A 64,968-nucleotide genomic window follows, 5' to 3' on the forward strand; every position below is an offset into this window, starting at 1 on the left:
AGGTTTTAAAAACAGTTTTTCCCCATGTCACATAGTTATTTGTATAGGAGAAATTTATGAGTCTTATAAAAAGAAAACGTCGACTCAATTGAACACAGATGTTACTAATAGTAGGCCTAGGCAATACAAACTAGAATCCATATGGTATAGGGTGTCACACCTCCTAGTATAAAGGTCAGAGGTCAAACAGTTTTTCCCCATGTCACATAGTGTATTTGTATAGGAGAAATTTTATGAGTCTTATAAAAAGAAAACGTCCGACTCAATTGAACACAGATGTATACCTAAATGTAGGCCTTGGCAATACAAACTAGAATCCATATGGTATAGGGTGTCACACCTCCTAGTATAAAGGTCAGAGGTCAAACAGTTTTTCCCCATGTCACATAACTATTTGATATAGGAGAAATTTTATGAGTCTTATAAAAAGAAAATGTCCGACTCAATTGAACACAGATATATACCTAAATGTAGGCCTTGGCAATACAAACTAGAATCCATATGGTATAGGGTGTCACACCTCCTAGTATAAAGGTCAGAGGTCAAACAGTTTTTCCCCATGTCACATAGTGTATTTGTATAGGAGAAATTTTATGAGTCTTATAAAAAGAAAACGTCCGACTCAATTGAACACAGATGTATACCTAAATGTAGGCCTAGGCAATACAAACTAGAATCCATATGGTATAGGGTGTCACACCTCCTAGTATAAAGGTCAGAGGTCAAACAGTTTTTCCCCATGTCACATAGTGTATTTGTATAGGAGAAATTTTATGAGTCTTATAAAAAGAAAATGTCCGACTCAATTGAACACAGATATATACCTAAATGTAGGCCTAGGCAATACAAACTAGAATCCATATGGTATAGGGTGTCACACCTCCTAGTATAAAGGTCAGAGGTCAAACAGTTTTTCCCCATGTCACATAGTGTATTTGTATAGGAGAAATTTTATGAGTCTTATAAAAAGAAAACGTCCGACTCAATTGAACACAGATGTATACCTAAATGTAGGCCTTAGGCAATACAAACTAGAATCCATATGGTATAGGGTGTCACACCTCCTAGTATAAAGGTCAGAGGTCAAACAGTTTTTCCCCATGTCACATAAGTGTATTTGTATAGGAGAAATTTTATGAGTCTTATAAAAAGAAAATGTCCGACTCAATTGAACACAGATGTATACCTAAATGTAGGCCTTGGCAATACAAACTAGAATCCATATGGTATAGGGTGTCACACCTCCTAGTATAAAGGTCAGAGGTCAAACAGTTTTTCCCCATGTCACATAGTGTATTTGTATAGGAGAAATTTTATGAGTCTTATAAAAAGAAAACGTCCGACTCAATTGAACACAGATGTATACCTAAATGTAGGCCTTAGGCAATACAAACTAGAATCCATATGGTATAGGGTGTCACACCTCCTAGTATAAAGGTCAGAGGTCAAACAGTTTTTCCCCATGTCACATAGTGTATTTGTATAGGAGAAATTTTATGAGTCTTATAAAAAGAAAACGTCCGACTCAATTGAACACAGATGTATACCTAAATGTAGGCCTAGGCAATACAAACTAGAATCCATATGGTATAGGGTGTCACACCTCCTAGTATAAAGGTCAGAGGTCAAACAGTTTTTCCCCATGTCACATAGTGTATTTGTATAGGAGAAATTTTATGAGTCTTATAAAAAGAAAATGTCCGACTCAATTGAACACAGATATATACCTAAATGTAGGCCTTGGCAATACAAACTAGAATCCATATGGTATAGGGTGTCACACCTCCTAGTATAAAGGTCAGAGGTCAAACAGTTTTTCCCCATGTCACATAGTGTATTTGTATAGGAGAAATTTTATGAGTCTTATAAAAAGAAAACGTCCGACTCAATTGAACACAGATGTATACCTAAATGTAGGCCTTAGGCAATACAAACTAGAATCCATATGGTATAGGGTGTCACACCTCCTAGTATAAAGGTCAGAGGTCAAACAGTTTTTCCCCATGTCACATAACATATTTGTATAGGAGAAATTTTATGAGTCTTATAAAAAGAAAATGTCCGACTCAATTGAACACAGATATATACCTAAATGTAGGCCTAGGCAATACAAACTAGAATCCATATGGTATAGGGTGTCACACCTCCTAGTATAAAGGTCAGAGGTCAAACAGTTTTTCCCCATGTCACATAGTGTATTTGTATAGGAGAAATTTTATGAGTCTTATAAAAAGAAAACGTCCGACTCAATTGAACACAGATGTATACCTAAATGTAGGCCTTGGCAATACAAACTAGAATCCATATGGTATAGGGTGTCACACCTCCTAGTATAAAGGTCAGAGGTCAAACAGTTTTTCCCCATGTCACATAGTGTATTTGTATAGGAGAAATTTTATGAGTCTTATAAAAAGAAAATGTCCGACTCAATTGAACACAGATATATACCTAAATGTAGGCCTAGGCAATACAAACTAGAATCCATATGGTATAGGGTGTCACACCTCCTAGTATAAAGGTCAGAGGTCAAACAGTTTTTCCCCATGTCACATAGTGTATTTGTATAGGAGAAATTTTATGAGTCTTATAAAAAGAAAACGTCCGACTCAATTGAACACAGATGTATACCTAAATGTAGGCCTTGGCAATACAAACTAGAATCCATATGGTATAGGGTGTCACACCTCCTAGTATAAAGGTCAGAGGTCAAACAGTTTTTCCCCATGTCACATAGTGTATTTGTATAGGAGAAATTTTATGAGTCTTATAAAAAGAAAACTGTCCGACTCAATTGAACACAGATATATACCTAAATGTAGGCCTAGGCAATACAAACTAGAATCCATATGGTATAGGGTGTCACACCTCCTAGTATAAAGGTCAGAGGTCAAACAGTTTTTCCCCATGTCACATAAGTATTTGTATAGGAGAAATTTTATGAGTCTTATAAAAAGAAAATGTCCGACTCAATTGAACACAGATATATACCTAAATGTAGGCCTTGGCAATACAAACTAGAATCCATATGGTATAGGGTGTCACACCTCCTAGTATAAAGGTCAGAGGTCAAACAGTTTTTCCCCATGTCACATAGTGTATTTGTATAGGAGAAATTTTATGAGTCTTATAAAAAGAAAATGTCCGACTCAATTGAACACAGATATATACCTAAATGTAGGCCTAGGCAATACAAACTAGAATCCATATGGTATAGGGTGTCACACCTCCTAGTATAAAGGTCAGAGGTCAAACAGTTTTTCCCCATGTCACATAGTGTATTTGTATAGGAGAAATTTTATGAGTCTTATAAAAAGAAAACGTCCGACTCAATTGAACACAGATGTATACCTAAATGTAGGCCTTAGGCAATACAAACTAGAATCCATATGGTATAGGGTGTCACACCTCCTAGTATAAAGGTCAGAGGTCAAACAGTTTTTCCCCATGTCACATAACATATTTGTATAGGAGAAATTTTATGAGTCTTATAAAAAGAAAATGTCCGACTCAATTGAACACAGATATATACCTAAATGTAGGCCTAGGCAATACAAACTAGAATCCATATGGTATAGGGTGTCACACCTCCTAGTATAAAGGTCAGAGGTCAAACAGTTTTTCCCCATGTCACATAGTGTATTTGTATAGGAGAAATTTTATGAGTCTTATAAAAAGAAAACGTCCGACTCAATTGAACACAGATGTATACCTAAATGTAGGCCTTAGGCAATACAAACTAGAATCCATATGGTATAGGGTGTCACACCTCCTAGTATAAAGGTCAGAGGTCAAACAGTTTTTCCCCATGTCACATAGTGTATTTGTATAGGAGAAATTTTATGAGTCTTATAAAAAGAAAATGTCCGACTCAATTGAACACAGATATATACCTAAATGTAGGCCTAGGCAATACAAACTAGAATCCATATGGTATAGGGTGTCACACCTCCTAGTATAAAGGTCAGAGGTCAAACAGTTTTTCCCCATGTCACATAGTGTATTTGTATAGGAGAAATTTTATGAGTCTTATAAAAAGAAAACGTCCGACTCAATTGAACACAGATGTTTACTTAAATGTAGGCCTAGGCAATACAAACTAGAATCCATATGGTATAGGGTGTCACACCTCCTAGTATAAAGGTCAGAGGTCAAACAGTTTTTCCCCATGTCACATAGTGTATTTGTATAGGAGAAATTTTATGAGTCTTATAAAAAGAAAACGTCCGACTCAATTGAACACAGATGTATACCTAAATGTAGGCCTTAGGCAATACAAACTAGAATCCATATGGTATAGGGTGTCACACCTCCTAGTATAAAGGTCAGAGGTCAAACAGTTTTTCCCCATGTCACATAGTGTATTTGTATAGGAGAAATTTTATGAGTCTTATAAAAAGAAAATGTCCGACTCAATTGAACACAGATATATACCTAAATGTAGGCCTAGGCAATACAAACTAGAATCCATATGGTATAGGGTGTCACACCTCCTAGTATAAAGGTCAGAGGTCAAACAGTTTTTCCCCATGTCACATAGTGTATTTGTATAGGAGAAATTTTATGAGTCTTATAAAAAGAAAACGTCCGACTCAATTGAACACAGATGTATACCTAAATGTAGGCCTTGGCAATACAAACTAGAATCCATATGGTATAGGGTGTCACACCTCCTAGTATAAAGGTCAGAGGTCAAACAGTTTTTCCCCATGTCACATAGTGTATTTGTATAGGAGAAATTTTATGAGTCTTATAAAAAGAAAATGTCCGACTCAATTGAACACAGATGTATACCTAAATGTAGGCCTTAGGCAATACAAACTAGAATCCATATGGTATAGGGTGTCACACCTCCTAGTATAAAGGTCAGAGGTCAAACAGTTTTTCCCCATGTCACATAGTGTATTTGTATAGGAGAAATTTTATGAGTCTTATAAAAAGAAAACGTCCGACTCAATTGAACACAGATGTATACCTAAATGTAGGCCTAGGCAATACAAACTAGAATCCATATGGTATAGGGTGTCACACCTCCTAGTATAAAGGTCAGAGGTCAAACAGTTTTTCCCCATGTCACATAGTGTATTTGTATAGGAGAAATTTTATGAGTCTTATAAAAAGAAAACGTCCGACTCAATTGAACACAGATGTATACCTAAATGTAGGCCTTGGCAATACAAACTAGAATCCATATGGTATAGGGTGTCACACCTCCTAGTATAAAGGTCAGAGGTCAAACAGTTTTTCCCCATGTCACATAGTGTATTTGTATAGGAGAAATTTTATGAGTCTTATAAAAAGAAAATGTCCGACTCAATTGAACACAGATATATACCTAAATGTAGGCCTAGGCAATACAAACTAGAATCCATATGGTATAGGGTGTCACACCTCCTAGTATAAAGGTCAGAGGTCAAACAGTTTTTCCCCATGTCACATAGTGTATTTGTATAGGAGAAATTTTATGAGTCTTATAAAAAGAAAACGTCCGACTCAATTGAACACAGATGTATACCTAAATGTAGGCCTTGGCAATACAAACTAGAATCCATATGGTATAGGGTGTCACACCTCCTAGTATAAAGGTCAGAGGTCAAACAGTTTTTCCCCATGTCACATAGTGTATTTGTATAGGAGAAATTTTATGAGTCTTATAAAAAGAAAATGTCCGACTCAATTGAACACAGATGTAATCCTCAATGTAGGCCTAGGCAATACAAACTAGAATCCATATGGTATAGGGTGTCACACCTCCTAGTATAAAGGTCAGAGGTCAAACAGTTTTTCCCCATGTCACATAGTGTATTTGTATAGGAGAAATTTTATGAGTCTTATAAAAAGAAAACGTCCGACTCAATTGAACACAGATGTATACCTAAATGTAGGCCTTGGCAATACAAACTAGAATCCATATGGTATAGGGTGTCACACCTCCTAGTATAAAGGTCAGAGGTCAAACAGTTTTTCCCCATGTCACATAGTGTATTTGTATAGGAGAAATTTTATGAGTCTTATAAAAAGAAAATGTCCGACTCAATTGAACACAGATATATACCTAAATGTAGGCCTTGGCAATACAAACTAGAATCCATATGGTATAGGGTGTCACACCTCCTAGTATAAAGGTCAGAGGTCAAACAGTTTTTCCCCATGTCACATAGTGTATTTGTATAGGAGAAATTTTATGAGTCTTATAAAAAGAAAACGTCCGACTCAATTGAACACAGATGTATACCTAAATGTAGGCCTTGGCAATACAAACTAGAATCCATATGGTATAGGGTGTCACACCTCCTAGTATAAAGGTCAGAGGTCAAACAGTTTTTCCCCATGTCACATAGTGTATTTGTATAGGAGAAATTTTATGAGTCTTATAAAAAGAAAATGTCCGACTCAATTGAACACAGATATATACCTAAATGTAGGCCTAGGCAATACAAACTAGAATCCATATGGTATAGGGTGTCACACCTCCTAGTATAAAGGTCAGAGGTCAAACAGTTTTTCCCCATGTCACATAGTGTATTTGTATAGGAGAAATTTTATGAGTCTTATAAAAAGAAAATGTCCGACTCAATTGAACACAGATGTATACCTAAATGTAGGCCTAGGCAATACAAACTAGAATCCATATGGTATAGGGTGTCACACCTCCTAGTATAAAGGTCAGAGGTCAAACAGTTTTTCCCCATGTCACATAGTGTATTTGTATAGGAGAAATTTTATGAGTCTTATAAAAAGAAAACGTCCGACTCAATTGAACACAGATGTATACCTAAATGTAGGCCTTGGCAATACAAACTAGAATCCATATGGTATAGGGTGTCACACCTCCTAGTATAAAGGTCAGAGGTCAAACAGTTTTTCCCCATGTCACATAGTGTATTTGTATAGGAGAAATTTTATGAGTCTTATAAAAAGAAAACGTCCGACTCAATTGAACACAGATGTATACCTAAATGTAGGCCTAGGCAATACAAACTAGAATCCATATGGTATAGGGTGTCACACCTCCTAGTATAAAGGTCAGAGGTCAAACAGTTTTTCCCCATGTCACATAGTGTATTTGTATAGGAGAAATTTTATGAGTCTTATAAAAAGAAAACGTCCGACTCAATTGAACACAGATGTATACCTAAATGTAGGCCTTAGGCAATACAAACTAGAATCCATATGGTATAGGGTGTCACACCTCCTAGTATAAAGGTCAGAGGTCAAACAGTTTTTCCCCATGTCACATAGTGTATTTGTATAGGAGAAATTGTATGAGTCTTTTAAAAAGAAAATGTCCGACTCAATTGAACACAGATATATACCTAAATGTAGGCCTAGGCAATACAAACTAGAATCCATATGGTATAGGGTGTCACACCTCCTAGTATAAAGGTCAGAGGTCAAACAGTTTTTCCCCATGTCACATAGTGTATTTGTATAGGAGAAATTTTATGAGTCTTATAAAAAGAAAACTGTCCGACTCAATTGAACACAGATGTATACCTAAATGTAGGCCTAGGCAATACAAACTAGAATCCATATGGTATAGGGTGTCACACCTCCTAGTATAAAGGTCAGAGGTCAAACAGTTTTTCCCCATGTCACATAGTGTATTTGTATAGGAGAAATTTTATGAGTCTTATAAAAAGAAAACGTCCGACTCAATTGAACACAGATGTATACCTAAATGTAGGCCTTGGCAATACAAACTAGAATCCATATGGTATAGGGTGTCACACCTCCTAGTATAAAGGTCAGAGGTCAAACAGTTTTTCCCCATGTCACATAGTGTATTTGTATAGGAGAAATTTTATGAGTCTTATAAAAAGAAAACGTCCGACTCAATTGAACACAGATGTATACCTAAATGTAGGCCTAGGCAATACAAACTAGAATCCATATGGTATAGGGTGTCACACCTCCTAGTATAAACGTCAGAGGTCAAACAGTTTTTCCCCATGTCACATAGTGTATTTGTATAGGAGAAATTTTATGAGTCTTATAAAAAGAAAACGTCCGACTCAATTGAACACAGATGTTTACTTAAATATAGGCCTAGGCAATACAAACTAGAATCCATATGGTATAGGGTGTCACACCTCCTAGTATAAAGGTCAGAGGTCAAACAGTTTTTCCCCATGTCACATAGTGTATTTGTATAGGAGAAATTTTATGAGTCTTATAAAAAGAAAATGTCCGACTCAATTGAACACAGATATATACCTAAATGTAGGCCTAGGCAATACAAACTAGAATCCATATGGTATAGGGTGTCACACCTCCTAGTATAAAGGTCAGAGGTCAAACAGTTTTTCCCCATGTCACATAGTGTATTTGTATAGGAGAAATTTTATGAGTCTTATAAAAAGAAAACGTCCGACTCAATTGAACACAGATGTATACCTAAATGTAGGCCTTGGCAATACAAACTAGAATCCATATGGTATAGGGTGTCACACCTCCTAGTATAAAGGTCAGAGGTCAAACAGTTTTTCCCCATGTCACATAGTGTATTTGTATAGGAGAAATTTTATGAGTCTTATAAAAAGAAAATGTCCGACTCAATTGAACACAGATATATACCTAAATGTAGGCCTAGGCAATACAAACTAGAATCCATATGGTATAGGGTGTCACACCTCCTAGTATAAAGGTCAGAGGTCAAACAGTTTTTCCCCATGTCACATAGTGTATTTGTATAGGAGAAATTTTATGAGTCTTATAAAAAGAAAACGTCCGACTCAATTGAACACAGATGTATACCTAAATGTAGGCCTAGGCAATACAAACTAGAATCCATATGGTATAGGGTGTCACACCTCCTAGTATAAAGGTCAGAGGTCAAACAGTTTTTCCCCATGTCACATAGTGTATTTGTATAGGAGAAATTTTATGAGTCTTATAAAAAGAAAACGTCGGACTCAATTGAACACAGATGTATACCTAAATGTAGGCCTAGGCAATACAAACTAGAATCCATATGGTATAGGGTGTCACACCTCCTAGTATAAAGGTCAGAGGTCAAACAGTTTTTCCCCATGTCACATAGTGTATTTGTATAGGAGAAATTTTATGAGTCTTATACAAAGAAAACTGTCCGACTCAATTGAACACAGATGTATACCTAAATGTAGGCCTAGGCAATACAAACTAGAATCCATATGGTATAGGGTGTCACACCTCCTAGTATAAAGGTCAGAGGTCAAACAGTTTTTCCCCATGTCACATAGTGTATTTGTATAGGAGAAATTTTATGAGTCTTATAAAAAGAAAACGTCCGACTCAATTGAACACAGATGTATACCTAAATGTAGGCCTTGGCAATACAAACTAGAATCCATATGGTATAGGGTGTCACACCTCCTAGTATAAAGGTCAGAGGTCAAACAGTTTTTCCCCATGTCACATAGTGTATTTGTATAGGAGAAATTTTATGAGTCTTATAAAAAGAAAACGTCCGACTCAATTGAACACAGATGTATACCTAAATGTAGGCCTTGGCAATACAAACTAGAATCCATATGGTATAGGGTGTCACACCTCCTAGTATAAAGGTCAGAGGTCAAACAGTTTTTCCCCATGTCACATAGTGTATTTGTATAGGAGAAATTTTATGAGTCTTATAAAAAGAAAACTGTCCGACTCAATTGAACACAGATGTATACCTAAATGTAGGCCTTAGGCAATACAAACTAGAATCCATATGGTATAGGGTGTCACACCTCCTAGTATAAAGGTCAGAGGTCAAACAGTTTTTCCCCATGTCACATAGTGTATTTGTATAGGAGAAATTTTATGAGTCTTATAAAAAGAAAATGTCCGACTCAATTGAACACAGATGTATACCTAAATGTAGGCCTTGGCAATACAAACTAGAATCCATATGGTATAGGGTGTCACACCTCCTAGTATAAAGGTCAGAGGTCAAACAGTTTTTCCCCATGTCACATAGTGTATTTGTATAGGAGAAATTTTATGAGTCTTATAAAAAGAAAACGTCCGACTCAATTGAACACAGATGTATACCTAAATGTAGGCCTAGGCAATACAAACTAGAATCCATATGGTATAGGGTGTCACACCTCCTAGTATAAAGGTCAGAGGTCAAACAGTTTTTCCCCATGTCACATAGTGTATTTGTATAGGAGAAATTTTATGAGTCTTATAAAAAGAAAACGTCCGACTCAATTGAACACAGATGTATACCTAAATGTAGGCCTAGGCAATACAAACTAGAATCCATATGGTATAGGGTGTCACACCTCCTAGTATAAAGGTCAGAGGTCAAACAGTTTTTCCCCATGTCACATAGTGTATTTGTATAGGAGAAATTTTATGAGTCTTATAAAAAGAAAATGTCCGACTCAATTGAACACAGATATATACCTAAATGTAGGCCTAGGCAATACAAACTAGAATCCATATGGTATAGGGTGTCACACCTCCTAGTATAAAGGTCAGAGGTCAAACAGTTTTTCCCCATGTCACATAGTGTATTTGTATAGGAGAAATTTTATGAGTCTTATAAAAAGAAAACGTCCGACTCAATTGAACACAGATGTATACCTAAATGTAGGCCTTAGCAATACAAACTAGAATCCATATGGTATAGGGTGTCACACCTCCTAGTATAAAGGTCAGAGGTCAAACAGTTTTTCCCCATGTCACATAGTGTATTTGTATAGGAGAAATTTTATGAGTCTTATAAAAAGAAAATGTCCGACTCAATTGAACACAGATGTATACCTAAATGTAGGCCTAGGCAATACAAACTAGAATCCATATGGTATAGGGTGTCACACCTCCTAGTATAAAGGTCAGAGGTCAAACAGTTTTTCCCCATGTCACATAGTGTATTTGTATAGGAGAAATTTTATGAGTCTTATAAAAAGAAAACTGTCCGACTCAATTGAACACAGATGTAAACCTAAATGTAGGCCTAGGCAATACAAACTAGAATCCATATGGTATAGGGTGTCACACCTCCTAGTATAAAGGTCAGAGGTCAAACAGTTTTTCCCATGTCACATAGTGTATTTGTATAGGAGAAATTTTATGAGTCTTATAAAAAGAAAACGTCCGACTCAATTGAACACAGATGTATACCTAAATGTAGGCCTAGGCAATACAAACTAGAATCCATATGGTATAGGGTGTCACACCTCCTAGTATAAAGGTCAGAGGTCAAACAGTTTTTCCCCATGTCACATAGTGTATTTGTATAGGAGAAATTTTATGAGTCTTATAAAAAGAAAATGTCCGACTCAATTGAACACAGATATATACCTAAATGTAGGCCTTGGCAATACAAACTAGAATCCATATGGTATAGGGTGTCACACCTCCTAGTATAAAGGTCAGAGGTCAAACAGTTTTTCCCCATGTCACATAGTGTATTTGTATAGGAGAAATTTTATGAGTCTTATAAAAAGAAAACGTCCGACTCAATTGAACACAGATGTATACCTAAATGTAGGCCTTGGCAATACAAACTAGAATCCATATGGTATAGGGTGTCACACCTCCTAGTATAAAGGTCAGAGGTCAAACAGTTTTTCCCCATGTCACATAGTGTATTTGTATAGGAGAAATTTTATGAGTCTTATAAAAAGAAAATGTCCGACTCAATTGAACACAGATATATACCTAAATGTAGGCCTAGGCAATACAAACTAGAATCCATATGGTATAGGGTGTCACACCTCCTAGTATAAAGGTCAGAGGTCAAACAGTTTTTCCCCATGTCACATAGTGTATTTGTATAGGAGAAATTTTATGAGTCTTATAAAAAGAAAACGTCCGACTCAATTGAACACAGATGTATACCTAAATGTAGGCCTTGGCAATACAAACTAGAATCCATATGGTATAGGGTGTCACACCTCCTAGTATAAAGGTCAGAGGTCAAACAGTTTTTCCCCATGTCACATAAGTGTATTTGTATAGGAGAAATTTTATGAGTCTTATAAAAAGAAAATGTCCGACTCAATTGAACACAGATATATACCTAAATGTAGGCCTAGGCAATACAAACTAGAATCCATATGGTATAGGGTGTCACACCTCCTAGTATAAAGGTCAGAGGTCAAACAGTTTTTCCCCATGTCACATAGTGTATTTGTATAGGAGAAATTTTATGAGTCTTATAAAAAGAAAACGTCCGACTCAATTGAACACAGATGTATACCTAAATGTAGGCCTAGGCAATACAAACTAGAATCCATATGGTATAGGGTGTCACACCTCCTAGTATAAAGGTCAGAGGTCAAACAGTTTTTCCCCATGTCACATAGTGTATTTGTATAGGAGAAATTTTATGAGTCTTATAAAAAGAAAAATGTCCGACTCAATTGAACACAGATGTATACCTAAATGTAGGCCTTGGCAATACAAACTAGAATCCATATGGTATAGGGTGTCACACCTCCTAGTATAAAGGTCAGAGGTCAAACAGTTTTTCCCCATGTCACATAGTGTATTTGTATAGGAGAAATTTTATGAGTCTTATAAAAAGAAAACGTCCGACTCAATTGAACACAGATGTATACCTAAATGTAGGCCTTGGCAATACAAACTAGAATCCATATGGTATAGGGTGTCACACCTCCTAGTATAAAGGTCAGAGGTCAAACAGTTTTTCCCCATGTCACATAGTGTATTTGTATAGGAGAAATTTTATGAGTCTTATAAAAAGAAAACGTCCGACTCAATTGAACACAGATATATACCTAAATGTAGGCCTAGGCAATACAAACTAGAATCCATATGGTATAGGGTGTCACACCTCCTAGTATAAAGGTCAGAGGTCAAACAGTTTTTCCCCATGTCACATAGTGTATTTGTATAGGAGAAATTTTATGAGTCTTATAAAAAGAAACTGTCCGACTCAATTGAACACAGATGTATACCTAAATGTAGGCCTTGGCAATACAAACTAGAATCCATATGGTATAGGGTGTCACACCTCCTAGTATAAAGGTCAGAGGTCAAACAGTTTTTCCCCATGTCACATAGTGTATTTGTATAGGAGAAATTTTATGAGTCTTATAAAAAGAAAACTGTCCGACTCAATTGAACACAGATGTATACCTAAATGTAGGCCTTAGGCAATACAAACTAGAATCCATATGGTATAGGGTGTCACACCTCCTAGTATAAAGGTCAGAGGTCAAACAGTTTTTCCCCATGTCACATAGTGTATTTGTATAGGAGAAATTTTATGAGTCTTATAAAAAGAAAATGTCCGACTCAATTGAACACAGATATATACCTAAATGTAGGCCTAGGCAATACAAACTAGAATCCATATGGTATAGGGTGTCACACCTCCTAGTATAAAGGTCAGAGGTCAAACAGTTTTTCCCCATGTCACATAGTGTATTTGTATAGGAGAAATTTTATGAGTCTTATAAAAAGAAAACGTCCGACTCAATTGAACACAGATGTATACCTAAATGTAGGCCTTAGCAATACAAACTAGAATCCATATGGTATAGGGTGTCACACCTCCTAGTATAAAGGTCAGAGGTCAAACAGTTTTTCCCCATGTCACATAGTGTATTTGTATAGGAGAAATTTTATGAGTCTTATAAAAAGAAAACGTCCGACTCAATTGAACACAGATATATACCTAAATGTAGGCCTTAGCAATACAAACTAGAATAACATATGGTATAGGGTGTCACACCTCCTAGTATAAAGGTCAGAGGTCAAACAGTTTTTCCCCATGTCACATAGTGTATTTGTATAGGAGAAATTTTATGAGTCTTATAAAAAGAAAACGTCCGACTCAATTGAACACAGATGTATACCTAAATGTAGGCCTTAGGCAATACAAACTAGAATCCATATGGTATAGGGTGTCACACCTCCTAGTATAAAGGTCAGAGGTCAAACAGTTTTTTCCCATGTCACATAGTGTATTTGTATAGGAGAAATTTTATGAGTCTTATAAAAAGAAAATGTCCGACTCAATTGAACACAGATGTATACCTAAATGTAGGCCTTAGGCAATACAAACTAGAATCCATATGGTATAGGGTGTCACACCTCCTAGTATAAAGGTCAGAGGTCAAACAGTTTTTCCCCATGTCACATAGTGTATTTGTATAGGAGAAATTTTATGAGTCTTATAAAAAGAAAATGTCCGACTCAATTGAACACAGATGTATACCTAAATGTAGGCCTAGGCAATACAAACTAGAATCCATATGGTATAGGGTGTCACACCTCCTAGTATAAAGGTCAGAGGTCAAACAGTTTTTCCCCATGTCACATAGTGTATTTGTATAGGAGAAATTTTATGAGTCTTATAAAAAGAAAACGTCCGACTCAATTGAACACAGATGTATACCTAAATGTAGGCCTTGGCAATACAAACTAGAATCCATATGGTATAGGGTGTCACACCTCCTAGTATAAAGGTCAGAGGTCAAACAGTTTTTCCCCATGTCACATAGTGTATTTGTATAGGAGAAATTTTATGAGTCTTATAAAAAGAAAACGTCTGACTCAATTGAACACAGATGTATACCTAAATGTAGGCCTTAGGCAATACAAACTAGAATCCATATGGTATAGGGTGTCACACCTCCTAGTATAAAGGTCAGAGGTCAAACAGTTTTTCCCCATGTCACATAGTGTATTTGTATAGGAGAAATTTTATGAGTCTTATAAAAAGAAAATGTCCGACTCAATTGAACACAGATATATACCTAAATGTAGGCCTTAGGCAATACAAACTAGAATCCATATGGTATAGGGTGTCACACCTCCTAGTATAAAGGTCAGAGGTCAAACAGTTTTTCCCCATGTCACATAGTGTATTTGTATAGGAGAAATTTTATGAGTCTTATAAAAAGAAAACGTCCGACTCAATTGAACACAGATGTATACCTAAATGTAGGCCTAGGCAATACAAACTAGAATCCATATGGTATAGGGTGTCACACCTCCTAGTATAAAGGTCAGAGGTCAAACAGTTTTTCCCCATGTCACATAGTGTATTTGTATAGGAGAAATTTTATGAGTCTTATAAAAAGAAAACGTCCGACTCAATTGAACACAGATGTATACCTAAATGTAGGCCTTGGCAATACAAACTAGAATCCATATGGTATAGGGTGTCACACCTCCTAGTATAAAGGTCAGAGGTCAAACAGTTTTTCCCCATGTCACATAGTGTATTTGTATAGGAGAAATTTTATGAGTCTTATAAAAAGAAAATGTCCGACTCAATTGAACACAGATATATACCTAAATGTAGGCCTTGGCAATACAAACTAGAATCCATATGGTATAGGGTGTCACACCTCCTAGTATAAAGGTCAGAGGTCAAACAGTTTTTCCCCATGTCACATAGTGTATTTGTATAGGAGAAATTTTATGAGTCTTATAAAAAGAAAACGTCCGACTCAATTGAACACAGATGTATACCTAAATGTAGGCCTAGGCAATACAAACTAGAATCCATATGGTATAGGGTGTCACACCTCCTAGTATAAAGGTCAGAGGTCAAACAGTTTTTCCCCATGTCACATAGTGTATTTGTATAGGAGAAATTTTATGAGTCTTATAAAAAGAAAATGTCCGACTCAATTGAACACAGATATATACCTAAATGTAGGCCTAGGCAATACAAACTAGAATCCATATGGTATAGGGTGTCACACCTCCTAGTATAAAGGTCAGAGGTCAAACAGTTTTTCCCCATGTCACATAGTGTATTTGTATAGGAGAAATTTTATGAGTCTTATAAAAAGAAAACGTCCGACTCAATTGAACACAGATGTATACCTAAATGTAGGCCTAGGCAATACAAACTAGAATCCATATGGTATAGGGTGTCACACCTCCTAGTATAAAGGTCAGAGGTCAAACAGTTTTTCCCCATGTCACATAGTGTATTTGTATAGGAGAAATTTTATGAGTCTTATAAAAAGAAAACGTCCGACTCAATTGAACACAGATGTATACCTAAATGTAGGCCTAGGCAATACAAACTAGAATCCATATGGTATAGGGTGTCACACCTCCTAGTATAAAGGTCAGAGGTCAAACAGTTTTTCCCCATGTCACATAGTGTATTTGTATAGGAGAAATTTTATGAGTCTTATAAAAAGAAAATGTCCGACTCAATTGAACACAGATATATACCTAAATGTAGGCCTTGGCAATACAAACTAGAATCCATATGGTATAGGGTGTCACACCTCCTAGTATAAAGGTCAGAGGTCAAACAGTTTTTCCCCATGTCACATAGTGTATTTGTATAGGAGAAATTTTATGAGTCTTATAAAAAGAAAATGTCCGACTCAATTGAACACAGATGTATACCTAAATGTAGGCCTAGGCAATACTAACTAGAATCCATATGGTATAGGGTGTCACACCTCCTAGTATAAAGGTCAGAGGTCAAACAGTTTTTCCCCATGTCACATAGTGTATTTGTATAGGAGAAATTTTATGAGTCTTATAAAAAGAAAACGTCCGACTCAATTGAACACAGATGTATACCTAAATGTAGGCCTAGGCAATACAAACTAGAATCCATATGGTATAGGGTGTCACACCTCCTAGTATAAAGGTCAGAGGTCAAACAGTTTTTCCCCATGTCACATAGTGTATTTGTATAGGAGAAATTTTATGAGTCTTATAAAAAGAAAACGTCCGACTCAATTGAACACAGATATATACCTAAATGTAGGCCTAGGCAATACAAACTAGAATCCATATGGTATAGGGTGTCACACCTCCTAGTATAAAGGTCAGAGGTCAAACAGTTTTTCCCCATGTCACTCACATAGTGTATTTGTATAGGAGAAATTTTATGAGTCTTATAAAAAGAAAATGTCCGACTCAATTGAACACAGATGTATACCTAAATGTAGGCCTAGGCAATACAAACTAGAATCCATATGGTATAGGGTGTCACACCTCCTAGTATAAAGGTCAGAGGTCAAACAGTTTTTCCCCATGTCACATAAGTGTATTTGTATAGGAGAAATTTTATGAGCCTTATAAAAAGAAAATGTCCGACTCAATTGAACACAGATATATACCTAAATGTAGGCCTAGGCAATACAAACTAGAATCCATATGGTATAGGGTGTCACACCTCCTAGTATAAAGGTCAGAGGTCAAACAGTTTTTCCCCATGTCACATAGTGTATTTGTATAGGAGAAATTTTATGAGTCTTATAAAAAGAAAACTGTCCGACTCAATTGAACACAGATGTATACCTAAATGTAGGCCTTGGCAATACAAACTAGAATCCATATGGTATAGGGTGTCACACCTCCTAGTATAAAGGTCAGAGGTCAAACAGTTTTTCCCCATGTCACATAGTGTATTTGTATAGGAGAAATTTTATGAGTCTTATAAAAAGAAAAATGTCTGACTCAATTGAACACAGATGTTTACTTAAATGTAGGCCTAGGCAATACAAACTAGAATCCATATGGTATAGGGTGTCACACCTCCTAGTATAAAGGTCAGAGGTCAAACAGTTTTTCCCCATGTCACATAGTGTATTTGTATAGGAGAAATTTTATGAGTCTTATAAAAAGAAAACGTCCGACTCAATTGAACACAGATATATACCTAAATGTAGGCCTTGGCAATACAAACTAGAATCCATATGGTATAGGGTGTCACACCTCCTAGTATAAAGGTCAGAGGTCAAACAGTTTTTCCCCATGTCACATAATGTATTTGTATAGGAGAAATTTTATGAGTCTTATAAAAAGAAAATGTCCGACTCAATTGAACACAGATATATACCTAAATGTAGGCCTAGGCAATACAAACTAGAATCCATATGGTATAGGGTGTCACACCTCCTAGTATAAAGGTCAGAGGTCAAACAGTTTTTCCCCATGTCACATAGTGTATTTGTATAGGAGAAATTTTATGAGTCTTATAAAAAGAAAACGTCCGACTCAATTGAACACAGATGTATACCTAAATGTAGGCCTAGGCAATACAAACTAGAATCCATATGGTATAGGGTGTCACACCTCCTAGTATAAAGGTCAGAGGTCAAACAGTTTTTCCCCATGTCACATAGTGTATTTGTATAGGAGAAATTTTATGAGCCTTATAAAAAAAAAAATGTCCGACTCAATTGAACACAGATGTTTACTTAAATGTAGGCCTAGGCAATACAAACTAGAATCCATATGGTATAGGGTGTCACACCTCCTAGTATAAAGGTCAGAGGTCAAACAGTTTTTCCCCATGTCACATAGTGTATTTGTATAGGAGAAATTTTATGAGTCTTATAAAAAGAAAACGTCCGACTCAATTGAACACAGATGTATACCTAAATGTAGGCCTAGGCAATACAAACTAGAATCCATATGGTATAGGGTGTCACACCTCCTAGTATAAAGGTCAGAGGTCAAACAGTTTTTCCCCATGTCACATAAGTGTATTTGTATAGGAGAAATTTTATGAGTCTTATAAAAAGAAAATGTCCGACTCAATTGAACACAGATATATACCTAAATGTAGGCCTTGGCAATACAAACTAGAATCCATATGGTATAGGGTGTCACACCTCCTAGTATAAAGGTCAGAGGTCAAACAGTTTTTCCCCATGTCACATAGTGTATTTGTATAGGAGAAATTTTATGAGTCTTATAAAAAAAAAAATGTCCGACTCAATTGAACACAGATGTATACCTAAATGTAGGCCTTGGCAATACAAACTAGAATCCATATGGTATAGGGTGTCACACCTCCTAGTATAAAGGTCAGAGGTCAAACAGTTTTTCCCCATGTCACATAAGATATTTGTATAGGAGAAATTTTATGAGCCTGATAAAAAGAAAATGTCCGACTCAATTGAACACAGATATATACCTAAATGTAGGCCTAGGCAATACAAACTAGAATCCATATGGTATAGGGTGTCACACCTCCTAGTATAAAGGTCAGAGGTCAAACAGTTTTTCCCCATGTCACATAGTGTATTTGTATAGGAGAAATTTTATGAGTCTTATAAAAAGAAAACGTCCGACTCAATTGAACACAGATGTATACCTAAATGTAGGCCTTGGCAATACAAACTAGAATCCATATGGTATAGGGTGTCACACCTCCTAGTATAAAGGTCAGAGGTCAAACAGTTTTTCCCCATGTCACATAGTGTATTTGTATAGGAGAAATTTTATGAGTCTTATAAAAAGAAAACGTCCGACTCAATTGAACACAGATGTATACCTAAATGTAGGCCTAGGCAATACAAACTAGAATCCATATGGTATAGGGTGTCACACCTCCTAGTATAAAGGTCAGAGGTCAAACAGTTTTTCCCCATGTCACATAGTGTATTTGTATAGGAGAAATTTTATGAGTCTTATAAAAAGAAAACGTCCGACTCAATTGAACACAGATATATACCTAAATGTAGGCCTAGGCAATACAAACTAGAATCCATATGGTATAGGGTGTCACACCTCCTAGTATAAAGGTCAGAGGTCAAACAGTTTTTCCCCATGTCACATAGTGTATTTGTATAGGAGAAATTTTATGAGTCTTATAAAAAGAAAATGTCCGACTCAATTGAACACAGATGTATACCTAAATGTAGGCCTTGGCAATACAAACTAGAATCCATATGGTATAGGGTGTCACACCTCCTAGTATAAAGGTCAGAGGTCAAACAGTTTTTCCCCATGTCACATAGTGTATTTGTATAGGAGAAATTTTATGAGTCTTATAAAAAGAAAAATGTCCGACTCAATTGAACACAGATGTATACCTCAATGTAGGCCTAGGCAATACAAACTAGAATCCATATGGTATAGGGTGTCACACCTCCTAGTATAAAGGTCAGAGGTCAAACAGTTTTTCCCCATGTCACATAGTGTATTTGTATAGGAGAAATTTTATGAGTCTTATAAAAAGAAAACTGTCCGACTCAATTGAACACAGATGTATACCTAAATGTAGGCCTAGGCAATACAAACTAGAATCCATATGGTATAGGGTGTCACACCTCCTAGTATAAAGGTCAGAGGTCAAACAGTTTTTCCCCATGTCACATAGTGTATTTGTATAGGAGAAATTTTATGAGTCTTATAAAAAGAAAATGTCCGACTCAATTGAACACAGATATATACCTAAATGTAGGCCTTGGCAATACAAACTAGAATCCATATGGTATAGGGTGTCACACCTCCTAGTATAAAGGTCAGAGGTCAAACAGTTTTTCCCCATGTCACATAGTGTATTTGTATAGGAGAAATTTTATGAGTCTTATAAAAAGAAAACGTCCGACTCAATTGAACACAGATGTATACCTAAATGTAGGCCTAGGCAATACAAACTAGAATCCATATGGTATAGGGTGTCACACCTCCTAGTATAAAGGTCAGAGGTCAAACAGTTTTTCCCCATGTCACATAAGTGTATTTGTATAGGAGAAATTTTATGAGTCTTATAAAAAGAAAATGTCCGACTCAATTGAACACAGATATATACCTAAATGTAGGCCTAGGCAATACAAACTAGAATCCATATGGTATAGGGTGTCACACCTCCTAGTATAAAGGTCAGAGGTCAAACAGTTTTTCCCCATGTCACATAGTGTATTTGTATAGGAGAAATTTTATGAGTCTTATAAAAAGAAAATGTCCGACTCAATTGAACACAGATGTATACCTAAATGTAGGCCTTGGCAATACAAACTAGAATCCATATGGTATAGGGTGTCACACCTCCTAGTATAAAGGTCAGAGGTCAAACAGTTTTTCCCCATGTCACATAGTGTATTTGTATAGGAGAAATTTTATGAGTCTTATAAAAAGAAAACGTCCGACTCAATTGAACACAGATGTATACCTAAATGTAGGCCTAGGCAATACAAACTAGAATCCATATGGTATAGGGTGTCACACCTCCTAGTATAAAGGTCAGAGGTCAAACAGTTTTTCCCCATGTCACATAGTGTATTTGTATAGGAGAAATTTTATGAGTCTTATAAAAAGAAAACGTCCGACTCAATTGAACACAGATGTATACCTAAATGTAGGCCTAGGCAATACAAACTAGAATCCATATGGTATAGGGTGTCACACCTCCTAGTATAAAGGTCAGAGGTCAAACAGTTTTTCCCCATGTCACATAGTGTATTTGTATAGGAGAAATTTTATGAGTCTTATAAAAAGAAAATGTCCGACTCAATTGAACACAGATATATACCTAAATGTAGGCCTTGGCAATACAAACTAGAATCCATATGGTATAGGGTGTCACACCTCCTAGTATAAAGGTCAGAGGTCAAACAGTTTTTCCCCATGTCACATAGTGTATTTGTATAGGAGAAATTTTATGAGTCTTATAAAAAGAAAATGTCCGACTCAATTGAACACAGATATATACCTAAATGTAGGCCTAGGCAATACAAACTAGAATCCATATGGTATAGGGTGTCACACCTCCTAGTATAAAGGTCAGAGGTCAAACAGTTTTTCCCCATGTCACATAGTGTATTTGTATAGGAGAAATTTTATGAGTCTTATAAAAAGAAAACGTCCGACTCAATTGAACACAGATGTATACCTAAATGTAGGCCTAGGCAATACAAACTAGAATCCATATGGTATAGGGTGTCACACCTCCTAGTATAAAGGTCAGAGGTCAAACAGTTTTTCCCCATGTCACATAGTGTATTTGTATAGGAGAAATTTTATGAGTCTTATAAAAAGAAAACGTCCGACTCAATTGAACACAGATGTATACCTAAATGTAGGCCTTGGCAATACAAACTAGAATCCATATGGTATAGGGTGTCACACCTCCTAGTATAAAGGTCAGAGGTCAAACAGTTTTTCCCCATGTCACATAAGTGTCTTTGTATAGGAGAAATTTTATGAGTCATATAAAAAGAAAATGTCCGACTCAATTGAACACAGATATATACCTAAATGTAGGCCTAGGCAATACAAACTAGAATCCATATGGTATAGGGTGTCACACCTCCTAGTATAAAGGTCAGAGGTCAAACAGTTTTTCCCCATGTCACATAGTGTATTTGTATAGGAGAAATTTTATGAGTCTTATAAAAAGAAAACGTCCGACTCAATTGAACACAGATGTATACCTAAATGTAGGCCTTGGCAATACAAACTAGAATCCATATGGTATAGGGTGTCACACCTCCTAGTATAAAGGTCAGAGGTCAAACAGTTTTTCCCCATGTCACATAGTGTATTTGTATAGGAGAAATTTTATGAGTCTTATAAAAAGAAAATGTCCGACTCAATTGAACACAGATATATACCTAAATGTAGGCCTAGGCAATACAAACTAGAATCCATATGGTATAGGGTGTCACACCTCCTAGTATAAAGTTCAGAGGTCAAACAGTTTTTCCCCATGTCACATAGTGCATTTGTATAGGAGAAATTTTATGAGTCTTATAAAAAGAAAAACGTCCGACTCAATTGAACACAGATGTATACCTAAATATAGACCTTTGCAATACAAACTAGAATCCATATGGTATAGGGTGTAACACCTCCTAGTATAAAGGTCAGAGGTCAAACAGTTTTTCCCATGTCACATAGTGTATTTGTATAGGAGAAATTTTATGAGTCTTATACAAAGAAAACGTTCGACTCAATTGAACACAGATGTATACCTAAATGTAGGCCTTGGCGATACAAACTAGAATCCATATGGTATAGGGTGTCACACCTCCTAGTATAAAGGTCAGAGGTCAAACAGTTTTTCCCCATGTCACATGGGGGGCGCTCGATTCGCTGTCCGGGATCTCCAGAAGAACGAGAACAGCAATCGAACGCAATTTCACAGTGCCGATGACATCTTCCAGCTCTCCCCGCGAAAAAGGTGGTGTGGTTGGGAAGACGTGACGTCACTTCAAAAAACAACATGGCTGGCACTAGTACTGCTTACAGGTGTGAAAGTTGTGAAGTTCTTTTCCTGACACCAGGATAGTTTTTAAAACATGGATGCGTAAAAGGTATTGATATACATATGTAACTGTAGATAAAAAATATGCATTGCAACTGTTTTTAACTGTAATATAGCTGATTCAGTCAGTGAGTCACAAAACACGTGATTTCACAAAACGAAAGTACTGAGTTAGTAGACCGTAAGCACAATCACATGCATCACAAATTCACAATAACATAGATAATTAATTTTATACTGTAAACAATATGTTATTTTAGATAGACTTTATACTTATTGAACTTATATATCCTGTGGAGGATTAAAATTCCTTGACTCTATAAATTGCATGAGATTCATGTATGTAATATACCCGGTAAATATAAGATACTAGATGCATTCAGAAACATAACCCCCACCACTGATCAATACCTGGCTACCTTGGTGGATGAGCACACTCAACAATCTTAAATTCAATAATGTGCATGAAAGTATGTAACACTATAACCTTGATAATAATAAAGCGAACAGACAGTTATGCTGCTTATACATGTGACAATTTTCCCAACATCCTCGAGCTCAATGTTGAGGATGGCTAAATCAAATCTTAAATTTAAACAAGAGGCAATACAGATTATGTTAAATTATTCAGAAATATTAGGAAATGTGATTTATACATGTAGTTAAAGTACAATGTTGAATGTATTAAACTTACTAGGCATTGTGATTACTTATATTCATATTTACTTTGTTTGCACATTATAGATCTGAGTGACAGAGCCCCGGCACCAAACAATTGCAATGAGACAGATTTCACTAAGACCATGTTTCAATGTAGAAGTTGCAAAGGGTGGTTTTCAGAAACTGAAGAATATGAAAGCCACCCTTGCAAAAAAGGTATATAAATTTTGTTTTAATTTCTGTAACATTTTTACATCCATTTTGCAACATACCAAGTATGCATTGAAGCACATATTTAGAATGTATTTATTCAATTTCATTTACAGATTACTTACATTCTTTTGATGTTTCTGTGTACATCTCAGAAATTTGAAACATATGGGATCGATTACACATTGAAATATCTGCTTTTGAAAATATTTTGAATTTTTTTATCATTTCGATAGAACTTTCCAGATTTTTTAACCTGGATTCCCACTTCTGGTCAGGAGGTTTAATAATCAGAACATGAAGTAAAAGCAATTTCTGAATATAATGCTAAACCACATTTTTTATTCACTTATGATCAGAGCTCATTAGCTTTACGTGTATATGTGTTTTAATTGCTTTCAGCTCCTGTCCAATCACATAGTGGAGCTACAGGTACATCAAGTCTCACAGTCACTGAAACATTACCATCATCAAGCGCTCCAGAGGCAGTCAGAGAAAATGAAGGTAACTCCTGGACCAAAAAACAAACCCTATCTTTGATTGCAAGTTATAAAACATTTAATGAAAAAGTAAAATCAGGCACAATGAGGAAGAAGGTCATGTGGAGTAAAATTGCGCAGTGTTTGAGAGACCAAGGCTACAACTTTACCCCAGATCAAGTAGCAGGACGGTGGAAAACCATTACAAGAGCTTACAAGAACACTAAAGATCACAACAACAAAAGTGGAAACTCAAGAAAAAAATATGAATATGACACTGAACTTGATGAATTAATGGGTGATTGTCCAACTGTGAATCCTCCACATCTGCAAAGTTCCAGGAAATCAGCTAGTCAAACAATTGAATCTGAAGAATGCAGTGATATTGATGTGGAAAGTCAGTCGCCACGAGAAAAAAACCCAAGAAAATCCAATTCTTCAGAAATTTTGGAATTTCTTCGACTACATGCTGCACAGCAAAAGGAACGCCAAAAAGAGGAAGGCGCACGAAAAGAGAAAATGCATGCTGACAAGCTTTCCCTGCTTTCAAATCTAGTGTCCGCTATAAACAAATCCAAACCTGACAATTAACTAAAGATATCAAGAGTGTTATGATCAGTTTTTTCCCTTAACTTTTCATGATTTAGTTGACCTAAAAGTACAGGAAGTGCTTAATGGATTCATGATCTTTACAACGACAGTTAATTTGAAACATTAGATGGATTTTTGTTATGTTCAGATTTCATGGTCATAAAAACTGGAAACATTTCCCTCCATATGTATTTGGAGATTCACAAACTGCAATTGATATTTAACAAACCATCAATGATGTGATATACATTTGTTAGTGCTTATTTCAATTATGCATTTGCAGTAGATGTAGACATTACATCATTTTGTGTATTATAATTATTTGATGTTTAATTTCATTCTGACAATTACCTGTTTTCATTTTGAAGGGGTAGGCCTAGTTATAACTTGAACATAAATCTCAATATGCATTTGTAAAAAAAAGGCAAATCTAATTTAAACAGCCCATAAAATGATGCAAAAAGCTAATGAACATAATTTGATTTTTTTTAAGTTATCATATAAGGACTCCTTTACTCAGAAGACCCTTGTCAAATATTTAATATATGACCTAATATTGCTATCATTTAGACTTCATAAAATACTATTGTGATTTTTTGTTGCATAATATAGATTGGAGTCTGCTGAAAGTTCTGAGCATTAAAAAATAATATATGTTGCATATAATTTTTTTCAGAATGTTGTGTATGCATGGACAATGCAGCTGACTGTGTGTTGATGGATTGCGGGCATCTGGTAACCTGCATGCCACGTGGCAAAACTTTAGAAAATTGTCCCATGTGCCGTGGAAATATCAAAAATCGCATTAAAGTCTACAAATGTTGATGGAACATTGCAAGGAAATAGCTGTCATTGACTTGTTGATAATGTATTAGCTATAGTTATACATTGGGTTTACTCAGTATTATCATTTTTTTTTTTTTTTGAGTCTCCTACAGCATTTAAGGAGTGTATTATTAAGGGAATGGACAGGGAAATCTCAACCCTTGTAAGAGTATTGAGAGCTAACCTCAGGGAAACCCTCAAATCCATCAATCACTCTCAACACTCGTGCTGAGATTTCTCTGTCTAGCTGTCCAAGCAGGAAAAACAATCCAATTGTGCCACATTTTTAAACTTGGCGTTTTCCCAGTTTATTTATTTATTTTTTTTTAAATGTTGTGGTTAATTATTAATCATTCCCTTCATAGTGGAGTACTAGTCACAATGAGATTAGGATTAGGAAAGGGTGCTGATATTATTATTTAGTACATTGTAATATATGTATATTTTCTCTTTTACTATAAGTGAAAATTTTTCTCTCAAATTTTGTTCATGTCTACATTCTTCTTCGTCCCTGCATTGAACATGACTATAGAATGATGTGCCTCAAAGAGGCTCTTGTTATAATTAGCCGAGAACTTTTTTTTTGCGTACAATAACCTAGGTAAGGTTGAATAGAATTAAGCCAAATAACATTAAGTTTTTCTGACACTTGCTTACAGACTAAGGCTGACAGTGGCCCTTTTTATTGGAAAACATTCTTGTATATTAATTTCATACATAGGTTTTAGAGAACATGTCTTAATTTTAGTGTCAGAAACATTTAAGTTTGTTGTTGAGATTTGTTTTACAATAAACTTCAGAAAGATTATAAAATGTTTTGTTAGTTATTTCTTAAGGACATTATTTCATTTGTGGTCTAGCAAAGGAACCACAATCATCATGGTCATATTTGAAAAGACCAAATAATAATGTAACAACATTAATGTTGGAACTGTACTTAATGATGACTATTGAATCATTGGTTAAGCATTGGTTATACTGTAATTAAGAAAGAAAACAAAATAAAGTATTATTTATGCTGGATAATGATTGCTGTAGCTGGTGACTTGAAGCGCTGATTATATTTATATTGAACAGTCATCAAAATTGCATAACAAATTATTAAAGACATTGGCTGTTGAAAAATACACTATCCAGCTGACATGAAATTAGAATGTTATTAAAGATTGACTTGAAGGGCATTCAAAATAAAGTAAATTCATTAAGTTTGGTGATAAAATACAGAGAGAAAACAAAACTGGATTAGCACTTTTTCATCCTTTAATAAGTAAAATGAATGACAGCTTTGTGGAATTGAGATATAACAGCTCTTTGTTATTCATCATAATGTTTATGAGTTTAATGAAGATTCCTAGCAATTGCATTCCTTTTAATTAGACCTTCACCATTGTTTTCTATAAATACAGGATGGGGAGCAGGATTATCATCTCCATCTTCCTCTTGTAGAAACTCGTCAATTTCATCTTCCTCAGCTAGACAAACATTGTGTAAAACACAACAAGCCATTATAACATTAACAGATGTTTCAACCTTTTTTGTTTCCAGGTTTTGAAGTCTTCTAAAACGCCCTTTTAATAGACTGAATGCCCTTTCAATGACAACTCTGTTGGCTGAATGTTTGTAATTATAGTTTTTTTGTTCCTGTGTTAAGTGACCATTGTCACGATAAGGCATCAACAGCCATCTGCGTAATGGATAGGCGGCATCTGCGATAATATGATTATTCTGACACAAATGTAGTCCATCATCCCATAAATCCGAGTTTTTGAGAACCCGAGCATCTAGGAGGTGTGACACCCTATACCATATGGATTCTAGTTTGTATTGGCTAGGCCTACATTTAGGTATATATCTGTGTTCAATTGAGTCGGACATTTACTTTTTATAAGACTCATAATATTTCTCCTATACAAATACACTATGTGACATGGGGAAAAACTGTTTGACCTCTGACGTTTATACTAGGAGGTGTGACACCCTATACCATACGGATTCTAGTTTGTATTGCCTAGGCCTACATTTAGGTATATATCTCTGTTCAATTGAGTCGGACATTTTTTTTTATCAGGCTCATAAAATTTCTCCTATAAAAATATGTTATGTGACATGGGGAAAAACTGTTTGACCTCTGACCTTTATACTAGGAGGTGTGACACCCTATACCATATAGATTCTAGTTTGTATTGCCAAGGCCTACATTTAGGTATACATCTGTGTTCAATTGAGTCAGACATTTTCTTTTTATAAGACTCATAACATTTCTCCTATACAAATACACTATGTGACATGGGGAAAACTGTTTGACCTCTGACCTTTATACTAGGAGGTGTGACAGCCTATACCATATGGATTCTAGTTTGTATTGCCTAGGCCTACATTTAGGTATATATCTGTGTTAAATTGAGTCGGACATTTTTTTTTTATTAGGCTCATAAAATTTCTCCTACGCAAATATGTTATGTGACATGGGGAAAAACTGTTTGATCTCTGACCTTTATACTAGGAGGTGTGACAGCCTATACCATATGGATTCTGGTTTGTATTGCCATGGCCTACATTTAGGTATACATCTGTGTTCAATTGAGTCGGACGTTTTCTTTTTATAAGACTCATAAAATTTCTCCTACACAAATACACTATGTGACATGGGGAAAAACTGTTTGACCTCTGACCTTTATACTAGGAGGCGTGACACCCTATACCATATGGATTCTAGTTAGTATTGCCAAGGCCTACATTTAGGTATACATCTGTGTTCAATTGAGTCCGACGTTTTCTTTTGATAAGACTCCTAAAATTTCTCCTATACAAATACACTATGTGACATGGGGAAAAACTGTTTGACCTCTGACGTTTATACTAGGAGGTGTGACACCCTATACCATACGGATTCTAGTTTGTAGTGCCTAGGCCTACATTTAGGTATATATCTCTCTTCAATTGAGTCGGACATTTTTTTTTATCAGGCTCATAAAATTTCTCCTATAAAAATATGTTATGTGACATGGGAAAAAACTGTTTGACCACTGACCTTTATACTAGGAGGTGTGACACCCTATACCATATGGATTCTAGTTTGTATTGCAAAGGCCTACATTTAGGTATACATCTGTGTTCAATTGAGTCGGACGTTTTCTTTTTATAAGACTCATAAAATGTCTTCTATACAAATACACTATATGACATGGGAAAAAACTGTTTGACCTCTGACGTTTATACTAGGAGGTGTGACACCCTACACCATATGGATTCTAGTTTGTATTGCCAAGGCCTACATTTAGGTATATATCTGTGTTCAATTGAGTCGGACATTTTCTTTTTATAAGACTCATAATATTTCTCCTATACAAATACACTATGTGACATGGGAAAAAACTGTTTGACCTCTGACCTTTATACTAGGAGGTGTGACACCCTATACCATATGGATTCTAGTTTGTATTGCCTAGGCCTACATTGAGGTTTACATCTGTGTGCAATTGAGTCGGACATTTTCTTTTTATAAGACTCATAAAATTTCTCCTATACAAATACACTATGTGACATGGGAAAAAACTGTTTGACCTCTGACCTTTATACTAGGAGGTGTGACAGCCTATACCATATGGATTCTAGTTTGTATTGCCTATGCCTACATTTAGGTATATATCTGTGTTCAATTGAGTCGGACATTTTTTTTTATCAGGCTCATAAAATTTCTCCTATACAAATATGTTATGTGACATGGGGAAAAACTGTTTGACCTCTGACCTTTATACTAGGAGGTGTGACACCCTATACCATATGGATTCTAGTTTGTATTGCCAAGGCCTACATTTAGGTATACATCTGTGTTCAATTGAGTCGGACATTTTCTTTTTATAAGACTCATAAAATTTCTCCTATACAAATACACTATGTGACATGGGGAAAAACTGTTTGACCTCTGACCTTTATACTAGGAGGTGTGACACCCTATACCATATGGATTCTAGTTTGTATTGCCTAGGCCTACATTTAGGTATATATCTGTGTTCAATTGAGTCGGACATTTTCTTTTTATAAGACTCATAAAATTTCTCCTATACAAATATGTTATGTGACATGGGGAAAAACTGTTTGACCTCTGACCTTTATACTAGGAGGTGTGACACCCTATACCATATGGATTCTAGTTTGTATTGCCTAGGCCTACATTTAGGTATATATCTGTGTTCAATTGAGTCGGACATTTTCTTTTTATAAGACTCATAAAATTTCTCCTATACAAATACACTATGTGACATGGGAAAAACTGTTTGACCTCTGACCTTTATACTAGGAGGTGTGACACCCTATACCATATGGATTCTAGTTTGTATTGCCAAGGCCTACATTTAGGTATACATCTGTGTTCAATTGAGTCGGACATTTTCTTTTTATAAGACTCATAAAATTTCTCCTATACAAATACACTATGTGACATGGGAAAAACTGTTTGACCTCTGACCTTTATACTAGGAGGTGTGACACCCTATACCATATGGATTCTAGTTTGTATTGCCTAGGCCTACATTTAGGTATATATCTGTGTTCAATTGAGTCGGACATTTTCTTTTTATAAGACTCATAAAATTTCTCCTATACAAATACACTATGTGACATGGGAAAAACTGTTTGACCTCTGACCTTTATACTAGGAGGTGTGACACCCTATACCATATGGATTCTAGTTTGTATTGCCTAGGCCTACATTTAGGTATATATCTGTGTTCAATTGAGTCGGACATTTTTTTATAAGGCTCATAAAATTTCTCCTATACAAATACACTATGTGACATGGGGAAAAACTGTTTGACCTCTGACCTTTATACTAGGAGGTGTGACACCCTATACCATATGGATTCTAGTTTGTATGCCAAGGCCTACATTTAGGTATACATCTGTGTTCAATTGAGTCGGACATTTTCTTTTTATAAGACTCATAAAATTTCTCCTATACAAATACACTATGTGACATGGGGAAAAACTGTTTGACCTCTGACCTTTATACTAGGAGGTGTGACACCCTATACCATATGGATTCTAGTTTGTATTGCCTAGGCCTACATTTAGGTATATATCTGTGTTAAATTGAGTCGGACATTTTTTTTTTATTAGGCTCATAAAATTTCTCCTATACAAATATGTTATGTGACATGGGGAAAAACTGTTTGACCTCTGACCTTTATACTAGGAGGTGTGACACCCTATACCATATGGATTCTAGTTAGTATTGCCAAGGCCTACATTTAGGTATACATCTGTGTTCAATTGAGTCGGACGTTTTCTTTTTATAAGACTCATCAAATTTCTCCTATACAAATACACTATGTGACATGGGGAAAAACTGTTTGACCTCTGACCTTTATACTAGGAGGTGTGACACCCTATACCATACGGATTCTAGTTTGTATTGCCTAGGCCTACATTTAGGTATATATCTCTGTTCAATTGAGTCGGACATTTTTTTTTATAAGGCTCATAAAATTTCTCCTATACAAATATGTTATGTGACATGGGAAAAAACTGTTTGACCTCTGACCTTTATACTAGGAGGTGTGACACCCTATACCATATGGATTCTAGTTTGTATTGCCTAGGCCTACATTTAGGTATATATCTGTGTTCAATTAAGTCGGACATTTTTTGTTAAAGGCTCATAAAATTTCTCCTATACAAATATGTTATGTGACATGGGGAAAAACTGTTTGACCTCTGACCTTTATACTAGGAGGTGTGACACCCTATACCATATGGATTCTAGTTTGTATCGCCAAGGCCTACATTTAGGTATACATCTGTGTTCAATTGAGTCGGACATTTTCTTTTTATAAGACTCATAAAATTTCTCCTATACAAATACACTATGTGACATGGGAAAAACTGTTTGACCTCTGACCTTTATACTAGGAGGTGTGACAGCCTATACCATATGGATTCTAGTTTGTATTGCCTAGGCCTACATTTAGGTATATATCTGTGTTCAATTGAGTCGGACATTTTTTTTTATTAAGCTCATAAAATTTCTCCTATACAAACATGTTATGTGACATGGGGAAAAACTGTTTGACCTCTGACCTTTATACTAGGAGGTGTGACACCCTATACCATATGGATTCTAGTTTGTATTGCCAAGGCCTACATTTAGGTATACATCTGTGTTCAATTGAGTCGGACATTTTCTTTTTATAAGACTCATAAAATTTCTCCTATACAAATACACTATGTGACATGGGAAAAACTGTTTGACCTCTGACCTTTATACTAGGAGGTGTGACACCCTATACCATATGGATTCTAGTTTGTATTGCCTAGGCCTACATTTAGGTATATATCTGTGTTCAATTGAGTCGGACATTTTTTTTTATAGGCTCATAAAATTTCTCCTATACAAATATGTTATGTGACATGGGGAAAAACTGTTTGACCTCTGACCTTTATACTAGGAGGTGTGACACCCTATACCATATGGATTCTAGTTAGTATTGCCAAGGCCTACATTTAGGTATACATCTGTGTTCAATTGAGTCGGACGTTTTCTTTTTATAAGACTCATAAAATTTCTCCTATACAAATACACTATGTGACATGGGGAAAAACTGTTTGACCTCTGACCTTTATACTAGGAGGTGTGACACCCTATACCATATGGATTCTAGTTTGTATTGCCTAGGCCTACATTTAGGTATATATCTCTGTTCAATTGAGTCGGACATTTTTTTTTATAAGGCTCATAAAATTTCTCCTATACAAATACTGTATGTGACATGGGAAAAACTGTTTGACCTCTGACCTTTATACTAGGAGGTGTGACACCCTATACCATATGGATTCTAGTTTGTATTGCCTAGGCCTACATTTAGGTATACATCTGTGTTCAATTGAGTCGGACATTTTCTTTTTATAAGACTCATAAAATTTCTCCTATACAAATACACTATGTGACATGGGGAAAAACTGTTTGACCTCTGACCTTTATACTAGGAGGTGTGACACCCTATACCATATGGATTCTAGTTTGTATTGCCAAGGCCTACATTTAGGTATATATCTGTGTTCAATTGAGTCGGACATTTTCTTTTTATAAGACTCATAAAATTTCTCCTATACAAATACACTTATGTGACATGGGGAAAAACTGTTTGACCTCTGACCTTTATACTAGGAGGTGTGACACCCTATACCATATGGATTCTAGTTTGTATTGCCAAGGCCTACATTTAGGTATACATCTGTGTTCAATTGAGTCGGACATTTTCTTTTTATAAGACTCATAAAATTTCTCCTATACAAATACACTATGTGACATGGGGAAAACTGTTTGACCTCTGACCTTTATACTAGGAGGTGTGACACCCTATACCATATGGATTCTAGTTTGTATTGCCTATGCCTACATTTAGGTATATATCTGTGTTAAATTGAGTCGGACATTTTTTTTTATTAGGCTCATAAAATTTCTCCTATGCAAATATGTTATGTGACATGGGGAACAACTGTTTGACCTCTGACCTTTATACTAGGAGGTGTGACAGCCTATACCATATGGATTCTAGTTTGTATTGCCAAGGCCTACATTTAGGTATACATCTGTGTTCAATTGAGTCCGACATTTTCTTTTTATAAGACTCATAAAATTTCTCCTATACAAATACACTATGTGACATGGGGAAAAACTGTTTGACCTCTGACGTTTATACTAGGAGGTGTGACACCCTATACCATACGGATTCTAGTTTGTAGTGCCTAGGCCTACATTTAGGTATATATCTCTGTTCAATTGAGTCGGACATTTTTTTTATAAGGCTCATAAAATTTCTCCTATACAAATATGTTATGTGACATGGGAAAAAACTGTTTGACCTCTGACCTTTATACTAGGAGGTGTGACACCCTATACCATATGGATTCTAGTTTGTATTGCCTAGGCCTACATTTAGGTATATATCTGTGTTCAATTGAGTCGGACATTTTTTTTATAAGGCTCATAAAATTTCTCCTATACAAATATGTTATGTGACATGGGGAAAAACTGTTTGACCTCTGACCTTTATACTAGGAGGTGTGACACCCTATACCATATGGATTCTAGTTTGTATTGCCAAGGCCTACATTTAGGTATACATCTGTGTTCAATTGAGTCGGACATTTTCTTTTTATAAGACTCATAAAATTTCTCCTATACAAATACACTATGTGACATGGGAAAAACTGTTTGACCTCTGACCTTTATACTAGGAGGTGTGACACCCTATACCATATGGATTCTAGTTTGTATTGCCTAGGCCTACATTTAGGTATATATCTGTGTTCAATTGAGTCGGACATTTTCTTTTTAAAGACTCATAAAATTTCTCCTATACAAATACATGTTATGTGACATGGGGAAAAACTGTTTGACCTCTGACCTTTATACTAGGAGGTGTGACACCCTATACCATATGGATTCTAGTTTGTATCGCCAAGGCCTACATTTAGGTATACATCTGTGATCAATTGAGTCGGACATTTTCTTTTTATAAGACTCATAAAATTTCTCCTATACAAATACACTATGTGACATGGGGAAAACTGTTTGACCTCTGACCTTTATACTAGGAGGTGTGACAGCCTATACCATATGGATTCTAGTTTGTATTGCCTAGGCCTACATTTAGGTATATATCTGTGTTAAAGTGAGTCGGACATTTTTTTTTATTAGGCTCATAAAATTTCTCCTATGCAAATATGTTATGTGACATGGGGAACAACTGTTTGACCTCTGACCTTTATACTAGGAGGTGTGACAGCCTATACCATATGGATTCTAGTTAGTATTGCCAAGGCCTACATTTAGGTATACATCTGTGTTCAATTGAGTCCGACGTTTTCTTTTTATAAGACTCATCAAATTTCTCCTATACAAATACACTATGTGACATGGGGAAAAACTGTTTGACCTCTGACGTTTATACTAGGAGGTGTGACACCCTATACCATACGGATTCTAGTTTGTAGTGCCTAGGCCTACATTTAGGTATATATCTCTGTTCAATTGAGTCGGACATTTTTTTTTATCAGGCTCATAAAATTTCTCCTATACAAATATGTTATGTGACATGGGAAAAAACTGTTTGACCTCTGACCTTTATACTAGGAGGTGTGACACCCTATACCATATGGATTCTAGTTTGTATTGCCTAGGCCTACATTTAGGTATATATCTGTGTTCAATTAAGTCGGACATTTTTTGTTAAAAGGCTCATAAAATTTCTCCTATACAAATATGTTATGTGACATGGGGAAAAACTGTTTGACCTCTGACCTTTATACTAGGAGGTGTGACACCCTATACCATATGGATTCTAGTTGGTATCGCCAAGGCCTACATTTAGGTATACATCTGTGATCAATTGAGTCGGACATTTTCTTTTTATAAGACTCATAAAATTTCTCCTATACAAATACACTATGTGACATGGGAAAAACTGTTTGACCTCTGACCTTTATACTAGGAGGTGTGACAGCCTATACCATATGGATTCTAGTTTGTATTGCCTAGGCCTACATTTAGGTATATATCTGTGTTCAATTGAGTCGGACATTTTTTTTTATTAGGCTCATAAAATTTCTCCTATACAAATATGTTATGTGACATGGGGAAAAACTGTTTGACCTCTGACCTTTATACTAGGAGGTGTGACACCCTATACCATATGGATTCTAGTTTGTATTGCCTAGGCCTACATTTAGGTATATATCTGTGTTCAATTGAGTCGGACATTTTTTTTTATAAGGCTCATAAAATTTCTCCTATACAAATATGTTATGTGACATGGGAAAAACTGTTTGACCTCTGACCTTTATACTAGGAGGTGTGACACCCTATACCATATGGATTCTAGTTTGTATTGCCAAGGCCTACATTTAGGTATACATCTGTGTTCAATTGAGTCGGACGTTTTCTTTTATAAGGCTCATAAAATTTCTCCTATAAAAATATGTTATGTGACATGGGGAAAAACTGTTTGACCTCTGACCTTTATACTAGGAGGTGTGACACCCTATACCATATGGATTCTAGTTTGTATTGCCTAGGCCTACATTTAGGTATACATCTGTGTTCAATTGAGTCGGACGTTTTCTTTTTATAAGACTCATAAAATTTCTCCTATACAAATACACTATGTGACATGGGGAAAAACTGTTTGACCTCTGACCTTTATACTAGGAGGTGTGACACCCTATACCATATGGATTCTAGTTTGTATTGCCTAGGCCTACATTTAGGTATATATCTGTGTTCAATTGAGTCGGACATTTTCTTTTTATCAGACTCATAAATTTCTCCTATACAAATACACTATGTGACATGGGGAAAAACTGTTTGACCTCTGACCTTTATACTAGGAGGTGTGACACCCTATACCATATGGATTCTAGTTTGTATTGCCTAGGCCTACATTTAGGTATATATCTGTGTTCAATTGAGTCGGACGTTTTCTTTTTATAAGACTCATAAAATTTCTCCTATACAAATACACTATGTGACATGGGGAAAAACTGTTTGACCTCTGACCTTTATACTAGGAGGTGTGACACCCTATACCATATGGATTCTAGTTTGTATTGCCAAGGCCTACATTTAGGTATACATCTGTGTTCAATTGAGTCGGACATTTTCTTTTTATAAGACTCATAAAATTTCTCCTATACAAATACACTATGTGACATGGGGAAAAACTGTTTGACCTCTGACCTTTATACTAGGAGGTGTGACACCCTATACCATATGGATTCTAGTTTGTATTGCCAAGGCCTACATTTAGGTATACATCTGTGTTCAATTGAGTCGGACGTTTTCTTTTTATAAGACTCATAAAATTTCTCCTATACAAATACACTATGTGACATGGGGAAAAACTGTTTGACCTCTGACCTTTATACTAGGAGGTGTGACACCCTATACCATATGGATTCTAGTTTGTATTGCCTAGGCCTACATTTAGGTATATATCTGTGTTCAATTGAGTCGGACATTTTCTTTTTATAAGGCTCATAAAATTTCTCCTATACAAATATGTTATGTGACATGGGGAAAAACTGTTTGACCTCTGACCTTTATACTAGGAGGTGTGACACCCTATACCATATGGATTCTAGTTTGTATTGCCTAGGCCTACATTTAGGTATATATCTGTGTTCAATTGAGTCGGACATTTTCTTTTTATAAGACTCATAAAATTTCTCCTATACAAATACACTATGTGACATGGGGAAAAACTGTTTGACCTCTGACCTTTATACTAGGAGGTGTGACACCCTATACCATATGGATTCTAGTTTGTATTGCCTAAGGCCTACATTTAGGTATATATCTGTGTTCAATTGAGTCGGACATTTTCTTTTTATAAGACTCATAAAATTTCTCCTATACAAATACACTTATGTGACATGGGGAAAAACTGTTTGACCTCTGACCTTTATACTAGGAGGTGTGACACCCTATACCATATGGATTCTAGTTTGTATTGCCAAGGCCTACATTTAGGTATATATCTGTGTTCAATTGAGTCGGACATTTTCTTTTTATAAGACTCATAAAATTTCTCCTATACAAATACATTATGTGACATGGGGAAAAACTGTTTGACCTCTGACCTTTATACTAGGAGGTGTGACACCCTATACCATATGGATTCTAGTTTGTATTGCCTAGGCCTACATTTAGGTATATATCTGTGTTCAATTGAGTCGGACATTTTCTTTTTATAAGACTCATAAAATTTCTCCTATACAAATACACTATGTGACATGGGGAAAAACTGTTTGACCTCTGACCTTTATACTAGGAGGTGTGACACCCTATACCATATGGATTCTAGTTTGTATTGCCTAGGCCTACATTTAGGTATATATCTGTGTTCAATTGAGTCGGACATTTTCTTTTTATAAGACTCATAAAATTTCTCCTATACAAATACACTATGTGACATGGGGAAAAACTGTTTGACCTCTGACCTTTATACTAGGAGGTGTGACACCCTATACCATATGGATTCTAGTTTGTATTGCCTAGGCCTACATTTAGGTATATATCTGTGTTCAATTGAGTCGGACATTTTTTTTTATAAGGCTCATAAAATTTCTCCTATACAAATACACTATGTGACATGGGGAAAAACTGTTTGACCTCTGACCTTTATACTAGGAGGTGTGACACCCTATACCATATGGATTCTAGTTTGTATTGCCTAGGCCTACATTTAGGTATACATCTGTGTTCAATTGAGTCGGACGTTTTCTTTTTATAAGACTCATAAAATTTCCTTCATATCAAATACAACTATGTAACATGGGGACAAACTGTTTTGACCTCTGACGTTTATACTAGGAGGTGTGACACCTAACGAGATGGATTCAGTGTATTGCCTAGGGCTATTGGGTATACCTCAGTTTCATTGAGTCGGACATTTCTTTTTATAATACTCATAATTTTTTTCCTATATAAATACACTATGTGACATGTGGAAAAACTGTTTACCTAAAAACGTTTGACCTCTGACCTTTTACTAGTAGGTGTGGACCCCTATACCACTATGGATTCTAGTTTGTATTGCCAAGGCCTACATTTAGGTATATATCTGTTTTCAATTGAGGCGAACATTTTCTTTTTATCAGACTCATAAAATTTCTCCTATAAAAATATGTTATGTGACATGGGGAAAAACTGTTTGACCTCTGACCTTTATACTAGGAGGTGTGACACCCTATACCATACGGATTCTAGTTTGTATTGCCTAGGCCTACATTTAGGTATATATCTGTGTTCAATTGAGTCGGACATTTTCTTTTTATAAGACTCATAAAATTTCTCCTATACAAATACACTATGTGACATGGTGAAGAACTGTTTGACCTCTGACCTTTATACTAGGAGGTGTGACACCCTATACCATATGGATTCTAGTTTGTATTGCCAAGGCCTACATTTAGGTATATATCTGTGTTCAATTGAGTCGGACATTTTCTTTTTATAAGACTCATAAAATTTCTCCTATACAAATACACTATGTGACATGGGGAAAAACTGTTTGACCTCTGACCTTTATACTAGGAGGTGTGACACCCTATACCATATGGATTCTAGTTAGTATTGCCAAGGCCTACATTTAGGTATACATCTGTGTTCAATTGAGTCCGACGTTTTCTTTTTATAAGACTCATAAAATTTCTCCTATACAAATATGTTATGTGACATGGGGAAAAACTGTTTGACCTCTGACCTTTATACTAGGAGGTGTGACACCCTATACCATATGGATTCTAGTTTGTATTGCCTAGGCCTACATTTAGGTATATATCTGTGTTCAATTGAGTCGGACATTTTTTTTTATAAGGCTCATAAAATTTCTCCTATACAAATATGTTATGTGACATGGGAAAAACTGTTTGACCTCTGACCTTTATACTAGGAGGTGTGACACCCTATACCATATGGATTCTAGTTTGTATTGCCTAGGCCTACATTTAAGTAAACATCTGTGTTCAATTGAGTCAGACGTTTTCTTTTTATAAGACTCATAAAATTTCTCCTATACAAATACACTATGTGACATGGGGAAAAACTGTTTGACCTCTGACCTTTATACTAGGAGGTGTGACACCCTATACCATATGGATTCTAGTTTGTATTGCCAAGGCCTACATTTAGGTATATATCTGTGTTCAATTGAGTCGGACATTTTCTTTTTATCAGACTCATAAAATTTCTCCTATACAAACATGTTATGTGACATGGGGAAAAACTGTTTGACCCCTGACCTTTATACTAGGAGGTGTGACACCCTATACCATATGGATTCTAGTTGGTATCGCCAAGGCCTACATTTAGGTATACATCTGTGTTCAGTTGAGTCGGACGTTTTCTTTTTATAAGACTCATAAAATTTCTCCTATACAAATACACTATGTGACATGGTGAAGAACTGTTTGACCTCTGACCTTTATACTAGGAGGTGTGACACCCTATACCATATGGATTCTAGTTTGTATTGCCTAGGCCTACATTTAGGTATGCATCTGTGTTCAATTGAGTCGGACGTTTTCTTTTTATAAGACTCATAATATTTCTCCTACACAAATACACTATGTGACATGGGGAAAAACTGTTTGACCTCTGACCTTTATACTAGGAGGTGTGACACCCTATACCATATGGATTCTAGTTTGTATTGCCTAGGCCTACATTTAGGTATACATCTGTGTTCAATTGAGTCGGACATTTCTTTTTATCAGACTCATAAAATTTCTCCTATATCAATACACTATGTGACATGGGGAAAAACTGTTTGACCTCTGACCTTTATACTAGGAGGTGTGACACCCTATACCATATGGATTCTAGTTTGTATTGCCTAGGCCTACATTTAGGTATGCATCTGTGTTCAATTGAGTCGGACGTTTTCTTTTTATAAGACTCATAATATTTCTCCTATACAAATACACTATGTGACATGGGGAAAAACTGTTTGACCTCTGACCTTTATACTAGGAGGTGTGACACCCTATACCATATGGATTCTAGTTTGTATTGCCTAGGCCTATTTGGGTATACCTCAGTGTTCAATTGAGTCGGACAATTTCTTTTTATCAGACTCATAAAATTTCTCCTATATAAATACACTATGTGACATGGGGAAAAACTGTTTGACCTCTGACCTTTATACTAGGAGGTGTGACACCCTATACCATATGGATTCTAGTTTGTATTGCCAAGGCCTACATTTAGGTATATATCTGTTTTCAATTGAGTCGGACATTTTCTTTTTATAAGACTCATAAAATTTCTCCTATAAAAATATGTTATGTGACATGGGGAAAAACTGTTTGACCTCTGACCTTTATACTAGGAGGTGTGACACCCTATACCATACGGATTCTAGTTTGTATTGCCTAGGCCTACATTTAGGTATATATCTCTGTTCAATTGAGTCGGACATTTTTTTTATAAGGCTCATAAAATTTCTCCTATAAAAATATGTTATGTGACATGGGGAAAAACTGTTTGACCTCTGACCTTTATACTAGGAGGTGTGACACCCTATACCATATGGATTCTAGTTTGTATTGCCAAGGCCTACATTTAGGTATACATCTGTGTTCAGTTGAGTCGGACGATTTCTTTTTATAAGACTCATAAAATTTCTCCTATACAAATACACTATGTGACATGGTGAAAAAACTGTTTGACCTCTGACCTTTATACTAGGAGGTGTGACACCCTATACCATATGGATTCTAGTTTGTATTGCCTAGGCCTACATTTAGGTATGCATCTGTGTTCAATTGAGTCGGACGTTTTCTTTTTATAAGACTCATAATATTTCTCCTATACAAATACACTATGTGACATGGGGAAAAACTGTTTGACCTCTGACCTTTATACTAGGAGGTGTGACACCCTATACCATATGGATTCTAGTTTGTATTGCCAAGGCCTACATTTAGGTATATATCTGTGTTCAATTGAGTCGGACATTTTCTTTTTATAAGACTCATAAAATTTCTCCTATACAAATACACTATGTGACATGGGGAAAAACTGTTTGACCTCTGACGTTTATACTAGGAGGTGTGACACCCTATACCATACGGATTCTAGTTTGTATTGCCTAGGCCTACATTTAGGTATATATCTCTGTTCAATTGAGTCGGACATTTTTTTTATAAGGCTCATAAAATTTCTCCTATAAAAATATGTTATGTGACATGGGGAAAAACTGTTTGACCTCTGACCTTTATACTAGGAGGTGTGACACCCTATACCATATGGATTCTAGTTGGTATCGCCAAGGCCTACATTTAGGTATACATCTGTGTTCAGTTGAGTCGGACGATTTCTTTTTATAAGACTCATAAAATTTCTCCTATACAAATACACTATGTGACATGGTGAAGAACTGTTTGACCTCTGACCTTTATACTAGGAGGTGTGACACCCTATACCATATGGATTCTAGTTTGTATTGCCTAGGCCTACATTTAGGTATGCATCTGTGTTCAATTGAGTCGGACGTTTTCTTTTTATAAGACTCATAATATTTCTCCTACACAAATACACTATGTGACATGGGGAAAAACTGTTTGACCTCTGACGTTTATACTAGGAGGTGTGACACCCTATACCATATGGATTCTAGTTTGTATTGCCAAGGCCTACATTTAGGTATATATCTGTGTTCAATTGAGTCGGACATTTTCTTTTTATAAGACTCATAAAATTTCTCCTATACAAATACACTATGTGACATGGGGAAAAACTGTTTGACCTCTGACGTTTATACTAGGAGGTGTGACACCCTATACCATACGGATTCTAGTTTGTAGTGCCTAGGCCTACATTTAGGTATATATCTCAGTTCAATTGAGTCGGACATTTTTTTTATAAGGCTCATAAAATTTCTCCTATAAAAATATCTTATGTGACATGGGGAAAAACTGTTTGACCTCTGACCTTTATACTAGGAGGTGTGACACCCTATACCATATGGATTCTAGTTAGTATTGCCAAGGCCTACATTTAGGTATACATCTGTGTTCAATTGAGTCCGACGTTTTCTTTTTATCAGACTCATAAAATTTCTCCTATAAAAATATGTTATGTGACATGGGGAAAAACTGTTTGACCTCTGACCTTTATACTAGGAGGTGTGACACCCTATACCATATGGATTCTAGTTTGTATTGCCTAGGCCTACATTTAAGTAAACATCTGTGTTCAATTGAGTCAGACGTTTTCTTTTTATAAGACTCATAAAATTTCTCCTATACAAATACACTATGTGACATGGGGAAAAACTGTTTGACCTCTGACCTTTATACTAGGAGGTGTGACACCCTATACCATATGGATTCTAGTTTGTATTGCCTAGGCCTATTTGGGTATACCTCTGTGTTCAATTGAGTCGGACAATTTCTTTTTATCAGACTCAGTTTAATGTATACCGGTCAACGCTAGTATTAAATGTATACCGGTCAACGGTAGTGTTAAATGTATACCGGTCAACGCCAGCGTTAAATGTATACCGGTCAACGCTAGTGTTTAATGTATACCGGTCAACGCTAGTATTAAATGTGTACCGGTCAACGCTAGTGTTTAATGTATACCGGTCAACGCTAGTATTAAATGTATACCGGTCAACGCTAGTGTTAAATGTGCACCGGTCAACGCTAGTGTTTAATGTATACCGGTCAACGCTATTATTAAATGTATACCGGTCAACGCTAGTGTTAAATGTATACCAGTCAACGCTAGTATTAAATGTGCACCGGTCCACGCTAGTGCTTAATGTATACCGGTCAACGCTAGTATTAAATGTGCACCGGTCAACGCTAGTGTTTAATGTATACCGGTCAACGCTAGTATTAAATGTATACCGGTCAACGCTAGTGTTATATGTGCACCGGTCAACGCTAGTGTTTAATGTATACCGGTCAACGCTAGTATTAAATGTGCACCGGTCAACGCTAGTGTTTAATGTAAACCGGTCAACGCTAGTATTAAATGTATACCGGTCAACGCTAGTGTTAAATGTATACCGGTCAACGCTAGTGTTTAATGTATACCGGTCAACGCTAGTATTAAATGTATACCGGTCAACGCTAGTGTTAAATGCATACCGGTCAACGCTAGCGTTAAATGTATACCGGTCAACGCCAGTGTAAATTGTTTACTGGTCAACGCCAATGTTAAATAAATATCCCGTTTTTGCCACTCACTGCACTTAAGCTGGTTCCGGAATTTCAATTTCCGGATTTCTTGAAATTTTGCTTAACAACTCGTACAACCCGGTCGACAATTAGCCGGTGTTTCACGTGAACCAAGTCCCTGTGTAGAATGCGTTTCTGTGGTTTGTATCTGTTTTCCCGAGTAAATACATGCAAGACATGAAACGGGTACTTTATATATGATACGAGGACAAAGAGTAGTGTGTTGAGATTTAGAAAATCACAAATACACACTGTTACTGAGAAAATAGAATGGCGTAAGATTCTGGAGTAAAAAGGCGGGAATTCCCCAGGCGCGGGTTCCCCAGTTCAGTGTAAATGTCGGAGTTACTGTCTTTCGATTATACGTACCCGTGTGACCTTAGCGGAAACTGTTGCATCACGGACACGACAGGAAAAAGAACATAACGTACCACATATGTAGAAACATGATTAATTATGTATTTTGGATATAGATGTTTGTGATAAATATGTCAACAACAAAAAATTGTAGAGAACTGTGTCTTTTGTATTTTCTCTGATATTGCAAAATTGTAAGAAATACTGGCAGTGACAGTATAAATACAAGCAGCTCACCGAGCGCTACAAGTTCAATCAGACAAACAGAACAGACTTAGTAACGTCACTCCTGACGTACGTCCGTACATGTAATAGACTCTCCGGAATGTGTGACCTCGCGGTACATAGTACCTATGTTTAAAACCCTATTGTGACCGTTCTGTGATAGATACAGAAAAACTAAAGATACAGTTTTCTTTGGAATTACATGTACTTGCGATGTGTGGAGTTTCAATACGTTCTCTTTATGCGTCAATTCTCTAGGCCGAGTTGTGCAGAAACCAGCAGTCAAAGTGTCGATTTTGGCGTGTATGTACTCAAAATATCTTCATAACTAGATTATTCCTATATATACGGGATATGCCTGGACATACATGTAGATCACACCGAGTCTTATAAGTGTGGAAAGTTTTATCAAAATGTATAGAGTCGCTTTTCAGTTAGCTCCAGAAAGTGGTCTGAATTAGCCGCACGTACATTACGTTCCGTCCTTCAATACACTACATTCCACACATTCGTGTGACGTTAACACTCGTGACGTTACATCCGCCACCTCTCGATAAAATACGACCCTTTTTCAAAACCCTGTTGTGGCCGTTCTATGAAAGATATAGAAAAACTAAAGATACGCTTTTCTTCCGAACTATCTCTTCTTGTTATGTTTGGAGTTTCAAATTTTTGGATTGAATCGCTGATTTTTAAGGACCGGTTAAACAGAAGCTACCGGTCAAAGTGACGATTTTGGCATGTTTGACCCAAAATATCTCATAAATACGAATTTCCACAGGGATACCAGATACATCCAGACCTACAGAGACCGGACAGAAGTATTCGGACAAACGCGTCGTAATATTTACCGCTCAATTTCGCGCGGCGCATAAAAATAAGGATAAATCCAGTTTGGAGGCTTGGTTCGCGTAATACTATACGTCATCGGAAAGAAAGATGACGTCACGCGGAATGTTGTGGCGGTAAAAATAAATTGCGTCGTCTGCTGACGGAATCGCAGGAATTCACGGAAGTAACATGGGTCGTCGTGGTAAAGAATTGACATCAGGCTTAAGAAAAGCGGTGGTAGCGATGATAGAAGGTGGGATAAAACAAACAATTGTTGCAGATAGGTTAGAAATACCAAAATCTACAGTTTCTGATATTTGGAAGCGATATGTGAGACGAGGAAACACTAAAAATACACATCGATGTGGAAGGACGCCATATTTGACAGATCGCGACCAGAGAAAGCTCTTGAAAGTTGTTCGTGGAAATAGGAGAAAATCGTTGGATGAAGTAACAGCCGAATTAAATGACTACAGGAACATTGTAAATGATGTACAGGTTAGTAGTAAAACAATTGACCGGAATTTAAAAAATCAGGGATACCGTAGAAGGGTAGTGAAGAAAACTATGGTTGTTCGTGAAGTCAATCTGAGAAAACGTGTGTCATTTTGTTTTGAGAAAAGAAATCTGACTGTAGAAAACTATTGGAAAGATGTTATTTTTTCTGATGAAAGTCAAATCGTGATCGGCAACGACAACAGAATTTTTATATGGAGGCGAAAAGACGAGGCATACCGGTCAGCCTGCATCTGTCCGCGGTCACACCGGAAACTTTCCGTGATGATTTGGGGGTGTATTACCCATAATGGAGTTGGTACTGTTTGCAGTGTAAATGGAATCATCAATGCCCTAAAGTATATTGAAATTTTGGAAGAAAATCTGTGGCCAGTTTTAGCGAGACACTTTGCAAACCAAAACTATATTTTTCAACAGGACAATGCTCCAGTTCACAAGGCTCGTGTTGTGTCTGAATATTTTACAAACCACGATATTCCCGTTCTAGAATGGCCCCCACAAAGTCCTGATTTAAATATCATCGAGAATGTGTGGTTAAAACTAAAATACGACTAAAGGCAATGGTCAACAACATCACTAATCAAACAGAGCTTTTCGACGCAATACAAACCATCTGGCAAAGCATTGATGTAGAATATGTTCAAGGCTTATACCAATCGATTCCCGCCCGTCTGAAGGAAGTACGGAAGTCCAAGGGTCAGATCACCAAATATTAGGTCAGTATCACAACACATATCATTTTTATAAAGAGTTTTATTTTTCTAGCGAGATGTGCACATGACGTTACGGCGGCCATTTTGTCCGAATACTTCTGTCCGGTCTCTGTAGATCGAGCCGAGTTTTACAATGGTTCAAAACCCTATCAAAATTGTATGTGTCATTTTTTCCACCCCCAAATCGCTACAATAGCCGGCAAAAATCGCGAATTAGCTCATACTATCATTACGTTCCGTAAGGAACGATAACGAGTTATCGTCCCTTACTACACTTCATTTTTTACTAGTGTGGTGACACCTGAAGGATGTCACAGAAAGAATGAAGTGTAGTGAGGGGCGATAACTCTGTTCCAGCAGATTTGATCAAAATCGCTCACCATCTAATTTCGACCAATAAGAAGACATTGTGTTAAGGTGTCCAGACACGTTATCACATCTGGGTTGCGAGTTCGAAACACACGTTGGGTAGATACCTTGTACGGACGGTAGGTCGGTGGTTTTTCTCCGGGGACTCCAGCTTTCCTCCACCACCAAAACAGGCACGTGCTTAAATGATCATAGTTTTTAATAGGACGTTTAAACAAAAATATGTAAAACTGTGTTGTTGCCAAGAAAATGAAACCCATTAAGTTTAATTTGCATTATAAAATATAGTAAGAAACAAATAAAATATGTATTTAAATTCATTAATGAAACTCAATGACAGAATAAAACCATAAAATTTGATAAATTTGACTGACAATTAAATCAAATAGCCTTTAACATAGAAAACACTAAAAAACCTTTCATGCTTTGATTCCCACCAGGAGTCGAACCTGGGTCTCCTGCATCACAGTAGCAAGTGTGAAACCCCTTCACTCTAGGAATGTGTATAGCACTACTTGATTTCAGACTGATTTTGTTGAATTTCTTAATTCATTTCGAAATATTGTAGTTTAAGTGTAGGGTAAAATGATGCTGCTGGGAGACTGGGACCCTGATTGGGAATTTTTCTCATCATCGGAGGAGGAATCGCAGCTGGGGGCCTTTCGTCTGCTGTGTTGATCCAAAATCCTTGTTCACGGATGCCTTTGTCTTGTTTTTTTTGCTCGTTGGTTGAACCTGTAACAATAAATTGAATATTTTTAGATGGGGAAAATGTGGAAATGACAATCATTTTTTCTATTTATCTATTTTGTTCTCGTTTTTCATCTTTTCTTACATTTTGTATGTTTATGAACTTCATTTTGTTGTCATAACATTAAAAATGACTCCCTTAAATTTTAATACTTACCACTGGGTCAATGTGATACCGGAAGTGTAGCAGAAACCAGAAGTCAAATCAAAACCGGTGACGTCACTGGTATAGAGACCAGAACCGGAAGTTGTGTGTAAACTTGGGAGGAGGACATCTTGCATTGACTGCCTATGTGGTGTTTCTTGGTGGAACTAGAGGGTGTTATCTGTCTTCTGGATGAGACTGGCCAGCACTGTTGGTGTGGATCTGTTGTTCTTGTTCCAGGATGCTTTTGTTTTGGCTTCTTGATTTTTGCCAGTTAGTTGAATCTGTAACAATGAAATGAATAGACATTATTTTTATTTTTTTTCCTATTTTTTCTTTTTTTTTTTCAAACTGTATTTTGTTGTCATGATTTTTAAAAAAACCTTCAGGTTCTTATACTAATCACTGGGTCAGTGTGTTAATGTTTACCTCAACTGGCTGGATCTTTGACTCTGACGTGATTGTGACTGCATTGGTTTCCTGGGGATCTGGTTTGATTTCCTACAAAATATTGGGTATCACGCACGATGATAATTTGGACTTGCCTTCGGAGGGAATATGGGTTGATTTGCTGTGGACTGTCTTTCCCCAGGGTAATGGTTCCACTGAAATCAAATGAAAATATCTCTGTAAGTAAAGTAAACTCTGAACAATATAGAGAGTGGGCTTGTTCCCAGATAAAATCATTAACAGTGTATTCCTGCTGTTACAGGGGTGAGAGCTTATTACTGGACATGGGCTTGTTACTGGACATAGCCTTCCTGGTGACATTGCACAATTTAATGCTAAAAAACATTTATTACCATTTGTCCGGTCAGACTCCAGCTTATCAGAATGTGTTGGTTCCACATGGTGGACTGAGGCTGACGGCATCTCCTAGTTTTGAACCTGTTGCTTGTGGATGCATGGTGAGCAGGTTGACTTGTCTGGAGATGTGATGCCTCTAATCTTAGATCGCAATGCCCTGGGTGACAAATTAGTTGTGTTAACAAGCGCTGCTGTCTGGGAGCTCCTCCCTGGTGAAGGTAACCTTGGGGCTGGTGACCTTGCATTGGGGAAGGTGACCTTATGGTAGATGCCGGTGCTCTCTGACGATATTGGGCCACACACCTCTGCCTCTCCTTCATCTTATGGTCCATGATTTTTTCTTCTCTCTGGAAATAGCTGAAGATATCTTTGCAAATGAACCTGTGAATGGCAAATATGAGATTAGTTTTTATCGTGTTGATTCTATGTATATGTATGTATTTTTTCAGGTATACAACTGCAAAATGGGGTAAATATCAACAATAACCAATAATCGACAACAGATTTTACTTTTTTTTTTACCTTATTGGCTGTGAGGTTACTGCAATTTGGAGTCTCTTGCTCATTCCTGGAATCATCCACGACCCAGCCGGCATAGCTCAGGGCATTTTCACAAACCCAACGGAAAGTCTGACCCTGAAAATGGCTAAACTGGAGTGTTGTCTCCGCCAAGACCTGTCCAGCATCCTCAATATTTCTCCCTTTCTCTTTGATAGATTCTTTTGCCTCGGCTTCTAGGATATCAGGGTGTTTACTCCAGACTCGGGGTCTCCTCGCAGCAAACATCTGCATGGCTTCTGCTGTGTAGTTTAAAACCAGCATTCCGTCATCTCGAATTCTAAACTTTGGTCAATGCATAATCTGTAAGATAAGAGTGACATTGTTATTTCAATATTCTGATCAGGTCAATCTTGCTTACATATCAACATGTTCACATAACTGCCACTTATACTTGTAAACTGTTCATTTGAGATAACAGTAAACCACTTTCAGCACAGGGACCTGTGACATTTTCTCCATGAGTAGATATTGTATAATGTCTATCAATTAATATACAGTGGTCCCCCTATTTACGACCACTCTAAAGAACGACCCCTCCCTGTATGCGGCCAAGTTTCGCGTTTGCTGACGTTTTCCAACAACAAAGTACCCCTTCTAAATGACCACCCCGCTAACCCGACCAACGACCACTTAATCATGTCCTCAAAACGTGAAAAGTACTTTGGTATCCCTCTCGTGAATGACTAAGATTTTGGCAACGTTTTGTTAAGACATTAAAATTACAGAATAATTAATAATAAAACCGTGTTACGTCCAGCTCATTGAAATTCATGGACCAAGGTAAAATTTGACACACTGAATTGACAGGTTGTGGCTACGATAAGTAGCTGGGGAGCTGTTTTGTCTACCAATGTTTTTACAAACAAGATAATTTCTCCTACCTTTTGTAGACAAATGGTTTGTTGTGATTTTCACAAATCTAATTTATTGTGGTACCTTTACGTGATGTATCCAAATTAAAAGCTATTATTAAATTGTACATACAACGTACAGTACGTAGCTAGACAACCTGATAAATGGGTCCTCCTAAAGACATGAATGGACTTGAAAGGACCTGAATATGGACCTGAATGGGGTTTAAAGGTGTTTATTGATTATAAATGTGTTATTCTCACTGTTTTATGCAAGAATGGGTGTTATTACATGTCAAAACACCATTTTCATTTGAAAAATCATATTTGAATATGTTTTTTAAAGCTCGATAAATGAGTTGCTAATCCAACGACAAACATGGCGGACCTCAATGGGATCGAGTGGACCTGAACAGGTATTTTAGCTGTATTATAGCTAAGTTTGTATGTATAATATTTTTTGTGCATAATGCAGGAAGAGATGTTATTTCATAGTAAAATACTATATTTCTGTACAAAAAAAATCATAATGATGTATTTTACAGCTCGATAAATGGGTCGCTATTCGAACTGACAAACACAGCGGACCTGAATTGGATTGAGTGGACCTGAACGGGATTTTAGCTGTATTATAGTTACGTTATAATTAACAGCTAAAATCCAGGTCCACTCGATTTTACGGGATGAGGGGGGTGATTTAGTTGATCCTGCACTCAAGCATTTTTTGCTAATCATTCGAGATACAGATCGAACGTTACACTTTAATTTTGTTAAATAATTTACACATGCAACAATATTAATTAAACCATATATTCAAAATATTACTGACAGTAAACAAAGGAGAACATTGAAAAACACATTTTAACATAACACAAGAGGCCCAGAGGGTCTGTATCGTTCACCTGGTTTCATTAGATATGAAACAAGAATGATGCTTAAGTATATTTGTCACTGGTATTGCTATGTCAATATATATCATAAGCATTTTATATGTACATTGGTTTTATTTTAATACTAAAAATTCCAAAAAGTGCATTAATCTGCGACCTCAGAGGAATGCTACCACACAAATGTGAGTGATATCCATTGCTAAGTTTCAGAGAAGAACTTGTTTAGACCCCCTTTGACCCTGACCTCTGCCCCCTTGGGGTTCAGCTCCTTTCTTTATGCAATTTTGAATCCCTACCCCAATAGGATGCTACCAGTCAAACCATTGCTTAGTTTCAGAGAATAAGTTGTTTAAATCAATTTAGCCAAATTGACCCCTTTTGGCCTTACCCCCTCAGCCCCCTGGCGGCCCAGGTCAACCCCAACATTTTTACAATTTTGAAACCCACCCCATAACCATGCTACCATACAAATGTGAGTAATATCCATTGCAATATTTCTTTAGGAGGCGTTAGTCAGATGTAAAAGGAGATACATTTGTATTTGAAATAAAGCAAGAATACAAATTAAACTGATAACAACATGACTAAACCAAACCAACCGGACATAATGGTTTTCACAGTCCTGATGAATGTAATGGTTTAGACTGTTCCGATGTACATAATGGTTTTAACCATCTTAAAGTTTCAAACCTACTTCTAAAAGTAGTTAAACATTTCTTATCTCAATCAAACCTTTACTTTAGAAGTCAAACATTTTCATTTTTTTCAAATCAACTTCTACTTAGGTACATGTCATTAACATTCATACTTTAAACCATCTTTTATACTTAAGTAGTTCAAAATTTGCATTTATGTGTTTAAAACAAACTTATATTTTATAGGCCAGGGTATTAGAAAGGTCGAAACAATATAATACGCATTTTGATAAGTTATAACAATACACGATATGTATTGAAAATACAGGGAGTGTCTGCTACTTTTTTGTTGAAAGTGTGCAATGTCTTTCAATATCTTGTAAACAAAATTGTTTATTCCTTTCTATTTTGATCTTAGAATAATATCAAAATTAGATTGACGGCTTTTAAAAGTTATTACACTTTTTTTCAACAATTCTCATTTTTAAGAACAATTATTTCAAAATTAGGTATCAATTCCATCTATTTTAATAGATCCAATGTCAATATTAACAAGGGCCCAATGGGCCCAAATCGCTCACCTGCAATGCAGTGATCTTTTCATATATGGATCCTGCAGCTATTTGAAAGCATGCTACAGGACCAATATAATGTCTCTCTGCACTTTGGCTTTTCACTAAAAGTCATTTAAAGATTTAAGCATACTTGATCGACGTGACCTTGAATGTGAGTCAGGGTCATTCATTTGAAAAAAACTTGGTAGCCCTTCACCCCAGCATGCTACAGATCCAATATTAACTCCACGGGACTCTTGGTTATTGAGAAGAAGTCGTTTAAAGATTTTAGCCTTTTTGACTCCTGTGACCTTGAATGAAGGTCAAGATCATTCATTTGAACAAACTTGGTAGCCCTTTACCCCAGCATTTTACAGACCCAATATCAACTCCCTGGGACTCTTGGTTATTGAGAGAAAGTCGTTAAAAAGATTTTAGCCTTTTTGACTCCTGTGACCTTGAATGAAGGTCAAGGTCATTCATTTGAACAAACTTTAGAGCCCTTCATCCCAGCATGCTACAGGCCAAATATTAGGTCTCTGAGACTGTTGGTTATTGAGAGGAAGTCGTTTAAACATTTCAGCCTTTTTGACTCCTGTGACCTTAATTGAAGGTCAAGATCATTCATTTGAACAAACTTGGTAGCCCTTTACCGCAGCATGCTACAGACCCAATATCAACTCCCTGGGGCTCTTGGTTATTGAGAAGAAGTCGTTTAAAGATTTTCGCCTTTTCGGCTCCTGTGACCTTGAATGAAGGTCAAGGTCATTCATTTGAACACACTTGAGAGCCCTTTATCCCAGCATGCTACAGACCCAATATCAACTCCCTGGGTCTCTTGGTTATTGAGAAGAAGTCGTTTAAAAAAAATTAGCCTTTTTGACCCCTGTGACCTTGAATGAAGGTCAACATTATTCATTTGAACAAACTTGGTAGCCCTTCACCCCAGCATGCTACAGGCCCTAATATTAGGTCTCTGGGCCTTTTGGTTATTGAGAGGAAGTTGTTTGAATGGAAAAGTTGACGCCGGACGGCCGGACGGACGGACGACGGACGCCGCGCCACGGCATAAGCTCACTTGCCCTTCGGGCAGGTGAGCTAACAATAAACTGTGATTTGTAATTTGTTGCTTTTTAATTTATCACCAAGATGTAGATAATAGCCTAGTAGCTATAGGTACTGTATGTAAATATACAGCGTTTTACATGCAAAATTTTGAAGAAAACTTTCATGATATTATTTGATATCAATTCCAAGTCCCTTGGGGTGGGGAAAGAACCCTGGGCCTATTTTTACATCAGGATTGTGTTCATCTCTTGGTGTCCAGCCAATTTGGAGTTGGGATCTGAATGGTTTCACAGATAAAACAAGAGGCCCAGAGGGCCTGTATCGCTCACCTGGTTTTATGAGATATGAAACAAGAATGATGCTTAAGTTTATTTGTCGCTGGTATTTCTATGTCAATATATCATAAGCATTTTATATGGGTACATGTACATTGGTTTATTGTTATTCTAAAAATGTCAATTTAGCGAAATTAACCTCTTTTGGTCCAATCCTTCAGCCCCCGGAGGTTAACCCCAACATTCGTACAATTTTGAATACCCATCCCATAACCATGCTACCATACAAATGTAGGTTTTATACCAAATTGTGCAATTAATCCATGAAATGAAATTGACTTTGGGTACAACCCCATAGGGATTGCTGCCACACCAATGTGAGTTATATCCATGACTTAGTTTCAGAGAAACCAATTGACCCCTTTTGACCCTGCCTCCCTGGGAGTCAACCCCACCATTTTTACAATTTTGAATCCCTACCCAAAATGATGCTACCAGTCAAGTATGAGCTATATCGATTGCTTAGTTTCAGAGAAGAAGTTGTTTATGTCAATTAAGCCAAACTGACCCCTTTTGACCCAACAATTGAATTGCAATTTATGGATAATTTTTAATTTTGGCAAGAAAACATTCTTTAAAGGGCATGTCTGCATCATTTTTAATAATTTGCCCTTGAAACTTCGCACACATGTCAATTAAGCCAAACTGACCCCTTTTGACCCAACAATTGAATTGCAATTTATGGATAATTTTTAATTTTGGCAAGAAAACATTCTTTAAAGGGCATGTCTGCATCATTTTTAATAATTTGCCCTTGAAACTTTGCACACACCTTCATAAGAGCCGGTTCTTTAAAATGTGAATGAAGGTCAAGGTCAGAGATAAACTCAATATTTGTAGCCAGTCACACATGTTACATGTATCTTTTTGCCAAATATCCAGCCTTCATGTGTATGTGCATGCAGTTTTGGGTCATTTTTTTAATTTAGGTAGGAATTTCTTTTTAAAAGTGCCATATCTGCGTCATTTTGATTATTTGACCTTGATACATTGCACACACCTTTAAAAGGGCTGATTCTTTAAAATGTGACCCAAATTAATAATTTTGAAAGAACTTTTAATTTTTTTCATCATTTGACCCCCGTGACCTTGAATGAAGGTCAAGGTCAAATATCAATATAACATTTGTAGCCAGCCATACGTTATCAATGCGCCAAACATCAAGCCTTCATGTGTATATAGAGAAAAGAGCAGAAACCTTTATCCTGCAATTTTGGATTATTTTTTTAATTTTGGCTGGAGAAAATAGCTTTATGATCCTTTTCAAGTGCCATATCTTTCTGCCATATTTTTTTATCTGATGATAATAAAATATGCACATTCTGTTTCAGTGGACTATGTTCTTTCATATGAAATGAAAAAAATAATCAATTTGAGATTTTTATTTTTGACATTCGAACCCATAACAAGTCGTTGGCCTTGACATTCTCTGACAATATGTCATTGAGAAAAGTTTGCCCTAACCACGTGCTAACCAATTTCCAATGAAAATGAAACAAATTATGCTAAAATATGTGTGATGAGTTTCCTATATAAACTATAGTAAAATGTCCTCTATCCAGGGAGAATGCGACACATAGGGGGCCATGAAATTAACAATTTTGATAAAACAGCTTAAGAACCTTTTGTACACCATTCTGCGATATCTTGGTCTTAAGAAGACCGACGCATGACGACAGATCAAATTATAATGGTGTATATTATGAGCTGAATGTCAAAGGATTGTAAACTCTGTACAAATTGTATTATATTATCAGGCAGTCAGCCTAAATGTATGTTTCATATCTACCATATTAGAAGTTTGATGTTTTGTACGATATATATATATACTTAATTTTTACACATACATTAAAGGAGTTAGCTACTTTCATCAATTATTTTTAGTAAGATGTTTATTCTAGAGTTCACTAGGCCGGATGAAATATCATCATGAGCAATCAGTATGGTCAATATGAGATTTGATTAAATGCCTCTCGTAGGTCAACTCAACTTCTTTTTGTAGGAGTCAATAGTATATGTATGAGAATTAAACTCTCGCGATGTCTGTTGCACATAAGTACAAAGAAATACATTATCACTTAAGCCAAAAAAATTCACACTTAAGTAGCAATAACACATAATAGTCAAAAACCCTAATATATGTGATCAGTGATTATAAGAAACAGTACTTATAAGCATTTTTGGCAATTTATCCTGAAACAGCCTTCCATATTTGACATCCCACAGATTGTTGCTTGTATATATATATAGTTTTAAAGGTCAACATTGGAAAATACCTAAATGGTTATACATGAATTCATAATAAATAGAATTATTGACAAAAAAAGTTTCATTTATTTTCACACTTTCTGGAGACCGATAAGGAGATTGATGATTATTTTAAGGGATTTGTTCGTGACATGAAAATCAAACATTTTTAATTAAATTTCAAAAGCAAATATAGATTTATTTTGAAAGTTATGAGGAATATTGATATTTGAGAAAGTCTTATATTATATGGATTTGATATCATATCGATTGCCAATAGATATACATGTATTTATATTCAATTTACATGAAAACAACAAAAAGTTGTACTAATAGGTTAAAATGCAATTGGTATACATTTTGTTAATCTACAATTACTTTGTATTGTTTAAATATTCTATGTAATACAAACATTTCACAGCTTGGTGCATACAAATGTATATATATATTACATGAAAACATTTGAAAAGGTTGAATCGTGAGCTGAATAATATATAAATAAGACAAGCTGGTTCAATAATAATTTAGTATTTTCATATATATTCCGAGTGCGAGTAGCTACTGCAGTAAATCTTATCACAAAATTCCAGATTCTGTATATTGTCTCTGTCGGGGAAGGTATAGCACAAATGACCACCACGACAGATATGTGCCAGTTTTCTTAGTTGAAAAAAAAATAAACGATCGAATTCCATCACGTGCACGTAGATCTATCGATTCATGGATTTGAAACACAGGGACTTCGATCAGTTATCGCAGTAATCCGAAGGGTTCTGGTGTTGATATCGCCTTAAAAGCTGATTAAAGTCTGCATATAGTATATAGCAAGATCGTCAGAAAATTCGGACTATAATCGCAGTAGATATTGTGATTTTGTGGACTGGCCAGGCTTGAACAACTTATCGTAAACAGTTTCGTCCTAAATAAACAAACATTTATTTCAGTGGGTCAACAAACAGATTTAAACTTTGTAAGCAACTTGCCTTTAATTCATGTTGATAGATATTAATTTCTAACGACAAACATCACGTAAACAGACGTAACACGTAATCGCAACATATCGGACCAAATCTCATAAAATCTCATGAAAAAACTACCAAGTTGTAAACAAAAGAAATGTTGTTAGCCAAAACCTGGAGGGTGATATGAAAATCGGGAATTTGTTAGCGCTTGGTTGTTATGTCATCTTTATTTCTTGTAGTTAAACAAGTGTCCTTTGTAAGGTAACGCCAGAATCTCGCAGTTATCTCCCTTCAAACAGTATTTTCAATATAGATTTGCAAAAGTCGATGCAGGTGTAGATATTTACAAGACATTATTCTTATTGTTTATTCAAAATAGTTCCTGAAATGTTCACAACATTATCAGCATAGTTAATACATTTCTGTGCACATCTACTTTGAATGACGGACTACAATGACGTACGTGCCTCATACTTTGAACTAATTATAAGCGAATCATTACCCCTAGTTACAGAAATTACCACCAGAGGTCTCAAATTCCAAGCTTCCGCCGAAGAGAAATTTATACTGAATATACCTTTTTTCATGTAATAGCACTTAATTTGTAGTCTTGATCGTTTTGATACATTTATATATAGTTCAACTGCATCAAATATGAACCGAAAGAACCTACAAAATGAACTGTGAAAGGAAATATAACGAAAACGAAAGTGAGAGATTGTGACGTCACAACTCGTAGGTGATTGTAATATGGCAGGCGTAAACGCCTCCATAAAAAAACAGACTTCTGGTAGCGGGCTAGGTTTCAAAATACAAGATGTATTTTGATTAAGTTTTTTTCTTAAGTGGAAATAGAGGAAAATTTACCACTGTGTGAGGCCTACAATTGGAATTGACTGTTCAAACTACTTTAATCTTCTTGTTTCTACAGTACAACTGTAAAAGATGTTTATATTATATATCAAATGGAAACCAGATTTCTGGAAAAAAATTCAAAATATATCAATTAATTTTTTCTTCATTAGAACATAGAGGTAGTTGATTGCGGTCAGAGGCCTACAAAGTAGAATGTACCCGTCTCCTGATGTAAATATATTTTCTATAGCAATGTGGCTCTTAAAACAGAAACATACATTGTGAACTGTTTACACAAGTCCCTGTGCAACTCACAGTATTTTACCTGTGTGCAGATGGCATTTAGAAGACTATTCTGTAAAATTTTGATAATTAAATCCTGTTATTAAATTCTTTGATATTGTCAAATGATCTCTATAATACCTTTTAATTGTAATTTGTAGTAAATTAAAATAAATATCAATATAAAAGTTAAAAAAAACATATATGCAGTACAGTAAAACTCACTGGTGTCAAACACGGTTGAATCAAAATACATCGGATGAGTCTAACGTTTCGTGTGGTCCCGATTTTTTCCATTCTTTATCTTAGTAAATTAAGCATGGATGATTCGACCACTGTTGAATAGAATACTGCGGTTGTGTCAAATATATTTTGTGGTCCCTCCCTTCTGAACTATACCAAAATTTTCATTTTTGTGTTGAACATCGAGGCATCATGCTGTCTCTAGCTAGCTGTCTCAGGTAAAATTTGCTGGCTTCGCCTGACAGAGTGTGACCGATCAGCCGTAACGCTGTCACCAGAGCCTATTGTTTGGTTTAGGCTGTCGGTCGCACATCATCCCATTGTTTATACAGGTGCACAGGTGAATTAAAACGTTCAGATATACATAACTAAGAATAAAATGTGCATGTTTTAATGTACAAACCAATAGGCCTATATATATGTTTTGTTTACTGTTTTCATACATGTGGCCGCCGAAAAAATAAGGAAAATGTAAACCATAAAGTTTTAATATGTTGTATGGTATAGACCTATCCACATAAAGCCGCCATATTGGATTTTTAGAGTTACGTGCCCTTTGATCGGAGTAAAGACACTTCCGGTTCCATTCATTCACATGGCCGATGGTCAATAGCTTACCATATTAGAGACGCTGTTCTTTGACAATCGGAAGGTATGAATTGTTCGTTGTTCATTACACTAACTTAAGGAGTTTTCGGTTTTATTTATGCCACCAAATAAAAATATTACAATGATCATGACAAATTACGATCATCTGTTGGACTGACCCGCTTGGCTGGCTGTATTCCTATAACATAAAAGGCCGCTGGTCGGCTCTTTTTCTATCGGATATGATTTTGCCGACTGCGACGCCTGTCAAAATTATCTCGCCGTGTAAAACCTCTAACATCGTTGGAGTAGGCTGGCTGGTGATCATAATCAGATGGTCACGTCACTTGTGTATGGTTTTGTGTATGTTTTAATAAGTGCATTGATTTATGGGTCTTACATTTAATCATAGAACTTGGGTGTTATACTTCGTTGATCACCAAAGTTCATCACACAGACACGTACCTCAAGGAAAACAAGCTGAACATAGTCCTTCCTCCTTATTTAGTGGAATATTGAAATGAATCGACACCAGTTAAATGAAAAGAAAACATTTCACTTATTCCATCGATTTCGATCCAAGTATGACATCTCTATTCTAACAATTACACATAATGATTCAATTACTGAAATGTATGGAGAAATGAATGGAGAGGAAAAGTATTTTTGCCTCTTTCTCTTCTCAAAGCAGGGGTATTGCAATTCTTTTTACAAACTCTTTTGAATATTAATTAAGTTAAAGATATTGTCCAAGACCAAAATGGAAACTATTTGTTATTAAATATTATGATACAAGATATAAAACTAACCCTTTGTGGCATATATGGCCCTAGTGATGACAATCCAGAATTTTTTACTGACATACAAAGGAAAATTGAATTCCTTGGAAATAATACTGTAATGATTACAGGCGATTGGAATGTCCCTTTAGAATATGAAATTGATACAGCTAATTATAGGAATCATAATAATACAAAGGCCAATAGGGAATTCATAATATCATGCAAAACACAGATTTAATGGATGTTTGGCGAGAGTTAAAAGTCAAGAAAATATACATGGCGTAGCCCTTATAGGAAAAAATGTCAGTTTGACTATTTTCTGATCTCGTCAAACTTGCAAAATTATATTCAAAATGCAGATATGGACATAGCATATAAATCTGATCACTCGCCTGTCTATATTGAGTTAGAATTTAACAAAACAGAACGTAGATATGGTACATTGAAGTTTAATAATAGTTGATTGGGGGATCCAGAATATGTAAACATAATTAAAAATACCATAAACGAAGTGATTTCTCAGTATCTAAAGGACAGATGATAACAATGATATAGAGAATGCAGTAGATAGCATAGATGATAAATTGTTATGGGAAACTCTGAAATTAATGATAAGGGGGAAAACTATCAGTTACTCGATCAGCTTTTAAGAAAAAAGAAAGAGATAAGTCAGAAAAAGAGATTTGTATAATATACATCGGTCAAATGATGTTGATAGCGTAAAACATGATATAGCAGACATTGAAGGACAACTTAAAACACTGAGGGATAAAAAAAAATACAAGGTATTATAACCAGAGCAAATGTAAGATGGAAGATTGGGGGAGAAAAGAGTACCAAGTACTTTAGTAACCTAGAAAAAAGGCAATATACTGAAAAGGTGATTACTAAACTAATTTCATCAGAGGGAAATGAGATTTATGACATTCATGATATATTAAAAGAACAATCTCAGTTTTCTTCAAATTTGTATAGTAAAAAAGACACTGTTTTTATAGAAACACACATTTTTGGGATGAAATTTTACAGATTTGGGGTTCTCTTTATGAATAGCTCCCCGCCACCCCTGAGGATATTCTCTCCCAGCCTTTATGGTTTAATGAAAGTATTAAAATAAATAGACGCCCTATTTTTTTAAAGAAATTATGTGATGCTGATATATATACTGTCACGTAGTTAGTTTTTATTTATGTATGACATGTAATTATTAGCCTGTGTATGTATGTATAGATACGTGTGTTGATGTGAATGAACGAGTGCCTTTATTTATTGTCATGTTCATGTGCACGTGCTGCTCTCCAGGTGAGGCAATCTATATTTAGCCGCCACACCTGGATAACCGGCTCGGGTACCTGTTCATTGCGTGTGTGTGGGTCGGAATGTCTTGTCACAAGAGAGAGATGGCTTGTGTTCTTTAACGTAATAGTGTGAAGTTGAGTCGTAATGTGCGTAATAGGGTGAAGTCGAGTCGTCGTGCAGAGTTTTCTTTGTAAATCGTCTGCCTTTGTTCAGACAGACTGAGCCTGTTCGTTGTGATGAGTGGACGTGTTTTTGACACTCTGTTTTATCATTGCTCATGTCTTATCCTATTCCGCCCGTGCTTATGACATTGTACTCGTTCATGTTTTACTGAATACACATTATTTTAAGTAACACACAGGCCTTTTGAGTCGTTATTCCGATATACAACTATTCGTCCCGTGAAACATGGCCATTGGCCGAGTCCAATTCAATATGTTGACAACAGCATTTGTCACAATACTATGTAAAGGACCTTGTTGCTGGAAATGGAATTTTTTTTGACATATGAACAATTTATACAAAAACATCAAGTTCACATTAATTTCATGAACTTCAATAGTCTCATTAGTGCCATTCCAAGAGGCTGGAAGAGATTGGTCAATGACCACAGACAAAATATTAAAAATATAGTACATAACAACTTAAATCAAGTTAAAAGTATTGAAAAACCATCAAGATACTTCAATAAAAAGATTATTTTAAAGGTGCAGAATGGCCTGTTAAATCTCATGAGAGATGGCATACCTTATTAGATACATTTTAATGCAAAAACGAGTTGGGGAAAAAAAACCCATGTTATTTCGTTTCAGGAAACAATTGTCTCTAAACTACAAAGTCTCCCATACAGAATTACTAATAGAGTGTTCTTTACTAATGCACTGTTTTTAAAAATGAAAGTTCTTAAACACGGAGATTGCAGTTTTTGTAGTGGAGCACCAGAAACAATTTGCCATCTGTTTTGCTATAGTTTAAGGCTAGAAAGAAAACCAGACTCTTTCTTACTTGGTGTTACATATGATAGACAACCAATGGGTCTTAATCTAGTAATTCTTTTGATTAAGAAATACATATCTCTGCAAAAACAATACAAACACATTCCAAATTAGGAAACTTGTAAAACCTTTATTAAGAATTATAGAAGTTTAGATCTATATTAGGTCTACAATCTTCCAACCAGTATGGCTCAAAAGACCCGGCAAAAGTGGGAAAGTGTCTGATCTATCCTTATCTAAATCTAACAATTTCAACTATATAAGTCATGGAATTTACTGTTGAAACTTTGTAACATGATGTAAATGAAATGTTGAAATTAATGATGCAATGTAAAATTTAAAAAAAAAACAAAAAAAAAAAACACTTTTCAAAAGTTTAATACATTTTTAAGTAAAAAGCAAAGTTTAGTTCACAAGAGGTCGGAGGTAGCAGATTCAACAACCAATAAGTCCTCGTAAGCTTTGTTATTGACTGCTTCTATTTCTTTTGATGAAAGTTTTATTGGGATGCTGAGTCTATTGGCAGCATAACAAAGAGCTGCAAGTTCTGCTTTCGTTCTTTCTGTAGATATACCTCGTTTCTCTAGAAATTGTTTGAGGGAATCGACTCTCCACATAGAAAATAACTCCAAAGTCATATCACCAGGATCGTCTATATCCATGATGCAGCCGGCTGCTTACGTTGTAAATATGCGTGTAATTAATAATATGGCAAACAATAGGTTTTGAAAATGTAGAAAATTGATGTATTTATCGCAAAATATCATACGAAATCAAATAACATGGGAAACGTAGTGTTGATAGTAAAAAACACAACTCACTTCGATAGCGTATCCATAGACGCCTACCAAAACCGGAAGTGTCTTTACTCCGGGCGCCACTATCGCGTTACAACGGGGGATAACTCAAAAAAAGTTATGTGGATAGGTCTATTTATGGCAAAGAATTTGAAAATTTACATAACATTGTTTATTCAAATAAAAAAGATGAAATAATTTGACCCTGTCCAGAGACATAATCTTAATCAAGGGCAGATTAGCAATCTATATTTCAAATCATAAACATTTGAATTTGTAATAGACTATTTCATAAAAAGCCTAAAACTAGCTTATTGAACAAATTATTCATTATTGATAAAAAAAGTCATATAATGTAAAGAAAAACAATTAATCTTCTTTAAACAGGCCTTTCAAAATGTAAAATGTCACACAGGCTGTTTCAATATTTCATGCTGAAATCTATTTCAAATCTGAAGTTTTTTTTAATTTTTAATCAATTAATGTTATGTAGTCAAATGACAGGACCCTAGGAAGTGTCGAGCCCATTGTAGGTTCAATTTAGATAGTTCTACAAAATCAATTGAAATATCAGTCCTGTATCAGTCGCCTGTTCTGCATCAACTTGTCTAATAAATAATAATTATATGTCACCGCTGTACTGTTCACCGATACCTACAGCAGCAAGCTAAGGCAGACGTGCCCGAGTAAGGCATTCTTTCTCCGTGGTGACTCTAGCAAGTCTATCTTAGTATGTGATCGCTAAAATCAAAATTTATTTCATCTCTCTTCCCTAACAGGTAATGTATCTCAGTAACCTCGGATGTATTCGTTCACGAGAAAGTGTCCGAGAGCACACGTACGGTTCTGTGTACATTTGTCGCATCAATCTGGAGATTTCCGTTGTTTTTCGATTCTAATACGATAAAAAAAAACTGACGAAACTACTACTGTAGTCACAAACAAATACAGAGACTATCGAAATCTGAAAAATGAAGACAATGTAGGCCTATCACTACAGTTAATATCAAATAAACGGGAACTAGGCCTATATTCTTCGTGCATATTTACCGTCGTCTGTTTACATCAACGTCAACAAACAAGTTTACTTACCGTCAGCGCTACGAGGCCTCGGGAATTTGCTTGACATTCTGAACGCTGGGTTGATTTTTCGCATGCATGTTTGTAAAAAGCAACATACAATGATCGTGACAAAGCATCTATGTCCTGGAGCATTGCCTCTGATATTGAAAAATAGCAATAGTATACTGGCAGTGACAGTAAAATACAACTGAACCCAGCTCACCGAGCACTTCAATCAACAGGCAGCTTGCACAACAAACTTTCGTGACGAGTACAGGATGGGCGCACGTCATCAAAACATGCGATCGTCTGCTATTTATAGCAAAATACCCCTGTCGAGTGGAAAAATACTGAGAAGGTCGAAAAAATAGGCCATTTTCAAAACAATCTTGTGACCGTTCTGTAAAAGATATCGAAAAACGAAACAGACTGTTTTCTTCAGGAAACATTTATCTATATACATGTTTATTGCATTTGTTTCTGGATTTTTTTTTCGAATTTTGAGGGCGGTTTAAACAGAACCTCTTAGTCAAAATGACGATTTTGGCATGTTTGACCCAAAATATCTCTTCAATACGTATTTCCACAGGGATACCAGATACACTCAGACCTAGATCGAGCCGAGTTTTACAATGGTTCAAATGCCCATCAAAATTGTATGTGCCAGTTTTACCGTCCTCAAAGAGCCATTATATCCGGCAAAAACGGTGTATTCTCTCGTACCTTCATTTCGTTCCGTGAGGAACGATAACATAGTCATCGCCCCTTACTACACTCCATTCTTTACTAGTGGGGTGACACCTGAAGGATGTCACAGAAAGAATGAAGCGTAGTAAGGGGCGGTAAACTCTGATTCAGAGTGGTTTTCATCAAAACCACTTAATATATAAATTTCAACCAATAAGAAGACTCTGTGTTGGTCCCAATGCAACCAAATCCATCAAGTTGAAATTTGCAGTCGCCTAATACACCAACATATCAAATTTTATAACAAGATGCCCAATGGGCCTGTTTCGCTCACCTGGCTCAACAGCAACTTTGAAGTTGATTGAGGTCATTTCTACAGATACTATGCTGATTACCTCTTTATTCAAATATCATAGTAAGCTAGGTTTATTCTATTAATAAATCCTCTAGTCCTTCATTTCAGCATTCTATTGGCCTAATATCAGGTCTCGGAGGCTCTTGGCTTTTGCAAAATTATTGTTTACAGATTGAAGCCGATTTCATCCCTGTGACCTTGAACAAACTTTGTAGCCCTTCACACCAGCATGCTACAGGCCCAATATCAAGTACCTGGGCTTCATGGTTATTGAGAAGAAGTCGTTTGCTGATTATAGCCTATTTGAACAATGTGACCTTGAATGAAGGTCAAGGTCATTTATTTGAACAAACTTTGTAGCCCTTCACCCCAGCATGCTACATGCCCAATATAAAGTCCCTGGGCCTCTTGGTTATTGAGGAGAAGTCTTTTGAAGATTACAGCCTATTTGGCCAATCTGACCTTGAATGAAGGTCAATGACATTTATTTGAACAAACTTTGTAGCCCTTCACCCCAGCATGCTACAGGCCTATTATCAAGTCCCTGTGCCTCTTGGTTATTGAGAAGAAGCCGTTTGAAGATTATAGCCTATTTGACCCATGTGACCTTGATTGGAGTTCAAGGTCATTCATTTGAACAAACTTTGTAGCCCCTCACCCCAGCATGCTACAGGCCCAATATCAAGTCCCTGGGCCTCTTGGTTATTGAGAAGAAGTTGTTTAAATGATAATGGTCACCTGAGATTTGGTTATGATTG

At 36.0% G+C, this 64,968-nt stretch overlaps 1 protein-coding gene across 1 annotated transcript; it reads left to right on the forward strand.

Annotated features, from left to right (window-relative positions):
* Positions 1 to 23,471: 23,471 nt before the first annotated feature.
* Positions 23,472 to 24,873, forward strand: LOC117318817. The gene is made up of 2 exons (XM_033873768.1): positions 23,472 to 23,809; positions 24,206 to 24,873. The coding sequence occupies exons 1-2, from the start codon at positions 23,737 to 23,739 to the stop codon at positions 24,871 to 24,873; spliced, it is 741 nt and encodes a 246-aa protein (XP_033729659.1). The 5' UTR covers positions 23,472 to 23,736.
* Positions 24,874 to 64,968: the final 40,095 nt, after the last annotated feature.

Source organism: Pecten maximus, unplaced genomic scaffold, assembly GCF_902652985.1.
Source record: "Pecten maximus unplaced genomic scaffold, xPecMax1.1, whole genome shotgun sequence".
In the NCBI taxonomy this organism is placed as follows: Eukaryota; Metazoa; Mollusca; class Bivalvia; order Pectinida; family Pectinidae; genus Pecten; species Pecten maximus.

What these genes read in the sequence shown, in the direction of transcription:
- LOC117318817 (XM_033873768.1), top strand. Translation starts at nt 23,737, where the DNA reads ATGTTTCAATGTAGAAGTTGCAAAGGGTGGTTTTCAGAAACTGAAGAA. An exon ending in AAGCCACCCTTGCAAAAAAG is followed by an intron (nt 23,810 to 24,205) that starts GTATATAAATTT and finishes AATTGCTTTCAG; the next exon opens with CTCCTGTCCAATCACATAGT.